Source organism: Schistocerca americana, chromosome 10 (genome assembly GCF_021461395.2).
Source record: "Schistocerca americana isolate TAMUIC-IGC-003095 chromosome 10, iqSchAmer2.1, whole genome shotgun sequence".
NCBI classification, from domain to species: Eukaryota; Metazoa; Arthropoda; class Insecta; order Orthoptera; family Acrididae; genus Schistocerca; species Schistocerca americana.
In genome coordinates this window covers 13,698,519-13,770,607 of record NC_060128.1, presented here as the reverse complement: position 1 = coordinate 13,770,607, position 72,089 = coordinate 13,698,519, and positions in this window count along the sequence as shown.

Sequence of the window (72,089 nt, the reverse complement as noted above, 5' to 3'; positions counted from 1 at the left end):
CTGAAGTGAAGCATCGGAATCTATAACTAGTGTCACAGGAATGGTTCAAAATATAGACAGTAAGAAGAGTCAGTTTTCTTGTACTTAAGTCGGCATTGTGCCTTTTGTATTTAATTCCGACGCAATATCTGTGTTTCATAGTCAACAAGAAGGTCAGTGGGATACAGTACACCTGGAGTCAAGCATCGGAATCTATAACTAGTGTCACATGAATGGTTCAAAACATAGACAGTAAGAAGAGAGAGTTTTCTTGTACTTAAGTCGGCATTGTGCCTTTTATATTAAATTCCGATGCAATTTCTGCGTTTCGTCGTCAATACGAAGGTCAGAGGGATACAGTAAACCTAAAGTGAAGCATCGGAATCTATAACTAGTGTCACAGGAATGGTTCAAAACATAGACAGTAAGAAGAGTCAGTTTTCTTGTACTTAAGTCGGCATTGTGCCTTTTGTATTTAATTCCGATGCAATATCAGTGTTTCATCGTCAATAAGAAGGTCAGAGGGATACAGTGAACCTGAAGTGAAGCATCGGAATCTATAACTAGTGTCACAGGAATGGTTCTAACATAGACAGTTAGAAGAGTCAGGTTTCTTGAACTTAAGTCGGCATTGTGCCTTTTGTATTTAATTCCGATGCAATTTCTGTGTTTCATCGTCAATAAGAAGGTCAGAGGGATACAGTAAACCTGAAGTGAAGCACCGGAATGTATACCTAGTGTCACAGGAATGGTTCAAAACATAGACACTAAGAAGAGTCAGTTTGCTTGTACTTAAGTCGGCATTGTGCGTTTCGTTTTTAATTCCGATGCAATTTCTGTGTTTCATCATCAATAAGAAGGTCAGAGGGATACGGTAAACCTGAAGTGAAGTATCGTAATCTATAACTAGTGTCACAGGAATGGTTCAAAACGTAGACAGTAAGAAGAGTCTTTTTTCTTGTACTTAAGTCGGCATTGTGCCTTTTGTATTTAATTCCGATGAAATATCTGTGTTTCATCAACAATAAGAAGGTCAGAGAGATACAGTAAACCTGAAATGAAGCATCGGAATCTATAACTAGTGTCACAGGAATGGTTCAGAATATAGACAGTAAGAAGAGTCAGTTTTCTTGTACTTCAGTCGGCATTGTGCCTTTTGTATTTAATTCCGATGCAATTTCTGTGTTTCATCGTAAATAAGGAGGTCAGAGGGATACAGTAAACCTGAAGTGAAGCATCTGAATCTATAACTAGTGTCACAGGAATGGTTCAAAATATAGACAGTAAGAAGAGTCAGTTTTCTTGTACTTCAGTCGGCATTGTGCCTTTTGTATTTTATTCCGATGCAATTTCTGTGTTTCATCGTCAACAAGAAGGTAAGAGGGATACAGTAAACCTGAAGTGAAGCATAGGAATCTATAACTAGTGTCACAGGATTGGTTCAAAACATAGACAGTAAGAAGAGTCAGTGCCCTTGTACTTAAGTTGTCATTGTGCCTTTTGTATTTAATTCCGTTGCAATTTCAGTGTTTCATCGACAATAAGAAGGTCAGAGGGATACAGTAAACCTGAAGTGAAGCACCGGAATGTATACCTAGTGTCACAGGTATGGTTCAAAACATAGACAGTAAGAAGAGTCAGTTTGCTTGTACTTAAGTCGGCATTGTGCGTTTCGTATTTAATTCCGATGCAATTTCTGTGTTTCATCATCAATACGAAGGTCAGAGGGATACAGTAAACCTGAAGTGAAGTATCGTAATCTATAACTAGTGTCACAGGAATGGTTCAAAACGTAGACAGTAGGAAGAGTCTTTCTTCTTGTACTTAAGTCGGCATTGTGCCTTTTGTATTTAATTCCGATGCAATATCTGTGTTTCATCAACAATAAGAAGGTCAGAGAGATACAGTAAACCTGAAATGAAGCATCGGAATCTATAACAAGTGTCACATGAATGGTTCAAAACATAGACAGTAAGAAGAGTAGTTTCCTTGTACTTAAGTCGCCATTGTGCCCTTTGTATTTAATTCCGATGCAATATCTGTGTTTCATCAACAATAAGATGGTCAGAGAGATACAGTAAACCTGATATGAAGCATCGGAATATATAACTAGTGTCACAGGAATGGTTCAAAACATAGACAGTATGATGAGACAGTTTTCATGTACTTAAGTCGGCATTGTGCCCTTTGTATTTAATTCCGATGCAATTTCAGTGTTTCATCGTCAATAAGAAGGTCGGAGGGATACAGTAAACCTGAAGTGAAGCATCGGAATCTATAACTAGTGTCACAGGAATGGTTCAAGGCTTAGACAGTAAGAAGAGTCAGTTTTCTTGTGCTTAATTCGGCATTGTGCCTTTTGTATTTAATTCCGATGCAATTTCTGTGTTCATCGTCAATAAGAAGGTCAAAGGGATACAGTAAACCTGAAGTGAAGCATCGGAATCTATAACTAGTGTCACAGGAATGGCTCAAAACATAGACAGTGAGAGGAGTCAGTTTTCTTGTACTTAAGTCTGCATTGTGCTTTTTGTATTTAATTCCGATGCATTTTCTGTGTTTCATGATCAATAAGAAGGTCAGAGGGATACAGTAAACCTGATGTGAAGCATCGGAATCTATATCTAGTGTCACAGGAATGGTTCAAAACATAGACAGTAGGAAGAGTCAGTTTTCCTGTACTTAAGTCGGCATTGTGCCTTTTTTATTTAATTCCGAAGCAATTACTGTGTATCATCGTCAATAAGAAGGTCAGAGGGATACACTAAATCTGGAGTAAAGCATCGGAATCTATAACTAGTGTCACATGAATGGTTCAAAACATAGACAGTAAGAAGTGTCAGTTTTCTTGTACTTAAGTCGGCATTGTGCCTTTTGTATTAAATTCCGATGCAATTTCTGTGTTTCATCGTCAATAAGAAGGTAAGAGGGACACAGAAAACATGAAGTGAAGCATCGGAATATATAACTAGTGTCACAGGAATGGTTCAAAACATAGACAGTAAGAAGAGTCAGTTTTCTTGTACTTAAGTCGGCGTTGTGCCTTTTGTATTTAATTCCGATGCCATTTTTGTGTTTCATCGTCAATAAGAAGGTCAGAGGGATACAGTAAACCAGAAGTGAAGCATCGGAATCTATAACTAGTGTCATAGGAATGGTTCAAAGCATAGACAGTAAGAAGAGTCAGTTTTCTTGTACTTAAGTCGGCATTGTGCTTTTGTATTTAATTCCGATGCAATTTCAGTGTTTCATCGTCAATAAGAAGGTCGGAGGGATACAGTGAACCTGAAGTGAAGCATCGAAATCTATACTAGTGTCACAGGAATGGTTTAAAACATAGACAGTAAGAAGAGTATGGTTTCTTGTACTTAAGTCGTCATTGTGCCTTTTGTATTTAATTCCGATGCAATTTCTGTGATTCATCGTCAATATGGAGGTCAGAGGGATACAGTAAACTTGAAGTGAAGCATCGGAATCTATACCTAGTGTCACAGGAATGGTTCAAAACATAGATAGTAAGAAGAGTCTGTTTTCTTGTACTTAAGTCGGCAATGTGACTTTTGTATCTAATTCCGATGCAATTTCCGTGTTTCATCGTCAATAAGAAGGTCTGAGGGATACAGTAAACCTGAAGTGAAGCATCGGAATCTATAACTAGTGTCACAGGAATGGTTCAAAACATAGATTGTAAGAAGACTCAGTTATCTTGTACTGAAGTCGGCTTTGTGCCTTTCGTATTTAATTCCGATGCAATTTCTGTGTTTCATCGTCAATAAGAAGGTCAGTGGGATACAGTAAACCTGAAGTGAAGCATCGGAATCTATAACTAGTGTCACAGGAATGGTTCAAAATATAGACAGTAAGAAGAGTCAGTTTTCTTGTACTTAAGTCGGCATTGTGCCTTTTGTATTTAATTCCGACACAAAATCTGTGTTTCATCGTCAATAAGAAGGTCAGTGGGATACAGTACACCTGGAGTCAAGCATCGAAATCTATAACTAGTGTCACATGAATGGTTCAAAACATAGACAGTAAGAAGAGACAGTTTTCTTGTACTTAAGTCGGCATTGTGCCTTTTGTATTAAATTCCGATGCAATTTCTGCGTTTCGTCGTCAATAAGAAGGTCAGAGGGATACAGTAAACATGAAGTGAAGCATCGGAATCTATAACTAGTGTCACAGGAATGGTTCGAAACATAGACAGTAAGAAGATTCAGTTTTCTTGTACTTAAGTCGGCGATGTGCCTTTTGTATTTAATTCCGATGCAATTTCTGTGTTTCATCGTCAATAAGAATGTCAGAGGGATACAGTAAACCTGAAGTGAAGCATCGGAATCTATAACTAGTGTCACAGGAATGGTTCAAAACATAGACAGTAAGAAGAGTCAGTTTTCTTCTACTTAAGTCGGCATTGTGCCTTTTGTATTTAATTCCGATGCAATTTCAGTGTTTCATCGTCAATAAGAAGGTCAGAGGGATACAGTCAACCTGAAGTGAAGCATCGGAATCTATAACTAGTGTCACAGGAATGGTTCTAACATAGACAGTTAGAAGAGTCAGGTTTCTTGAACTTAAGTCGGCATTGTGCCTTTTGTATTTAATTCCGATGCATTTTCTGTGTTTAATCGTCAATAAGAAGGTCAGAGGGATACAGTAAACCTGAAGTGAAGCACCGGAATGTATACCTAGTGTCACAGGAATGGTTCAAAACATAGACAGTAAGAAGAGTCAGTTTGCTTGTACTTAAGTCGGCATTGTTCGTTTCGTATTTAATTCCGATGCAATTTCTGTGTTTCATCATCAATAAGAAGGTCAGAGGGATACAGTAAACCTGAAGTGAAGTATCGTAATCTATAACTAGTGACACAGGAATGGTTCAAAACGTAGACAGTAAGAAGAATCTTTTTTCTTGTACTTAAGTCGGCATTGTGCCTTTTGTATTTAATTCCGATACAATATCTGTGTTTCATCAACAATAAGAAGGTCAGTGAGATACAGTAAACCTGAAATGAAGCATCGGAATCTATAACAAGTGTCACATGTATGGTTCAAACATAGACAGTAAAAAGAGTCAGTTTTCTTGTACTTAAGTCGGCATTGTGCCTTTTGTATTTAATTCCGATGCAATTTGTGTGTTTCATCGTCAATAAATAGGTCAGAGGGATACAGTAAACCTGAAGTGAAGCATCGGAATCTATAACTAGTGTCACAGGAATGGTTCAAAACATAGACAGTAAGAAGAGTCAGTTTTCTTGTACTTCAGTCGGCATTGTGCCTTTTGTATTTTATTCCGATGCAATTTCTGTGTTTCATCGTCAACAAGAAGGTAAGAGGGATACAGTAAACCTGAAGTGAAGCATAGGAATCTGTAACTAGTGTCACAGGAATGGTTCAAAACATAGACAGTAAGAAGAGTCAGTTCCCTTGTACTTAAGTTGTCATTGTGCCTTTTGTATTTAATTCCGTTGCCATTTCTGTGTTTCATCGACAATAAGAAGGTCAGAGGGATACAGTAAACCTGAAGTGAAGCACCGGAATGTATACCTAGTGTCACAGGAATGGTTCAAAACATAGACAGTAAGAAGAGTCAGTTTGCTTGTACTTAAGTCGGCATTGTGCCTTTTCTATTTAATTCCGATGCAATTTCTGTGTTTCATCGTCAATAAGAAAGTCAGAGGGATACAGTAAACCTGAAGTGAAGCATCGGAATCTATAACTAGTGTCACAGGAATGGTTCAAAACATGGACAGTAAGAAGAGTCAGTTCTCTTGTACTTAAGTCGGCATTGTGCCTTTTGTATTTAATTCCGATGCAATTTCTGTGTTTCATCGTCAATGAGAAGGTCAGAGGGATACAGTAAATCTGAAGTGAAGCATCGGAATCTATAACTAGTGTCACATGAATGGTTCAAACATAGACAGTAAGAAGAGTCAGTTTTCTTGTACATAAGTCGGCATTGTGCATTTTGTATTAAATTCCGATGCAATTTCTGTGTTTCATCGTCAGTAAGATGGTCTGATGGATACAGTAAACCTGAAGTGAAGCATCGGAAGCAATAACTAGTGCCACATGAATGGTCCAAAACATAGACAGGAAGAAGAGTCAGTTTTGTTGTACTTAAGTCGTCATTGTGCCTTTTGTATTTAATTCAGATGCAATTTCCGTGTTTCATCGTCAATAAGAAGGTCAGATGGATACAGTAAACCTGAAGTTAAGCATCGGAATCTATAACTAGTGTCACAGGAATGGTTCAAAACATAGACAGTAAGAAGAGTCAGTTTTCTTGTACTTAAGTCGGCATTGTGCCTTTTGTATTTAATTCCGAATCAATTTCAGTGTTCCATCGTCAATACGAAGGTCGGAGGGATACAGTAAACCTGAAGTGAAGCATCGGAATCTATAACTAGTGTCACAGGAATGGTTCAAGGCATAGACAGTAGGAAGAGTCAGTTTTCTTTTACTTAAGTCGGCATTGTGCCCACTTGTATTTAATTCCGATGCAATTTCTGTGTTCATCGTCAATAAGAAGGTCAGAGGGATACAGTAAACCTGAAGTGAAGCATCGTAATCTATAACTAGTGTCACAGGAATGGCTCAAAACATAGACAGTAAGAGGAGTCAGTTTTCTTGTAGTTAAGTCCGCATTGTGCTTTTTGTATTTAATTCCGATGAATTTTCTGTGTTTCATCATCAATAAGAAGGTTAGAGGGATACAGTAAACCTGATGTGAAGCATCGGAATGTATATCTAGTGTCACAGGAATGGTTCAAATCATAGACAGTAAGAAGAGTCAGTTTTCTTGTACTTAAGTCGGCATTGTGCCTTTTGTATTTCATTCCGATGCATTTTCAGTGTTTCATCGTCAATAAGAAGGTCAGAGGGATACAGTGAACCTGAAGTGAAGCATCGGAAACTAAACTAGTGTCACAGGAATGGTTCAAAACATAGACAGTTAGAAGAGTCAGGTATCTTGTACTTAAGTCGGCATTGTGCCTTTTGTATTTAATCCCGATGCAATTTCTGTGTTTCATCGTCAATAAGAAGGTCAGAGGGATACAGTAAACCTGAAGTGAAGCATCGGAATCTATAACTAGTGTCACAGGAATGGCTCAAAACATAGACAGTAAGAGGAGTCAGTTTTCTTGTACTTAAGTCGGCATTGTGCCTTTTGTATTTAATTCCGATGCAATTTCTGTGTTTCATCGTCAATAAGGAGGTCAGAGGGATACAGTAAACCTGAAGTGAAGCATCGGAATCTGTAACTAGTGTCACAGGAATGGTTCAAAACATAGACAGTAAGAAGTGTCAGTTTTCTTGTACTTCAGTCGGCATTGTGCCTTTTGTATTTTATTCCGATGCAATTTCTGTGTTTCATCGTCAACAAGAAGGTAAGAGGGATACAGTAAACCTGAAGTGAAGCATCGGAATCTATAACTAGTGTCACAGGAGTGGTTCAAAACATAGACAGTAAGAAGAGTCAGTTCTCTTGTACTTAAGTTGGCATTGTGCCTTTTGTATTTAATTCCGTTGCAATTTCTGTGTTTCATCGACAATAAGAAGGTCAGAGGGAAACAGTAAACCTGAAGTGAAGCATCGGAATCTATAACTAGTGTCACATGAATGGTTCAAACATAGACAGTAAGAAGAGTCAGTTTTCTTGTACATAAGTCGGCATTGTGCATTTTGTATTAAATTCCGAAGCAATTTCTGTGTTTCATCGTCAGTAAGAAGGTCTGATGGATACAGTAAACCTGAAGTGAAGCATCGGAAGCAATAACTAGTGCCACATGAATGGTCCAAAACATAGACAGGAAGAAGAGTCAGTTTTGTTGTACTTAAGTCGTCATTGTGCCTTTTGTATTTAATTCAGATGCATTTTCCGTGTTTCATTGCCAATAAGAAGGTCAGAGGGATACAGTAAACCTGAAGTTAAGCATCGGAATCTATAACTAGTGTCACAGGAATGGTTCAAAACATAGACAGTAAGAAGAGTCAGTTTTCTTGTACTTAAGTCGGCATTGTGCCTTTTGTATTTAATTCCGAATCAATTTCAGTGTTTCATCGTCAATAAGAAGGTCGGAGGGATACAGTAAACCTGAAGTGAAGCATCGGAATCTATAACTAGTGTCACAGGAATGGTTCAAGGCATAGACAGTATTAAGAGTCAGTTTTCTTTTACTTAAGTCGGCATTGTGCCCACTTGTATTTAATGCCGATGCAATTTCTGTGTTCATCGTCAATAAGAAGGTCAGAGGGATACAGTAAACCTGAAGTGAAGCATCGTAATCTATAACTAGTGTCACAGGAAGGGCTCAAAACATAGACAGTAAGAGGAGTCAGTTTTCTTGTACTTAAGTCCGCATTGTGCTTTTTGTATTTAATTCCGATGAATTTTCTGTGTTTCATCATCAATAAGAAGGTCAGAGGGATACAGTAAACTTGATGTGAAGCATCGGAATGTATATCTAGTGTCACAGGAATGGTTCAAATCATAGCCAGTAAGAAGAGTCAGTTTTCTTGTACTTAAGTCGGCATTGTGCCTTTTGTATTTCATTCCGATGCAATTTCAGTGTTTCATCGTCAATAAGAAGGTCAGAGGGATACAGTGAACCTGAAGTGAAGCATCGGAAACTATACTAGTGTCACAGGAATGGTTCAAAACATAGACAGTTAGAAGAGTCAGGTTTCTTGTACTTAAGTCGGCATTGTGCCTTTTGTATTTAATTCCGATGCAATTTCTGTGTTTCATCGTCAATAAGAAGGTCAGAGGGATACAGTAAACCTGAAGTGAAGCATCGGAATCTATAACTAGTGTCACAGGAATGGCTCAAAACATAGACAGTAAGAGGAGTCAGTTTTCTTGTACTTAAGTCTGCATTGTGCTTTTTGTATTTAATTCCGATGAATTTTCTGTGTTTCATCATCAATAAGAAGGTCAGAGGGATACAGTAAACCTGATGTGAAGCATCGGAATCTATATCTAGTGTCACAGGAATGGTTCAAAACATAGACAGTAAGAAGAGTCAGTTTTCTTGTACTTAAGTCGGCATTGTGCCTTTTGTATTTAATTCCGATGCAATTTCAGTGTTTCATCGTCAATTAGAAGGTCAGAGGGATACAGTGAACCTGAAGTGAAGCATCGGAAACTATAATAGTGTCACAGGAATGGTTCAAAACATAGACAGTAAGAAGAGTCAGGTTTCTCGTACTTAAGTCGACATTGTGCATTTTGTATTTAATTCCGATGCAATTTCCGAGTTTCATCGTCAATAAGAAGGTCAGAGGGATACAGTAAACCTGAAGTGAAGCATCGGAATCTATAACTAGTGTCACAGGAATGGTTCAAAGCATAGACAGTAAGAAGAGTCAGTATTCTTGTACTTAAGTCGGCATTGTGGCTTTTGTATTTAATTCCGATGCAATATCTGTGTTTCATCAACAATAAGAAGGTCAGCGGGATACAGTAAACCTGAAGTGAAGCATCGGAATCTATAACAAGTGTCACATGAATGGTTCAAACATAGACAGTAAAAAGAGTCAGTTTTCTTGTACTTAAGTCGGCATTGTGCCTTTTGTATTTAATTCCGAAGCAATTTCTGTGTTTCATCGTTAATAAGAAGGTCAGAGGGATACAGTAAACCTGAAGTGAACATCGGAATCTATAACTAGTGTCACAGGAATGGTTCAAAACATAGACAGTAAGAAGAGTCAGTTTTCTTGTATTTAACTCAGCATTGTGCCTTTTGTATTTAATTCCGATGCAATTTCTGTGCTTCATCGTCAACAAGAAGGTAAGAGGGATACAGTAAACCTGAAGTGAAGCATCGGAATCTATAACTAGTGTCACAGGAATGGTTCAAAACATAGGCAGTAAGAAGAGTCAGTTCTCTTGTACTTAAGCTGGCATTGTGCCTTTTGTGTTTAATTCAGTTGCAATTTCTGTGTTTCATCGACAATAAGAAGGTCAGAGGGAAACAGTAAACCTGCGGTGAAGAATCTTAATCTATAACTAGTGTCACAGGAATGGTTCAAAACATAGACAGTAAAAAGAGTCAGTTTTCTTGTACTTAAGTCGGCATTGTGCTTTTTCTATTTAATTCCGATGCAAGTTCTGTGTTTCATCGTCAATAAGAAAGTCAGAGGGATACAGTAAACCTGAAGTGAAGCATCGGAATCTATAACTAGTGTCACAGGATTGGTTCAAAACATAGACAGTAAGAAGAGTCAGTTCTCTTGTACTTAAGTCGGAATTGTGCCTTTTGTATTTAATTCCGATGCAATTTCTGTGTTTCATCGTCAATGAGAAGGTCAGAGGGATACAGTAAACCTGAGGTGCAGCATCGGAATCTATAACTAGTGTCACATGAATGGTTCAAACATAGACAGTAAGAAGAGTCAGTTTTCTTGTACATAAGTCGGTAATGTGCATTTTGTATTAAATTCCGATGCAATTTCTGTGTTTCATCGTCAGTAAGAAGGTCTGATGGATACAGTAAACCTGAAGTGAAGCATCGGAAGCAATAACTAGTGCCACATGAATGGTCCAAAACATAGACAGGAAGAAGAGTCAGTTTTGTTGTACTTAAGTCGTCATTGTGCCTTTTGTATTTAATTCAGATGCAATTTCCGTGTTTCATCGTCAATAAGAAGGTCAGAGGAATACAGTAAACCTGAAGTTAAGCATCGGAATCTGTAACTAGTGTCACAGGAATGGTTCAAAACATAGACAGTAAGAAGAGTCAGTTTTCTTGTACTTAAGTCGGCATTGTGCCTTTTGTATTTAATTCCGAATCAATTTCAGTGTTTCATCGTCAATAAGAAGGTCGGAGGGATATAGTAAACCTGAAGTGAAGCATCGGAATCTATAACTAGTGTCACAGGAATGGTTCAAGGCATAGACTGTAAGAAGAGTCAGTTTTCTTTTACTTAAGTCGGCATTGTGCCCACTTGTATTTAATTCCGATGCAATTTCTGTGTTCATCGTCAATAAGAATGTCAGAGTGATACAGTAAACCTGAAGTGAAGCATCGTAATCTATAACTAGTGTCACAGGAATGGCTCAAAACATAGACAGTAAGAGGAGTCAGTTTTCTTGTACTTAAGTCTGCATTGTGCTTTTTGTATTTAATTCCGATGAATTTTCTGTGTTTCATCATCAATAAGAAAGACAGAGGGATACAGTAAACCTGATGTGAAGCATCGGAATGTATATCTAGTGTCACAGGAATGGTTCAAATCATAGACAGTAAGAAGAGTCAGTTTTCTTGTACTAAAGTCGGCATTGTGCCTTTTGTATTTTATTCCGATGCAATTTCAGTGTTTCATCGTCAATAAGAAGGTCAGAGGGATACAGTGAACCTGAAGTGAAGCATCGGAAACTATACTAGTGTCACAGGAATGGTTCAAAACATAGACAGTAAGAAGAGTCAGGTTTCTTGTACTTAAGTCGGCATTGTGCCTTTTGTATTTAATTCCGAAGCAATTTCTGTGTTTCATCGTCAATTAGAAGGTCAGAGGGATACAGTAGTCCTGAAGTGAAGCATCGGAATCTATAACTAGTGTCACAGGAATGGTTCAAAACATAGACAGTAAGAAGAGTCAGTTTTCTTGTACTTAAGTCGGCATTGTACCTTTTGTATTTAATTCCGATGCAATATCTGTGTTTCATCAACAATAAGAAGGTCAGCGGGATACAGTAAACCTGAAGTGAAGCATCGGAATCTATAACAAGTGTCACATGAAAGGTTCAAACATAGACAGTAAAATGAGTAAGTTTTCTTGTACTTAAGTCGGCATTGTGCCTTTTGTATTTAATTCCGATGCAAGTTCCGTGTTTCATCGTCAATAAGGAGGTCAGAGGGATACAGTAAACCTGAAGTGAAGCATCGGAATCTATTACTAGTGTCACAGGAATGGTTCAAAACATAGCCAGTAAGAAGAGTCAGTTTTGTTGTACTAAAGTCGGCGTTGTGCCTTTTGTATTTAATTCCAATGCAATTTCTGTGTTTCATCGTCAATGAGAACGTCAGATGGATACAGTGAACCTGAATGAATCATCGGAATCTATAACTACTGTCACAGGAATGGTTCAAATCATAGACAGTAAGAAGAGTCAGTTTTATTGTACTTAAGTCGGAATTGTGCCTTTTGTATTTAATTCCGATGCAATTTCTGTGTTTCATCGTTAATAAGAAGGTCAGAGGGATACAGTAAACCTGAAGTGAACATCGGAATCTATAACTAGTGTCAAAGGAATGGTTCAAAACATAGACAGTAAGAAGAGTCAGTTTTCTTGTATTTAACTCGGCATTGTGCCTTTTGTATTTAATTCCGATGCAATTTCTGTGTTTCATCCTCAATAAGGGGGTCAGAGGGATACAGTAAACCTGAAGTGAAGCATTGGAATCTATAACTAGTGTCACAGGAATGGTTCAAACATAGACAGTAAAAAGAGTAAGTTTTCTTGTACTTAAGTCGGCATTGTGCCTTTTGTATTTAATTCCGATGCAATTTCTGTGTTTCATCATCAATAAGAAGGTCAGAGGGATACACTAAACCTGGAGTAAAGCATCGGAATCTATAACTAGTGTCACATGAATGGTTCAAAACATAGACAGTAAGAAGAGTCAGTTTTCTTGTACTTAAGTCGGCATTGTGCCTTTTGTATTTAATTTCGATGCAATTTCCGTGATTCATCGTCAATAAGAAGGTCAGAGGTATACAGTAAACCTGAAGTGAAGCATCGGAATCTATAACTAGTGTCACAGGAATGGTTCAAAAGATAGATTGTAAGAAGAGTCAGTTATCGTGTACTTAAGTCGGCATTGTGCCTTTCGTATTTAATTCCGAAGCAATTTCTGTGTTTCATTGTCAATAAGAAGGTCAGTGGGATACAGTAAACCTGAAGTGAAGCATCGGAACCTATAACTAGTGTCACAGGAATGGTTCAAAATATAGACAGAAAGAAGAGTCAGTTTTCTTGTACTTAAGTCGGCATTGTGCCTTTTGTATTTAATTCCGACGCAATATCTGTGTTTCATCGTCAATAAGACGGTCAATGGGATACAGTAAACCTGGAGTCAAGCATCTGAATCTATAACTAGTGTCACATGAATGGTTCAAAACATAGACAGTAAGAAGACACAGTTTTCTTGCACTTAAGTCGGCATTGTGCCTTTTGTATTAATTTCCGATGCAATTTCTGCGTTTCGTCGTCAATGAGAAGGTCAGAGGGATACAGTAAACATGAAGTGAAGCATCGGAATCTATAACTAGTGTCACAGGAAAGGTTCAAAACATAGACAGTAAGAAGACTCAGCTTTGTTGTACTTATGTCGGCGTTGTGCCTTTTGTATTTAATTCCGATGCAATTTCTGTGTTTCATCGTCAATAAGAAGGTCAGAGGGATACAGTAAACCTGAAGTGAAGCATCGGAATCTATAACTAGTGTCACAGGAATGGTTCAAAACATAGACTGTAAGAAGAGTCAGTTTTCTTGTACTTAAGTCGGCATTGTGCCTTTTGTATTTAATTCCGATGCAATTTCAGTGTTTCATCGTCATAAGAAGGTCAGAGGGATACAGTGAACCTGAAGTGAAGCATCGGAATCTATACTAGTGTCACAGGAATGGTTGAAAACATAGACAGTAAGAAGAGTCAGGTTTCTTGTACTTAAGTCGGCATTGTGCTTTTTGTATTTAATTCCGATGCAATTTCTGTGTTTCATCGTCAATAAGAAGGTCAGAGGGATACAGTAAACCCGAAGTGAAGCATCGGAATCTTTACCTAGTGTCACAGGAATGGTTCAAAACATAGACAGTAAGAAGAGTCAGTATTCTTGTACTTAAGTCGGCGTTGTGCCTTTTGTATTTAATTCCGATGCAATTTCGGTGTTTCATCGTCAATAAGAAGGTCAGAGGGATACAGTAAAAATGAAGTGAAGCATCGGAATCTATAACTAGTGTCACAGGAATCGTTCAAAACATAGACAGTAAGAAGAGTCAGTTTCCTTGTACTTAAGTCGGCATTGTGCCTTTTGTATTTATTTCCGATGCAATTTCTGTGTTTCATCGTCTATAAGAAGGTCAGAGGGATACAGTAAACCTGAAGTGAAGCATCGGAATCTATAACTAGTGTCACAGGAATGGCTCAAACATAGACAGTAAGAAGAGACAGTTTTCTTGGACTCCAGTCGGCATTGTGCCTTTTGTATTTAATTCCGATGCAATTTCTGTGTTTCATCAACAATAAGTAGGTCAAAGGGATACAGTAAACCTGAAGTGAAGCATCGGAATCTATAACTAGTGTCACAGGAATGGTTCAAACATAGACAGGAAGAAAAGTCAGGTTTCATGTACTTAAGTCGGCATTGTGGCTTTTGTATTTAATTCCGATGCAATTTCTGTGTTTCATCGTCAATAAGGGGGTCAGAGGGATACAGTAAATCTGAAGTGAAGCATCGGACTCTATACCTAGTGTCACAGGAATGGTTCAAATCATAGACAGTAAGAAGAGTCTGTTTTCTTGTACTTAAGTCGGCGTTGTGCCTTTTGTATTAATTTCCGATGCAATTTCCGTATTCCATCGTCAATAAGAAAGTCAGAGAGATACAGTAAAAATGAAGTGAAACATCGGAATCTATAACTAGTGTCACACGAATGGTTCAAAACATAGACAGTAAGAAGAGTCAGTTTCCTTGTACTTAAGTCGCCATTGTGCCCTTTGTATTTAACTTCGATGCCATTTCTGTGTTTCATCGTCAATAAGAAGGTCAGAGGGATACAGTAAACCTCAAGTGAAGCATCGGAATCTATAACTAGCGTCACAGGAAAGGTCAAACATAGACAATAAGAAGAGTCAGTTTTCTTGTACTTTAGTCGGCATTGTGCCTTTTGTATTTAAATCCGATGCAATTTCTGTGTTTCATCGTCAATAAGAAGGTCAGAGGGATGCAATAAACCTGAAGTGAAGCATCGGAATCTATAACTAGTGTCACATGAATGGTCCAAAACATAGACAGTATGAAGGGTCAGTTTTCTTGTACTAGAGTCGGCAATGTGCCTTTTGTATTTAATTCCGACGCAATATCTGTGTTTCATCGTCAATAAGAAGGTCAATGGGATACAGTAAACCTGGAGTCAAGCATCGGAATCTATAACTAGTGTCACATGAATGGTTCAAAATATAGACAGTAAGAAGACACAGTTTTCTTGCACTTAAGTCGGCATTGTGCCTTTTGTATTAAATTCCGATGCAATTTCTGCGTTTCGTCGTCAATAAGAAGGTCAGAGGGATACAGTAAACATGAAGTGAAGCATCGGAATCTATAACTAGTGTCACAGGAAAGGTTCAAATCATAGACAGTAAGAAGACTCAGCTTTGTTGTACTTAAGTCGGCGTTGTGCCTCTTGTATTTAATTCCGATGCAATTTCTGTGTTTCATCGTCAATAAGAAGGTCAGAGGGATACAGTAAACCTGAAGTGAAGCATCGGAATCTATAACTAGTGTCACAGGAATGGTTCAAACATAGACAATAAGAAGAGTCAGTTTTCTTGTACTTAAGTCGGCATTGTGCCCTTTGTATTTAATTCCGATGCAATTTCAGTGTTTCATCGTCAATAAGAAGGTCAGAGGGATACAGTGAACCTGAAGTGAAGCATCGGAATCTATACTAGTGTCACAGGAATGGTTGAAAACATAGACAGTAAGAAGAGTCAGGTTTCTTGTACTTAAGTCGGCATTGTGCCTTTTGTATTTAATTCCGATGCAATTTCTGTGTTTCATCGTCTATAAGAAGGTCAGAGGGATACAGTAAACCTGAAGTGAAGCATCGGAATCTATACCTAGTGTCACAGGAATGGTTCAAAACATAGACAGTAAGAAGAGTCAGTATTCTTGTACTTAAGTCGGCGTTGTGCCTTTTGTATTTAAGTCCGATGCAATTTCGGTGTTTCATCGTCAATAAGAAGGTCAGAGGTATACAGTAAACCTGAAGTGAAGCATCGGAATCTATACTAGTGTCACAGGAATGGTTGAAAACATAGACAGTAAGAAGAGACAGGTTTCTGGTACTTAAGTCGGCATTGTGCCTTTTGTATTTAATTCCGATGCAATTTCAGTGTTTCATCGTCAATAAGAAGGTCAGAGGGATACAGTGAACCTGAAGTGAAGCATCGGAATCTATACTAGTGTCACAGGAATGGTTGAAAACATAGACAGTAAGAAGAGTCAGGTTTCTTGTACTTAAGTCGGCATTGTGCCTTTTGTATTTAATTCCGATGCAATTTCTGTGTTTCATCGTCTATAAGAAGGTCAGAGGGATACAGTGAACCTGAAGTGAAGCATCGGAATCTATACTAGTGTCACAGGAATGGTTGAAAACATAGACAGTAAGAAGAGTCAGGTTTCTTGTACTTAAGTCGGCATTGTGCCTTTTGTATTTAATTCCGATGCAATTTCTGTGTTTCATCGTCTATAAGAAGGTCAGAGGGATACAGTAAACCTGAAGTGAAGCATCGGAATCTATACCTAGTGTCACAGGAATGGTTCAAAACATAGACAGTAAGAAGAGTCAGTATTCTTGTACTTAAGTCGGCGTTGTGCCTTTTGTATTTAAGTCCGATGCAATTTCGGTGTTTCATCGTCAATAAGAAGGTCAGAGGTATACAGTAAACCTGAAGTGAAGCATCGGAATCTATACTAGTGTCACAGGAATGGTTGAAAACATAGACAGTAAGAAGAGACAGGTTTCTGGTACTTAAGTCGGCATTGTGCCTTTTGTATTTAATTCCGATGCAATTTCAGTGTTTCATCGTCAATAAGAAGGTCAGAGGGATACAGTGAACCTGAAGTGAAGCATCGGAATCTATACTAGTGTCACAGGAATGGTTGAAAACATAGACAGTAAGAAGAGTCAGGTTTCTTGTACTTAAGTCGGCATTGTGCCTTTTGTATTTAATTCCGATGCCATTTCTGTGTTTCATCGTCAATAAGAAGGTCAGAGGGATACAGTAAACCTCAAGTGAAGCATCGGAATCTATAACTAGCGTCACAAGAAAGGTTCAAAACATAGACAATAAGAAGAGTCAGTTTTCTTGTACTTAAGTCGGCATTGTGCCTTTTGTATTTAAAACCGATGCAATTTCTGTGTTTCATCGTCAATAAGAAGGTCAGAGGGATGCAGTAAACCTGAAGTGAAGCATCGGAATCTATAACTAGTGTCACAGGAATGGTTCAATCATAGACAGTAAGAAGAGTCACTTTTCTTGTACTTAAGTCGGCATTGTGCCTTTTGTATTTCATTCCGATGCAATTTCTGTGTTTCATCGTCAACAAGAAGGTCAGAATGATACAGTAAACCTGAAGTGAAGCATCGGAATCTATAACTTGTGTCACAGGAATGGTTCAAAACATAGACAGTGGGAAGAGGCAGTTTTTTGTACTTAAGTAGGCATTGTGCATTTTGTATTTAATTCCGATGCAATTTCTGTGTTTCATCGTCAATAAGGAGGTCAGAGGGATACAGTAAACCTGAAGTGAAGCATCGGAATCTATGACTAGTGTGGCAGGAATGGTTCAAAACATAGACAGTAAGAAGGGTCAGTTTTCTTGTACTAAAGTCGGCGTTGTGCCTTTTTTATTTAATTCCAATGCAATTTCTGTGTTTCATCGTCAATAAGAACGTCAGATGGATACAGTGAACCTGAAGTGAATCACCGGAATCTGTAACTAGTGTCACAGGAATGGTTCAAATCATAGACAGTAAGAAGAGTCAGTTTTTATTGTACTTAAGTCGGCATTGTGCCTTTTGTATTTAATTCCGATGCAATTTCAGTGTTTCATCGTTAATAAGAAGGTCAGAGGGATACAGTGAACCTGAAGTGAAGCATCGGAATCTATAACTAGTGTCACAGGAATGGTTCAATCATAGACAGCAAGAAGAGTCAGTTTTCTTGTACTTAAGTCGGCATTGTGCCTTTTGTATTTAATTCCGATGCAATTTCTGTGTTTCATCGTCAATAAGAAGGTCAGAGGGATACAGTAAACCTGAAGTGAAGCATCGGAATCTATAACTAGTGTCACAGGAATGGCTCAAAACATAGACAGTAAGAAGAGACAGTTTTCTTGTACTCCAGTCGGCATTGTGCCTTTTGTATTTAATTCCGATGCAATTTCTGTGTTTCATCAACAATAAGAAGGTCAGAGGGATACAGTAAACCTGAAGTGAAGCATCGGAATCTATAACTAGTGTCACAGGAATGGTTCGAACATAGATAGGAAGAAAAGTCAGGTTTCATGTACTTAAGTCGGCATTGTGGCTTTTGTATTTAATTCCGATGCAATTTCTGTGTTTCATCGTCAGTAAGGGGGTCAGAGGGATACAGTAAATCTGAAGTGAAGCATCGGACTCTATACCTAGTGTCACAGGAATGGTTCAAAACATAGACAGTAAGAAGTGTCTGTTTTCTTGTACTTAAGTCGGCGTTGTGCCTTTTGTATTTAATTCCGATGCAATTTACGTATTTCATCGTCAATAAGAGGGTCAGAGGCATACAGTAAAAATGAAGTGAAGCATCGGAATCTATAACTAGTGTCACAGGAATGGTTCAAAACATAGACAGTAAGAAGGGTCAGTTTCCTTGTACTTAAGTCGCCATTGTGCCCTTTGTATTTAACTTCGATGCCATTTCTGTGTTTCATCGTCAATACGAAGGTCAGAGGGATACAGTAAACCTCAAGTGAAGCATCGGAATCTATAACTAGCGTCACAGGAAAGGTTCAAAACATAGACAATAAGAAGAGTCAGTTTTCTTGTACTTTAGTCGGCATTGTGCCTTTTGTATTTAAATCCGATGCAATTTCTGTGTTTCATCGTCAATAAGAAGGTCAGAGGGATGCAGTAAACCTGAAGTGAAGCATCGGAATCTATAACTAGTGTCACAGGAATGGTTCAATCATAGACAGTAAGAAGAGTCAGTTTTCTTGTACTTATGTCGGCATTGTGCATTTTGTATTTCATTCCGATGCAATTTTTGTGTTTTATCGTAAACAAGAAGGTCAGAGGGATACAGTAAACCTGAAGTGAATCATCGGAATCTATAACTAGTGTCACATGAATGGTTCTAACATAGACAGTAAGAAGAGTCAGTTTTCCTGTACATAAGTCGGCATTGTGCCTTTTGTATTTAATTCCGATGCAATTTCTGTGTTTCATCGTCAATAAGAAGGTCTGATGGATACAGTAAACCTGAAGCGAAGCATCGGAAGCAATAACTAGTGTCACATGAATGGTCCAAAACATAGACAGTAAGAAGAGTCAGTTTTTTTGTACTTAAGTGGTCGTTGTGCCTTTTGTATTTAATTCAGATGCGATTACTGTGTTTCATCGTCAATAAGAAGGTCAGAGGGAATCAGTAAACCTGAAGTGAAGCATCGGAATCTATAACTAGTGTCACAGGAATGGTTCAAAACATAGATAGTAAGAAGAGTCAGTTTTCTTGTACTTAAGTCAGCATTGTGACTTTTGTATTTAATTCCGATGCAATATCTGTGTTTCATCGTTAATAAGAAGGTCAGAGGGATACAGCGAACCTGAAGTGAAGCATCGGAATCTATAACTAGTGTCACAGGAATGGTTCAAATCATAGACAGTAAGAAGAGACAGTTTTCTTGTACTCCAGTCGGCATTGTGCCTTTTGTATTTAATTCCGATGCAATTTCTGTGTTTCATCAACAATAAGAAGGTCAGCGGGATACAGTAAACCTGATGTGAAGCATCGGAATCTATAACAAGTGTCACATGAATGTTTCAAACCTAGACAGTAAAAAGAGTCAGTTTTCTTGTACTTAAGTCGGCATTGTGCCTTTTGTATTTAATTCCGATGCAATTTCAGTGTTTCATCGTCAATGAGAAGGTCAGAGGGATACAGGGAACCCTAAGTGAAGCATCGGAATCTATACTAGTGTCACAGGAATGGTTCAAAACATAGACAGTAAGAAGAGACATGTTTCTTGTACTTAAGTCGGCATTGTGCCTTTTGTATTTAATTCCAATGCAATTTCTGTGTTTCATCGTCAATAAGAACGTCAGATGGATACAGTGAACCTGAAGTGAATCATCGGAATCTATAACTAGTGTCACAGGAATGGTTCAAATCATAGACAGTAAGAAGAGTCAGTTTAATTGTACTTAGGTCGGCATTGTGCCTTTTGTATTTAATTCCGATGCAATTTCAGTGTTTCATCGTTAATAAGAAGGTCAGAGGGATACAGTGAACCTGAAGTGAAGCATCGGAATCTATAACTAGTGTCACAGGAATGGTTCAATCATAGACCGTAAGAAGAGTCAGTTTTCTTGTACTTAAGTCGGCATTGTGCCTTTTGTTTTTAATTCCGATGCAATTTCAGTATTTTATAGTCAATAAGAAGGTCGGAGGGATACAGTATACCTGACGTGAAGCATCGGAATCTATAACTAGTGTCACAGAAATGGTTCAAGGCTTAGACAGTAAGAAGAGTCAGTTTTCTTGTACTTAAGTCGGCATTCTGCCTTTTGTATTAAATTCCGATGCAATTTCTGTGTTTCATCGTCAATAAGAAGGTAAGAGTTATACAGAAAACATGAAGTGAACCATCGGAATCTATAACTAGTGTCACAGGAATGGTTCAAAACATAGACAGTAAGTGGAGTCAGTTTTCTTGTACTTAAGTCGGCGTTGTGCCTTTTGTCTTTAATTCCGATGCAATTTTTGTGTTTCATAGTCAATAAGAAGGTCAGAGGGATACAGTAAACCAGAAGTGAAGCATCGGAATCTATAACTAGTGTTACAGGAATGGTTCAAAACGTAGACAATAAGAAGAGTCAGTTTTCGTGTACTTAAGTCGGCATTGTGCCTTTTGTATTTAATTCCGATGCAATTTCAGTGTTTCATCGTCAATGAGAAGGTCAGAGGGATACAGGGAACCCTAAGTGAAGCATCGGAATCTATACAAGTGTCACAGGAATGGTTCAAAACATAGACAGTAAGAAGAGACATGTTTCTTGTACTTAAGTCGGCATTGTGCCTTTTGTATTTAATTCCGAAGCAATTTCTGTGTTTCATCGTCAATAAGAAGGTCAGAGGGATACAGTAAACCTGAAGTGAAGCATCGGAATCTATACCTAGTGTCACAGGAATGGTTCAAAAGCAAAGACAGTGAGAAGAGTCAGTTTTCTTGACCTTAAGTCGGCATTGTGCCTTTTGTATTTAATTCCAATGCAATTACCGTGTTTCACCGTCAATAAGAAGGTCAGAGGGATACAGTAAACCTGAAGTGAAGCATCGGAATCTATAACTAGTGTCACAGGAATGGTTCAAAACATAGATTGTAAGAAGAGTCAGTTATCTTGGACTTAAGTCGGCATTGTGCCTTTCGTATTTAATTCCGATGCAATTTCTGTCTTTCATCGTCAATAAGAAGGTCAGGGGGATACAGTAAACCTGAAGTGAAGCATCGGAATCGATAACTAGTGTCACAGGAATGGTTCAAAATATAGACAGTAAGAAGAGTCAGTTTTCTTGTACTTAAGTCGGCATTGTGTCTTTTGTATTTAAATCCGACGCAATATCTGTGTTTCATCCTCAATAAGAAGGTCAGTGGGATACAGTAAACCTGGAGCCAAGCATCGGAATCTATTACTAGTGTCACATGAATGGTTCAAAACATAGACAGTAAGAAGAGACAGTTTTCTTGTACTTAAGTCGGCATTGTGCCTTTTGTATTAAATTCCGATGCAATTTCTGCGTTTCGTCGTCAATAAGAAGGTCAGAGGGATACAGTAAACATGAAGTGAAGCATCGGAATCTATAACTAGTGTCACAGGAATGGTTCAAAACATAGACAGTAAGAAGATTCAGTTTTCTTGTACTTAAGTCGGCGTTGTGCCTTTTGTATTTAATTCCGATGCAATATCTGTGTTTCATTGTCAATAAGAAGGTCAGAGGGATACAGTAAACCTGAAGTGAAGCGTCGGAATCTATAACTAGTGTCACAGGAATGGTTCAAAACAAAGACAGTAAGAAGAGTCAGTTTTCTTGTACCTAAGTCGGCATTGTGCCTTTTGTATTTAATTCCGATGCAATTTCAGTGTTTCATCGTCAATAAGAACGTCAGAGGGATACAGTGAACCTGAAGTGAAGCATCGGAATCTATAACTAGTGTCATAGGAATGGTTCTAACATAGACAGTAAGAAGAGTCAGGTTTCTTGTACTTAAGTCGGCATTGTGCCTTTTGTATTTAATTCCGATGCAATTTCTGTGTTTCATCGTCAACAAGAAGGTCAGAGGGATACAGTAAACCTGAAGTGAAGCACCGGAACGTATACCTAGTGTCACAGGAATGGTTCAAAACATAGACAGTAAGAAGAGTCAGTTTGCTTGTACTGAAGTCGGCATTGTGCGTTTCGTATTTAATTCCGATGCAAGTTCGGTGTTTCATCGTCAATAAGAAGGTCAGAGGGATACAGTAAACCTGAAGTGAAGTATCGGAATCTATAACTCGTGTCACAGGAATGGTTCAAAACGTAGACAGTAAGAAGAGTCATTTTCTTGTACTTAAGTCGGCATTGTGCCTTTTGTATTTAATTCCGATGCAATTTCTGTGTTTCATCGTCAATTAGAAGGTCAGAGGGATACAGTAAACCTAAAGTGAAGCATCGGAATCTATAACTTGTGTCAGATGAATGGTTCAAACATAGACAGTAAGAAGAGTCAGTTTTCTTGTACATAAGTCGGCATTATGCATTTTGTATTTAATTCCGATGCAATTTCTGTGTTTCATCGTCAATAAGAAGGTCTGATGGATACAGTAAACGTGAAGTGAAGCATCGGAATCTATAACTAGTGTCACAGGAATGGTTCAAAACATAGACAGTAAGAAGATTCAGTTTTCATGTACTTAAGTCGGCGTTGTGCCTTTTGTATTTAATTCCGATGCAATTTCTGTGTTTCATCGTCAATAAGAAGGTCAGAGGGATACAGTAAACCTGAAGTGAAGCATCGGAATCTATAACTAGTGTCACAGGAATGGTTCAAAACAAAGACAGTAAGAAGAGTCAGTTTTCTTGTACATAAGTCGGCGTTGTGCCTTTATCATTTAATTCCGATGCAATTTCAGTGTTTCATCGTCAATAAGAACGTCAGAGGGATACAGTGAACCTGAAGTGAAGCCTCGGAATCTATAACTAGTGTCACAGGAATGGTTCTAACATAGACAGTAAGAAGAGTCAGGTTTCTTGTACTTAAGTCGGCATTGTGCCTTTTGTATTTAATTCCGATGCAATTTCTGTGTTTCATCGTCAATAAAAAGGTCAGAGGGATACAGTAAACCTGAAGGGAAGCACCGGAATGTATACCTAGTGTCACAGGAATGGTTCTAAACATAGACATTAAGAAGAGTCAGTTTGCTTGTACTTAAGTCGGCATTGTGCGTTTCGTATTTAATTCCGATGCAATTTCGGTGTTTCATCGTCAATAAGAAGGTCAGAGGGATACAGTAAACCTGAAGTGAAGTATCGGAATCTATAACTAGTGTCACAGGAATTGTTCAAAACGTAGACAGTTAGAGGGTCAGTTTTCTTGTACTTCAGTCGGCGTTGTGCCTTTTGTATTTAATTCCTATGCAATTTCTGTGTTTCATCGTCAATAAGAACGTCAGAGGGATACAGTGAACCTGAAGTGAAGCATTGGAATATATAACTAGTGTCACAGGAATGGTTCAAATCAGAGCCAGTAAGAAGAGTCAGTTTTCTTGTACTTAAGTCGGCATTGTGCCTTTTGTATTTAATTCCGATGCAATTTCTGTGTTTCATCGTCAATACGAAGGTCAGAAGGATACAGTAAACCTGAAGTGAAGTATCGGAATCTATAACTAGTGTCACAGGAATTGTTCAAAACATAGACAGTTAGAAGGGTCAGTTTTCTTGTACTACAGTCGGCGTTGTGCATTTTGTATTTAATTCCGATGCAATTTCTGTGTTTCATCGTCAATAAGAAGGTCAGAGGGATACAGTAAACCTGAAGTGAAGCATCGGAATCTATAACTAGTGTCACAGGAATGGTTCAAAACATAGACAGTAAGAAGAGTCAGTTTTCTTGTACTTCAGTCGGCATTGTGCCCTTTGTATTTAATTCCGATGCAATTCCAGTGTTTCATCGTCAATAAGAAGGTCAGAGGGATACAGTGAACCTGAAGTGAAGCATCGGAATCTATACTAGTGTCACAGGAATGGTTGAAAACATAGACAGTAAGAAGAGTCAGGTTTCTTGTACTTAAGCGGCATTGTGCTTTTTGTATTTAATTCCGATGCAATTTCAGTGTTTCATCGTCAATAAGAAGGTCAGAGGGATACAGTGAACCTGAAGTGAAGCATCGGAATCTATACTAGTGTCACAGGAATGGTTGAAAACATAGACAGTAAGAAGAGTCAGGTTTCTTGTACTTAAGTCGGCATTGTGCCTTTTGTATTTAATTCCGATGCAATTTCTGTGTTTCATCGTCAATAAGAAGGTCAGAGGGATACAGTAAACCTGAAGTGAAGCATCGGAATCTATAACTAGTGTCACAGGAATGGTTCAAAACATAGACAGTAAGAAGAGTCAGTTTTCTTGTACTTCAGTCGGCATTGTGCCCTTTGTATTTAATTCCGATGCAATTCCAGTGTTTCATCGTCAATAAGAAGGTCAGAGGGATACAGTGAACCTGAAGTGAAGCATCGGAATCTATACTAGTGTCACAGGAATGGTTGAAAACATAGACAGTAAGAAGAGTCAGGTTTCTTGTACTTAAGCGGCATTGTGCTTTTTGTATTTAATTCCGATGCAATTTCAGTGTTTCATCGTCAATAAGAAGGTCAGAGGGATACAGTGAACCTGAAGTGAAGCATCGGAATCTATACTAGTGTCACAGGAATGGTTGAAAACATAGACAGTAAGAAGAGTCAGGTTTCTTGTACTTAAGCGGCATTGTGCTTTTTGTATTTAATTCCGATGCAATTTCAGTGTTTCATCGTCAATAAGAAGGTCAGAGGGATACAGTGAACCTGAAGTGAAGCATCGGAATCTATACTAGTGTCACAGGAATGGTTGAAAACATAGACAGTAAGAAGAGTCAGGTTTCTTGTACTTAAGCGGCATTGTGCTTTTTGTATTTAATTCCGATGCAATTTCAGTGTTTCATCGTCAATAAGAAGGTCAGAGGGATACAGTGAACCTGAAGTGAAGCATCGGAATCTATACTAGTGTCACAGGAATGGTTGAAAACATAGACAGTAAGAAGAGTCAGGTTTCTTGTACTTAAGTCGGCATTGTGCCTTTTGTATTTAATTCCGATGCAATTTCTGTGTTTCATCGTCAATAAGAAGGTCAGAGGGATACAGTAAACCTGAAGTGAAGCATCGGAATCTATACCTAGTGTCACAGGAATGGTTCAAAACATAGACAGTAAGAAGAGTCAGTATTCTTGTACTTAAGTCGGCGTTGTGCCTTTTGTATTTAATTCCGATGCAATTTCGGTGTTTCATCGTCAATAAGAAGGTCAGAGGGATACAGTAAACCTGAAGTGAAGCATCGGAATCTATAACTAGTGTCACAGGAATGGTTCAAAACATAGACAGTAAGAAGAGTCAGTTTTCTTGTACTTCAGTCGGCATTGTGCCCTTTGTATTTAATTCCGATGCAATTCCAGTGTTTCATCGTCAATAAGAAGGTCAGAGGGATACAGTGAACCTGAAGTGAAGCATCGGAATCTATACTAGTGTCACAGGAATGGTTGAAAACATAGACAGTAAGAAGAGTCAGGTTTCTTGTACTTAAGCGGCATTGTGCTTTTTGTATTTAATTCCGATGCAATTTCAGTGTTTCATCGTCAATAAGAAGGTCAGAGGGATACAGTGAACCTGAAGTGAAGCATCGGAATCTATACTAGTGTCACAGGAATGGTTGAAAACATAGACAGTAAGAAGAGTCAGGTTTCTTGTACTTAAGTCGGCATTGTGCCTTTTGTATTTAATTCCGATGCCATTTCTGTGTTTCATCGTCAATAAGAAGGTCAGAGGGATACAGTAAACCTCAAGTGAAGTATCGGAATCTGTAACTAGCGTCACAGGAAAGGTTCAAAACATAGACAATAAGAAGAGTCAGTTTTCTTGTACTTAAGTCGGTATTGTGCATTTTGTATTTAAATTCGATGCAATTTCTGTGTTTCATCGTCAATAAGAAGGTCAGAGGGATGCAGTAAACCTGAAGTGAAGCATCGGAATCTATAACTAGTGTCACGGGAATGGTACAATCATAGACAGTAAGAGGAGTCAGTTTTCTTGTACTTAAGTCGGCATTGTGCCTTTTGTATTTCATTCCGATGCAATTTCTGTGTTTCATCGTCAACAAGAAGGTCAGAGGGATACAGTAAACCTGAAGTGAAGCATCGGAATCTATAACTAGTGTCACAGGAATGGCTCAAAACATAGACAGTAAGAAGAGACAGTTTTCTTGTACTCCAGTCGGCATTGTGCCTTTTGTATTTAATTCCGATGCAATTTCTGTGTTTCATCAACAATAAGAAGGTCAGAGGGATACAGTAAACCTGATGTGAAGCATCGGAATCTATAACTAGTGTCACAGGAATGGTTCGAACATAGACAGGAAAAAAAGTCAGGTTTCATGTACTTAAGTCGGCATTGTGGCTTTTGTATTTAATTCCGATGCAATTTCTGTGTTTCATCGTCAATAAGGGGGTCAGAGGGATACAGTAAACCTGGAGCCAAGCACCGGAATCTATAACTAGTGTCACAGGAATGGTTCAAAATATAGACAGTAGGAAGAGTCAGTTTTCTTGTACTTAAGTCGGCATTGTGTCTTTTGTATTTAAATCCGACGCAATATCTGTGTTTCATCCTCAATAAGAAGGTCAGTGGGATACAGTAAACCTGGAGCCAAGCATCGGAATCTATAACTAGTGTCACATGAATGGTTCAAAACATAGACAGTAAGAAGAGTCAGTTTTCTTGTGCCTTTTGTATTTAATTCCGATGCAATTTCTGTGTTTCATCAACAATAAGATGGTCAGAGGGATACAGTAAACCTGAAGTTAATCATCGGAATCTATAACTAGTGTCACATGAATGGTTCAAACATAGACAGTAAGAAGAGTCAGTTTTCCTGTACATAAGTCGGCATTGTGCCTTTTGTATTTAATTCCGATGCAATTTCTGTGTTTCATCGTCAATAAGAAGGTCTGATGGATACAGTAAACCTGAAGCGAAGCATCGGAAGCAATAACTAGTGTCACATGAATGGTCCAAAACATAGACAGTAAGAAGAGTCAGTTTTTTTGTACTTAAGTGGTCATTGTGCCTTTTGTATTTAATTCAGATGCAATTACCGTGTTTCATCGTCAATAAGAAGGTCAGAGGGAAACAGTAAACCTGAAGTGAAGCATCGGAATCTATAACTAGTGTCACAGGAATGGTTCAAAACATAGACAGTTAGAAGAGTCAGTTTTCTTGTACTTATGTCGGCATTGTGACTTTTGTATTTAATTCCGATGCAATATCTGTGTTTCATCAACAAAAGAAGGTCAGCGGGATACAGTAAACCTGAAGTGAAGCATCGGAATCTATGACTAGTGTCACAGGAATGGTTCAAATCATAGACAGTAAGAAGGGTCAGTTTTCTTGTAGTAAAGTCGGCGTTGTGCTTTTTGTATTTAATTCCAATGCAATTTCTGTGTTTCATCGTCAATAAGAACGTCAGATGGATACAGTGAGCCTGAAGTGAATCATTGGAATCTATAACTAGTGTCACAGGAATGGTTCAAATCATAGACAGTAAGAAGAGTCAGTTTTATTGTACTTAGGTCGGCATTGTGCCTTTTTTATTTAATTTCGATGCAATTTCCGTGTTTCATCGTTAATAAGAAGGTCAGAGGGATACAGTGAACCTGAAGTGAAGCATGGGAATCTATAACTAGTGTCACAGGAATGGTTCAATCATAGACCGTAAGAAGAGTCAGTTTTCTTGTACTTAAGTCGGCATTGTGCCTTTTGTTTTTAATTCCGATGCAATTTCAGTGTTTCATCGTCAATAAGAAGGTCGGAGGGATACAGTATACCTGAAGTGAAGCATCGGAATCTATAACTAGTGTCACAGGAATGGTTCAAGGCTTAGACAGTAAGAAGAGTCAGTTTTCTTGTACTTAAGTCGGCATTGTGCCTTTTGTATTTAATTCCGATGCAATTTCAGTGTTTCATCGTCAATAAGAAGGTCAGAGGGATACAGTGAACCTGAAGTGTGGCATCGGAATTCATACTAGTGTCACAGGAATGGTTCAAAACATAGACAGTAAGAAGAGTCAGTTTGCTTGTACTTAAGTCGGCATTGTGCGTTTCGTATTTAACTCCGATGCAATTTCGGTGTTTCATCGTCAATAAGAAGGTCAGAGGAATACAGTAAACCTGAAGTGAAGTATCGGAATCTATAACTCGTGTCACAGGAATGGTTCAAAACGTAGACAGTAAGAAGAGTCATTTTCTTGTACTTAAGTCGGCATTGTGCCTTTTGTATTTAATTACGATGCAATTTCTGTGTTTCATCGTCAATAAGAAGGTCAGAGGGATACAGTAAACCTAAAGTGAAGCATCGGAATCTATAACTTGTGTCAGATGAATGGTTCAAACATAGACAGTAAGAAGAGTCAGTTTTCTTGTACATAAGTCGGCATTATGCCTTTTGTATTTAATTCCGACGCAATATCTGTGTTTCATCCTCAATAAGAAGGTCAGTGGGATACAGTAAACCTGGAGCCAAGCATCGGAATCTTTAACTAGTGTCACAAGAATGGTTCAAAACATAGACAGTAAGAAGAGACAGTTTTCTTGTACTTAAGTCGGCATTGTGCCTTTTGTATTAAATTCCGATGCAATTTCTGCGTTTCGTCGTCAATAAGAAGGTCAGAGGGATACAGTAAACATGAAGTGAAGCATCGGAATCTATAACTGGTGTCACAGGAATGGTTCAAAACATAGACAGTAAGAAGATTAAGTTTTCTTGTACTTAAGTCGGCGTTGTGCCTTTTGTATTTAATTCCGATGCAATTTCTGTGTTTCATCGTCAATAAGAAGGTCAGAGGGATACAGTAAACCTGAAGTGAAGCATCGGAATCTATAACTTAGTGTCACAGGAATGGTTCAAAGCAAAGACAGTAAGAACAGTCAGTTTTCTTGTACTTAAGTCGGCATTGTGCCTTTTATATTTAATTCCGATGCAATTTCAGTGTTTCATCGTCAATAAGAACGTCAGAGGGATACAGTGAACCTGAAGTGAGGCATCGGAATCTATAACTAGTGTCACAGGAATGGTTCTAACATAGACAGTAAGAAGAGTAAGGTTTCTTGTACTTAAGTCGGCATTGTGCCTTTTGTATCTAATTCCGATGCAATTTCTGTGTTTCATCGTCAATAAAAATTTCAGAGGGATACAGTGAACCTGACGTGAAGCATTGGAATATATAACTAATGTCACAGGATTGGTTCAAATCAGAGCCAGTAAGAAGAGTCAGTTTTCTTGTACTTATGTCGGCATTGTGCCTTTTGTATTTAATTCCGTTGCAATTTCTGTGTTTCATCGTCAATACGAAGGTCAGAGGGATACAGTAAACCTGAAGTGAAGCATCGGAATCTATAACTAGTGTCACAGGAGTGGTTCAAGACATAGACAGTGAGAAGAGTCAGTTTTCTTGTACTTAAGTCGGCATTGTGCCTTTTGTATTTAATTCCAATGCAATATCTGTGTTTCATCGTGAATAACAAGGTCAGAGGGATACAGTAAACCTGAAGTGAAGCATCGGAATCTATAACTAGTGTCACACGAATGGTTCAAAACATAGACTGTAAGAAGAGTCAGTTTTCTAGTACTTAAGTCGGCATTGTGCCTTTTGTATTTAACTCCGATGCAATTTCTGTGTTTCATCGTCAATAAGAAGGTCAGAGGGAGACAGTAAACCTGAAGTGAAGCAGTAGAATCTATAACTAGTGTCACAGGAATGGTTCAAAACATAGACAGTAAGAAGAGTCAGTTTTCTTGTACTTAAGTCATCATTGTACCTTTTGTATATAATTCCGATGCAATTTCTGTGTTTCATCGTCAATAAGATGGTCAGAGGGATGCAGTAAACCTGAAGTGAAGCATCGGAATCTATAACTAGTGTCACAGGAATGGTTCAAACATGGACAGTAAGAAGAGTCAGTTTTCTTGTACTTAAGTCGGCATTGTGCCTTTTGTATTTAATTTCGATGCAATTTCGGTGTTTCATCGTCAATAAGAAGGTCAGAGGGATACAGTAAACCTGAAGTGAAGCATCTGAATCTATAACTAGTGTCAAAGGAATGGTTCAAAACTTAGACAGTAAGAAGAGTCAGTTTTCTTGTACTTAAGTCGGCATTGTGCCTTTTGTATTTAATTCCGATGCAATTTCTGTGTTCATCGTCAATAAGAACGTCAGAGGGATACAGTAAACCTGAATTGAAGCATCGGAATCTAAAACTAGTGTCACAGGAATGGCTCAAAACATAGACAGTAAGAGGAGTCAGTTTTCTTGTACTTAAGTCTGCATTGTGCGTTTTGTATTTAATTCCGATGCATTTTCTGTGTTTCATCATCAATAAGAAGGTCAGAGGGATACAGTAAACCTGATGTGAAGCATCGGAATCTATATCTGGTGTCACAGGAATGGTTCAAACATAGACAGTAAGAAGAGTTAGTTTTCTTGTACTTAAGTCGGCATTGTGCCTTTTGTATTTAATTCCGAATCAATTTCTGTGTATCATCGTCAATAAGAAGGTCAGAGGGATACAGCAAACCTGGAGTAAAGCATCGGAATCTATAATGGTTCAAAACATAGACAGTAAGATGAGTCAGTTTTCTTGTACTTAAGTCGGCATTGTGCCATTTGTATTAAATTCCGATGCAATTTCTGTGTTTCATCGTCAATAAGAAGGTAAGAGGGATACAGAAAACATGAAGTGAAGCATCGGAATCTATAACAAGTGTCACAGGAATGGTTCAAAACATAGACAGTAAGAAGAGTCAGTTTTCTTGTACTTAAGTCGGCGTTGTGCCTTTTGTATTTAATTCCGATGCAATTTTTGTGTTTCATCGTCAATAAGAAGGTCAGAGGGATACAGTAAACCTGAAGTGAAGCATAGGAATCTATTACTATTGTCACACGAATGGTTCAAAACGTAGACTGGAAGAAGAGTCAGTTTTCTAGTACTTAAGTCGGCATTGTGCATTTTGTATTTAACTCCGTTGGAATTTCTGTGTTTCATCGTCAACAAGAAAGTCAGAGGGATACAGTAAACCTGATGTGAAGCATCGGAATCTATATCTGGTGTCACAGGAATGGTTCAAAACATAGACAGTAAGAAGAGTTAGTTTTCTTGTACTTAAGTCGGCATTGTGCCTTTTGTATTTAATTCTGAAGCAATTTCTGTGTATCATCGTCAATAAGAAGGTCAGAGGGATACAGCAAACCTGGAGTAAAGCATCGGAATCTATAATGGTTCAAAACATAGACAGTAAGATGATTCAGTTTTCTTGTACTTAAGTCGGCATTGTGCCATTTGTATTAAATTCCGATGCAATTTCTGTGTTTCATCGTCAATAAGAAGGTAAGAGGGATACAGAAAACATGAAGTGAAGCATCGGAATCTATAACAAGTGTCACAGGAATGGTTCAAAGCATAGACAGTAAGAGGAGTCAGTTTTCTTGTACTTAAGTCTGCATTGTGCTTTTTGTATTTAATTCCGATGCATTTTCTGTGTTTCATCATCAATAAGAAGGTCAGAGGGATACAGTAAACCTGATGTGAAGCATCGGAATCTATATCTGGTGTCACAGGAATGGTTCAAACATAGACAGTAAGAAGAGTTAGTTTTCTTGTACTTAAGTCGGCATTGTGCCTTTTGTATTTAATTCCGAAGCAATTTCTGTGTATCATCGTCAATAAGAAGGTCAGAGGGATACAGTAAACCTTGAGTAACGCATCGGAATCTATAATGGTTCAAAACATAGACAGTAAGATGAGTCAGTTTTCTTGTACTTAAGTCGGCATTGTGCCATTTGTATTACATTCCGATGCAATTTCTGTGTTTCATCTTCAATAAGAAGGTAAGAGGGATACAGAAAACATGAAGTGAAGCATCGGAATCTATAACTAGTGTCACAGGAATGGTTCAAAACATAGACAGTAAGAAGAGTCAGTTTTCTTGTACTTAAGTCGGCGTTGTGCCTTTTGTATTTAATTCCGATGTAATTTTTGCGTTTCTTCGTCAATAAGAAGGTCAGAGGGATACAGTAAACCAGAAGTGAAGCATGAGAATCTATAACTATTGTCACAGGAATGGTTCAAAGCATAGACAGTATATGGGGTCAGGTTTCTTGTACTTAAGTAGGCATTGTGCCTTTAGTATTTAATTCCGATGCAATTTTAGTGTTTCATCGTCAATAAGAAGGTGAGAGGGATACAGTGAACCTGAAGTGAAGCATCGGAATCTATAACTAGTGTCACAGGAATGGTTCTAACATAGACAGTAAGAAGAGTCAGGTTTCTTGTACTTAAGTCGGCATTGTGCCTTTTGTATTTAATTCCGATGCAATTTCTGTGTTTCATCGTCAGTAAGAAGGTCAGAGAGATACAGTAAACCGTAAGTGAAGCATCGGAATCTATAACTAGCGTCACAGGCATGGTTCAAATCATAGACAGTAAGAAGAGTCAGGTTTCTTGTACTTAATTCGGCATTTCGTCTTTTGTATTTAATTCAGATGCAATCTCTGTGTTTCATCGTCAATAAGAACGTCAGAGGGATACAGTGAACCTAAAGTGAAGCATCGGAATCTATAACTAGAGTCACGGGAATGGTTCAAATCATAGACAGTAAGAAGAGGCAGTTTCCTTGTACTAAAGTCGGCATTGTGCCTTTTGTATTTAATTCCGATGCAATTTCAGTGTTTCATCGTCAATAAGAAGGTCAGAGGGATACAGTGAACCTGAAGTGAAGCATCGGTATCTATAACTAGTGTCACAGGAATGGTTCAAAACATAGACAGTAAGAAGAGTCAGTTTTCTTGTACTTAAGTCGTCATTGTGCCTTTTGTATTTAATTCCGATGCAATTTCTGTGTTTCATCGTCAATAAGAAGGTCAGAGGGATACAGTAAACCTGAAGTGAACCATCGGAAACTATAACTAGTGTCACAGGAATGGTTCAAAACATAGACTGTAAGAAGAGCAGTTTTCCTGTACTTAAGTCGGCGTTGTGCCTTTTCTATTTAACTCCGATGCAATTTCTGTGTTTCATCGTCAATAAGAAGGTCAGTGGGATACAGTAAACCTGAAGTGAAGCATCGGAATCTATAACTAGTGTCACAGGAATGGTTCAAAACATAGACAGTAAGAAGAGTCAGTTTTCTTGTACTTAAGTCGGCATTGAGCCTTTTCTATTTAATTCCGATGCAATTTCTGTGTTTCATCGTCAATAAGAAGGTCAGAGGGATACAGTAAACCTGAAGTGAAGCATCGGAATCTATAACTAGAGTCACAGGAATGGTTCAAAACGTAGACAGTAAGAAGAGTCAGTTATCTTGTACTTAAGTCGGCATTGTGCCTTTTGTATTTAATTCCGTTGCAATTTCTGTGTTTCATCGTCAATAAGAAGGTCAGAGGGATACAGTAAACCTCAGGTGAAGCATCGGAATCTATAACTAGTGTCACAGGAATGGTTCAAAACATAGACAGTAAGAAGAGTCAGTTTTCTTGTACTTAATTCGGCATTGTGCACTTTGTATTTAATTACGATGAAATTTCTGTGTTTCAACGTTAATAAGAAGGTCAGAGGGATACAGTAAACCTGAAGTGAAGCATCGGAATCTATAACTAGTGTTACAGGAATGGTTCAAAGCATTGACAGTAAGAAGAGTCAGTTTTCTTGAATTTAAGTCGGCATTGTGCCTTTTGTATTAAATTCCGATGCAATTTCTGTGTTTCATCTTCAATAAGAAGGTAAGAGGGATACAGAAAACATGAAGTCAAGCATCGGAATCTATAACTAGTGTCACAGGAATGGTTCAAAACGTACACAGTAAGAAGAGTCAGTTTTCTTGTACTTAAGTCGGCGTTGTGCCTTTTGTATTTAATTCCGATGGAATTTTTGTGTTTCATCGTCAATAAGAAGGTCAGAGGAATACAGTAAACCTGAAGTGAAGCATCGGAATCTATAACTATTGTCACAGGAATGGTTCAAAGCATAGACAGTAAGAAGAGTCAGTTTTCTTGTACTTAAGTCGGCATTGTGCCTTTTGTATTTAATTCCGATGCAATTTCAGTGTTTCATCGTCAACAAGAAGGTCAGAGGGATACAGTGAACCTGAAGTGAACCATCGGAATCTATAACTAGTGTCACAGGAATGGTTCAAACGTAGACAGTAAGAAAAGTCAGGTTTCATGTAGTTATGTCGGCATTGTGCTTTTTGTATTTAATTCCGATGCAATTTCTGTGTTTCATCGTCAATAAGAAGGTCAGAGGGATACAGTAAACCTTAAGTGAAGGATCGGAATCTATAACTAACGTCACAGGAATGGTTCAAATCATAGACAGTAAGAAGAGTCAGGTTTCTTGTACTTAAGTCGGCATTGTGCCTTTTGTATTTAACTCCGATGCAATTTCTGTGTTTCATCGTCATTAAGAAGGTCAGAGGGAGACAGTAAACCTGAAGTGAAGTACCGGAATGTATACCTAGTGTCACAGGAATGGTTCATAACATAGACAGTAAGAAGAGTCAGTTTGCTTGTACTTAAGTCGGCATTGTGCGTTTCGTATTTAATTCCGATGCAATTTCGGTGTTTCATCGTCAATAAGAAGGTCAGAGGGATACAGTAAACCTGAAGTGAAGTATCGGAATCCATAACTAGTGTCACAGGAATTGTTCAAAACATAGACAGTTAGAAGGGTCAGTTTTCTTGTACTACAGTCGGCGTTGTGCCTTTTGTATTTAATTCCTATGCAATTTCTGTGTTTCATCGTCAATAAGAACGTCAGAGGGATACAGTGAACCTGAAGTGAAGCATTGGAATATATAACTAGTGTCACAGGAATGGTTCAAATCATAGCCAGTAGGAAGAGTCAGTTTTCATGTACTTAAGTCGGCATTGTGCCTTTTGTATTTAATTCCGATGCAATTTCTGTGTTTCATCGTCAATACGAAGGTCAGAGGGATACAGTAAACCTGAAGTGAAGCATCGGAATCTATAACTAGTGTTCTAGGAGTGGTTCAAGACATAGACAGTGAGAAGAGTCAGTTTTCTTGTACTTAAGTCGGCATTGTGCCTTTTGTATTTAATTCCAATGCAATATCTGTGTTTCATCGTGAATAACAAGGTCAGAGGGATACAGTAAACCTGAAGTGAAGCATCGGAATCTATAACTAGTGTCACACGAATGGTTCAAAACATAGACTGTAAGAAGAGTCAGTTTTCTAGTACTAAAGTCGGCATTGTGCCTTTTGTATTTAACTCCGATGCAATTTCTGTGTTTCATCGTCAATAAGAAGGTCAGAGGGAGACAGTAAACCTGAAGTGAAGCACCGGAATGTATACCTAGTGTCACAGGAGTGGTTCAAAACATAGACACCAAGAAGAGTCAGTTTTCTTGTACTTAAGTCATCATTGTGCCTTTTGTATATAATTCCGATGCAATTTCTGTGTTTCATCGTCAATAAGATGGTCAGAGGGATGCAGTAAACCTGAAGTGAAGCATCGGAATCTATAACTAGTGTCACAGGAATGGTTCAAACATGGACAGTAAGAAGAGTCAGTTTTCTTGTACTTAAGTCGGCATTGTGCCTTTTGTATTTAATTTCGATGCAATTTTTGTGTTTCATCGTCAATAAGAAGGTCAGAGGGATACAGTAAACCTGAAGTGAAGCATCTGAATCTATAACTAGTGTCACAGGAATGGTTCAAAACTTAGACAGTAAGAAGAGTCAGTTTTCTTGTACTTAAGTCGGCATTGTGCCTTTTGTATTTAATTCCGCTGCAATTTCTGTGTTCATCGTCAATAAGAAGGTCAGAGGGATACAGTAAACCTGAATTGAAGCATCGGAATCTAAAACTAGTGTCACAGGAATGGCTCAAAACATAGACAGTAAGAGGAGTCAGTTTTCTTGTACTTAAGTCTGCATTGTGCTTTTTGTATTTAATTCCGATGCATTTTCTGTGTTTCATCATCAATAAGAAGGTCAGAGGGATACAGTAAACCTGATGTGAAGCATGAGAATCTATAACTATTGTCACAGGAATGGTTCAAAGCATAGACAGTAAGAAGGGTCAGGTTTCTTGTACTTAAGTCGGCATTGTGCCTTTAGTATTTAATTCCGATGCAATTTTAGTGTTTCATCGTCAATAAGAAGGTCAGAGGGATACAGTGAACCTGAAGTGAAGCATCGGAATCTACAACTAGTGTCACAGGAATGGTTCAAACATAGCCAGTAAGAAGAGTCAGGTTTCTTGTACTTAAGTCGGCATTGTGCCTTTTGTATTTAATTCCGATGCAATTTCTGTGTTTCATCGTCAGTAAGAAGGTCAGAGAGATACAGTAAACCGTAAGTGAAGCATCGGAATCTATAACTAGCGTCACAGGCATGGTTCAAATCATAGACAGTAAGAAGAGTCAGGTTTCTTGTACTTAATTCGGCATTGCGTCTTTTGTATTTAATTCAGATGCAATCTCTGTGTTTCATCGTCAATAAGAACGTCAGAGGGATACAGTGAACCTAAAGTGAAGCATCGAAATCTATAACTAGAGTCACGGGAATGGTTCAAATCATAGACAGTAAGAAGAGGCAGTTTCCTTGTACTAAAGTCGTCATTGTGCCTTTTGTATTTAATTCCGATGCAATTTCAGTGTTTCAACGTCAATAAGAAGGTCAGAGGGATACAGTGAACCTGAAGTTAAGCATCGGTACCTATAACTAGTGTCACAGGAGTGGTTCAAAACATAGACAGTAAGAAGAGTCAGTTTTCTTGTACTTAAGTCGTCATTGTGCCTTTTGTATTTAATTCCGATGCAATTTCTGTGTTTCATCGTCAATAAGAAGGTCAGAGGGATACAGTAAACCTGAAGTGAACCATCGGAAACTATAACTAGTGTCACAGGAATGGTTCAAAACATAGACTGTAAGAAGAGCAGTTTACCTGTACTTAAGTCGGCGTTGTGCCTTTTCTATTTAACTCCGATGCAATTTCTGTGTTTCATCGTCAATAAGAAGGTCAGTGGGATACAGTAAACCTGAAGTGAAGCATCGGAATCTATAACTAGTGTCACAGGAATGGTTCAAAACATAGACAGTAAGAAGATTCAGTTTTCTTGTACTTAAGTCGGCGTTGTGCCTTTTGTATTTAATTCCGATGCAATATCTGTGTTTCATCGTCAATAAGAAGGTCAGAGGGATACAGTAAACCTGAAGTGAAGCATCGGTATCTATAACTAGTGTCACAGGAATGGTTCAAAACAAAGACAGTAAGAAGAGTCAGTTTTCTTGTACTTAAGTCGGCATTGTGCCTTTTGTATTTTATTCCGATGCAATTTCAGTGTTTCATCGTCAATAAGAACGTCAGAGGGATACAGTGAACCTGAAATGAAGCATCGGAATCTATAACTAGTTTCACAGGAATGGTTTTAACATAGACAGTAAGAAGAGTCAGGTTTCTTGTACTTAAGTCGGCATTGTGCCTTTTGTATTTAATTCCGATGCAATTACTGTGTTTCATCGTCAACAAGAAGGTCAGAGGGATACAGTAAACCTGAAGTGAAGCACCGGAATGTATACCTAGTGTCACAGGAATGGTTCAAAACATAGACAGTAAGAAGAGTCAGTTTGCTTGTACTTAAGTCGGCATTGTGCGTTTCGTATTTAATTCCGATGCAATTTCGGTGTTTCACCGTCAATAAGAAGGTCAGAGGGATACAGTAAACCTGAAGTGAAGTATCGGAATCTATAACTCGTGTCACAGGAATGGTTCAAAACGTAGACAGTAAGAAGAGTCATTTTCTTGTACTTAAGTCGGCATTGTGCCTTTTGTATTTAATTCCGATGCAATTTCTGTGTTTCATCGTCAATAAGAAGGTCAGAGGGTTACAGTAAACCTAAAGTGAAGCATCGGAATCTATAACTTGTGTCAGATGAATGGTTCAAACATAGACAGTAAGAAGAGTCAGTTTTCTTGTACATAAGTCGGCATTATGCCTTTTGTATTTAATTCCGATGCAATTTCTGTGTTTCATCGTCAATAAGAAGGTCTGATGGATACAGTAAACCTGAAGCGAAGCATCGGAAGCAATAACTAGTGTCACATGAATGGTCCAAATCATAGACAGTTTAAGAGTCAGTTTCCTTGTACTTAAGTCGTCATTGTGGCTTTTGTATTTAATTCAGATGCAATTACTGTGTTTCATCGTCAATAAGAAGGTCAGAGGGATACAGTAAACCTGAAGTGAAGCATCGGAATCTATACCTAGTGTCACAGGAATGGTTCAAAACATAGACAGTAAAAAGAGTCAGTTTTCTTGACCTTAAGTCGGCATTGTGCCTTTTGTATTTAATTCCGATGCAATTACCGTGTTTCGTCGTCAATAAGAAGGTCAGAGGGATACAGTAAACCTGAAGTGAAGCATCGGAATCTATAACTAGTGTCACAGGAATGGTTCAAAACATAGATTGTAAGAAGAGTCAGTTTTCTTGTACTTAAGTCGGCATTGTGTCTTTTGTATTTAAATCCGACGCAATATCTGTGTTTCATCCTCAATAAGAAGGTCAGTGGGATACAGTAAACCTGGAGCCAAGCATCGGAATCTATAACTAGTGTCACATGAATGGTTCAAAACATAGACAGTAAGAAGAGACAGTTTTCTTGTACTTAAGTCGGCATTGTGCCTTTTGGATTAAATTCCGATGCAATTTCTGCTTTTCGTCGTCAATAAGAAGGTCAGAGGGATACAGTAAACATGAAGTGAAGCATCGGAATCTATAACTAGTGTCACAGGAATGGTTTAAAACATAGACAGTAAGAAGATTCAGTTTTCTTGTACTTAAGTCGGCGTTGTACCTTTTGTATTTAATTCCGATGCAATTTCTGTGTTTCGTCGTCAATAAGAAGGTCAGAGGGATACAGTAAACCTGAAGTGAAGCATCGGAATCTATAACTAGTGTCACAGGAATGGTTCAAAACAAAGACAGTAAGAAGAGTCAGTTTTCTTGAACTTAAGTCGGCGTTGTGCCTTTTGTATTTAATTCCGATGCAATTTCAGTGTTTCATCGTCAATAAGAACGTCAGAAGGATACAGTGAACCTGAAGTGAAATATCGGAATCAATAACTAGTGTCACAGGAATGGTTCTAACATAGACAGTAAGAAGAGTCAGGTTTCTTGTACTTAAGTCGGCATTGTGCCTTTTGTATTTAATTCCGATGCAATTTCTGTGTTTCATCGTCAATAAAAAGGTCAGAGGGATACAGTAAACCTGAAGTGAAGCACCGGAATGTATACCTAGTGTCACAGGAATGGTTCAAACATAGACAGTAAGAAGAGTCAGTTTGCTTGTACTTAAGTCGGCATTGTGCGTTTCGTATTTAATTCGGATGCAATTTCGGTGTTTCATCGTCAATAAGAAGGTCAGAGGGATACAGTAAACCTGAAGTGAAGTATCGGAATCTATAACTAGTGTCACAGGAATTGTTCAAAACATAGACAGTTAGAAGGGTCAGTTTTCTTGTACTAGAGTCGGCGTTGTGCCTTTTGTATTTAATACCTATGCAATTTCTGTGTTTCATCGTCAATAAGAACGTCAGAGGGATACAGTGAACCTGAAGTGAAGCATTGGAATATATAACTAGTGTCACAGGAATGGTTCAAATCAGAGCCAGTAAGAAGAGTCAGTTTTCTTGTACTTAAGTCGGCATTGTGCCTTTTGTATTTAATTTCGATGCAATTTCTGTGTTTCATCGTCAATAAGAAGGTCAGAGGGATACAGTAAACCTGAAGTGAAGCATCTGAATCTATAACTAGTGTCACAGGAATAGTTCAAAACTTAGACAGTAAGAAGAGTCAGTTTTCTTGTACTTAAGTCGGCATTGTGCCTTTTGTATTTAATTCCGATGCAATTTCTGTGTTCATCGTCAATAAGAAGGTCAGAGGGATACAGTAAACCTGAATTGAAGCATCGGAATCTAAAACTAGTGTCAAAGGAATGGCTCAAAACATAGACAGTAAGAGGAGTCAGTTTTCTTGTACTTAAGTCTGCATTGTGCTTTCTGTATTTAATTCCGATGCATTTTCTGTGTTTCATCATCAATAAGAAGGTCAGAGGGATACAGTAAACCTGATGTGAAGCATCGGAATCTATATCTGGTGTCACAGGAATGGTTCAAAACATAGACAGTAAGAAGAGTTAGTTTTCTTGTACTTAAGTCGGCATTGTGCCATTTGTATTAAATTCTGATGCAATTTCTGTGTTTCATCGTCAATAAGAAGGTAAGAGGGATACAGAAAACATGAAGTGAAGCATCGGAATCTATAACAAACTCACAGGAATGGTTCAAAACATAGACAGTAAGAAGAGTCAGTTTTCTTGTACTTAAGTCGGCGTTGTGCCTTTTGAATTTAATTCCGATGCAATTTTTGTGTTTCATCGTCAATAAGAAGGTCAGAGGGATACAGTAAACCTGAAGTGAAGCATAGGAATCTATTACTATTGTCACACGAATGGTTCAAAACGTAGACTGGAAGAAGAGTCAGTTTTCTAGTACTTAAGTCGGCATTGTGCATTTTGTATTTAACTCCGTTGGAATTTCTGTGTTTCATCGTCAACAAGAAGGTCAGAGGGATACAGTAAACCTGAAGTGAAGCAGCAGAATCCATAACAAGTGTCACAGGAATGGTTCAAAGCATAGACAGTAAGAAGAGTCAGGTTTCTTGTACTTAAGTCATCATTGTGCCTTTTGTATATAATTCCGATGTAATTTCTGTGTTTCATCGTCAATAAGAAGGTCAGAGGGATGCACTAAACCTGAAGTGAAGCATCGGAATCTATAACTAGTGTCACAGGAATGGTTCAAACATGGACAGTAAGAAGAGTCAGTTTTCTTGTACTTAAGTCGGCATTGTGCCTTTTGTATTTAATTCCGATGCAATTTCTGTGTTTCATCGTCAATAAGTAGGTCAGAGGGATACAGTAAACCTGAAGTGAAGCATCGGAATCTATAACTAGTGTCACAGGATTGGTTCAAAACATAGACAGTAAGAAGAGTTAGTTTTCTTGTACTTAAGTCGGCATTGTGCCTTTTGTATTTAATTCCGAAGCAATTTCTGTGTATCATCGTCAATAAGAAGGTCAGAGGGATTCAGTAAACCTTGAGTAACGCATCGGAATCTATAATGGTTCAAAACATAGACAGTAAGATGAGTCAGTTTTCTTGTACTTAAGTCGGCATTGTGCCATTTGTATTAAATTCTGATGCAATTTCTGTGTTTCATCGTCAATAAGAAGGTAAGAGGGATACAGAAAACATGAAGTGAAGCATCGGAATCTATAACAAACTCACAGGAATGGTTCAAAACATAGACAGTAAGAAGAGTCAGTTTTCTTGTACTTAAGTCGGCGTTGTGCCTTTTGAATTTAATTCCGATGCAATTTTTGTGTTTCATCGTCAATAAGAAGGTCAGAGGGATACAGTAAACCTGAACTGAAGCATAGGAATCTATTACTATTGTCACACGAATGGTTCAAAACGTAGACTGGAAGAAGAGTCAGTTTTCTAGTACTTAAGTCGGCATTGTGAATTTTGTATTTAACTCCGTTGGAATTTCTGTGTTTCATCGTCAACAAGAAGGTCAGAGGGATACAGTAAACCTGAAGTGAAGCAGCAGAATCCATAACAAGTGTCACAGGAATGGTTCAAAGCATAGACAGTAAGAAGAGTCAGGTTTCTTGTACTTAAGCCATCATTGTGCCTTTTGTATATAATTCCGATGTAATTTCTGTGTTTCATCGTCAATAAGAAGGTCAGAGGGATGCACTAAACCTGAAGTGAAGCATCGGAATCTATAACTAGTGTCACAGGAATGGTTCAAACATGGACAGTAAGAAGACTCAGTTTTCTTGTACTTAAGTCGGCATTGTGCCTTTTGTATTTAATTCCGATGCAATTTCTGTGTTTCATCGTCAATAAGTAGGTCAGAGGGATACAGTAAACCTGAAGTGAAGCATCGGAATCTATAACTAGTGTCACAGGATTGGTTCAAAACTTAGACAGTAAGAAGAGTCAGTTTTCTTGTACTTAAGTCGGCAGTGTGCCTTTTGTATTTGAGTCCGATGCAAATTTCTGTGTTCATCGTCAATAAGAAGGTCAGAGGGATACAGTAAACCTGAATTGAAGCATCGGAATCTATAACTAGTGTCACAGGAACGGCTCAAAACATAGACAGTAAGAGGAGTCAGTTTTCTTGTACTTAAGTCTGCATTGTGCGTTTTGTACTTAATTCCGATGCATTTTCTGTGTTTCATCAACAATAAGAAGGTCAGAGGGATACAGTAAACCTGATGTGAAGCATCGGAATCTATATCTGGTGTCACAGGATTGGTTCAAAACATAGACAGTAAGAAGAGTTAGTTTTCTTGTACTTAAGTCGGCATTGTGCCTTTTGTATTTAATTCCGAAGCAATTTCTGTGTATCATCGTCAATAAGAAGGTCAGAGGGATACAGTAAACCTTGAGTAACGCATCGGAATCTATAATAGTTCAAAACATAGACAGTAAGATGAGTCAGTTTTCTTGTACTTAAGTCGGCATTGTGCCATTTGTATTAAATTCCGATGCAATTTCTGTGTTTCATCGTCAATAAGAAGGTAAGAGGGATACAGAAATCATGAAGTGGATCATCGGAATCTATAACTAGTGTCACAGGAATGGTTCAAAACATAGACAGTAAGAAGAGTCAGTTTACTTGTACTTAAGTCGGCGTTGTGCCTTTTGTATTTAATTCCGATGCAATTTTTGTGTTTCATCGTCAATAAGAAGGTCAGAGGGATACAGTAAACCTGAAGTGAAGCATGGGAATCTATAACTATTGTCACAGGAATGGTTCAAACATAGACAGTAAGAAGGGTCAGGTTTCTTGTACTTAAGTCGGCATTGTGCCTTTAGTATTTAATTCCGATGCAATTTTAGTGTTTCATCGTCAATACGAAGGTCAGAGGGATACAGTGAACCTGAAGTGAAGCATCGGAATCTATAACTAGTGTCACAGGAATGGTTCAAACATAGCCAGTAAGAAGAGTCAGGTTTCTTGTACTTAAGTCGGCATTGTGCCTTTTGTATTTAATTCCGATGCAATTTCTGTGTTTCATCGTCAGTAAGAAGGTCAGAGAGATACAGTAAACCTTAAGTGAAGCATCGGAATCTATAACTAGCGTCACAGGCATGGTTCAAATCATAGACAGTAAGAAGAGTCAGATTTCTTGTACTTAATTCAGCATTGCGTCTTTTGTATTTAATTCAGATGCAATTTCTGTTTTTCATCGTCAATATGAACGTCAGAGGGATACAGTGAACCTAAAGTGAAGCATCGGAATCTATAACTAGAGTCACGGGAATGGTTCAAATCATAGACAGTAAGAAGAGACAGTTTCCTTGTACTAAAGTCGGCATTGTGCCTTTTGTATTTAATTCCGATGCAATTTCAGTGTTTCATCGTCAATAAGAAGGTCAGAGGGATACAGTGAACCTGAAGTGAAGCATCGGAATCTATAACTAGTGTCACAGGAATGGTTCAAAACATAGACAGTAAGAAGAGTCAGTTTTCTTGTACTTAAGTCGTCATTGTGCCTTTTGTATTTAATTCCGATGCAATTTCTGTGTTTCATCGTCAATAAGAAGGTCGGAGGGATAAAGTAAACCTGAAGTGAAGCATCGGAATCTATAACTAGTGTCACATGAATGGTTCAAAACATAGACAGTAAAAAGAGTCAGTTTTCTTGTACATGAGTCGGCATTGTGCCTTTTGTATTAAATTCCGATGTAATTTCTGTGTTTCATCTTCAATAAGAAGGTAAGAGGGATTCAGAAAACATGAAGTCAAGCATCGGAATCTATAACTAGTGTCACAGGAATGGTTCAAAACGTACGCAGTAAGAAGAGTCAGTTTTCTTGTACTTAAGACGGCGTTGTGCCTTTTGTGTTTAATTCCGATGGAATTTTTGTGTTTCATCGTCAATAAGAAGGTCAGAGGGATACAGTAGACCTGAAGTGAAGCATCGGAATCTATAACTATTGTCACAGGAATGGTTCAAAGCATAGACAGTAAGAAGAGTTAGTTCTCTTGTACTTAAGTCGGCATTGTGCCTTTTGTATTTAATTCCGATGCAATTTCAGTGTTTCATCGTCAACAAGAAGGTCAGAGGGATACAGTGAACCTGAAGTGAACCATCGGAATCTATAACTAGTGTCACAGGAATGGTTCAAACATAGACAGTAAGAAAAGTCAGGTTTCATGTAGTTATGTCGGCATTGTGCTTTTTGTATTTAATTCCGATCCAATTTCTGTGTTTCATCGTCAATAAGAAGGTCAGAGGGATACAGTAAACCTTAAGTGAAGCATCGGAATCTATAACTAACGTCACAGGAATGGTTCAAATCATAGACAGTAAGAAGAGTCAGGTTTCTTGTACTTAAGTCGGCATTGTGCCTTTTGTATTTAATTCCGATTCAATTTCTGTGCTTCATCGTCAATAAAAACGTCAGAGGAATACAGTGAACCTGAAGTGAAGCATCGGAATCTATAATTAGAGTCACAGGAATGGTTCAAATCATAGACAGTAAGAAGAGTCAGTTTTCTTGTACTTAAGTCGGCATTGTGCCTTTTGTATTTAATTCCGATGCAATTTCTGTGTTTCATCGTCCATAAGAAGGTCAGAGGGATACAGTAAACCTTAAGTGAAGCATCGGAATCTATTCCCAGTGTCACAGGAATGGTTGAAAACATAGATTGTAATAAGAGTCAGTTTTCTTGTACTTAAGTCGGCATTGTGCCTTTTGTATTTAATTCCGATGCAATTTCCGTGGTTCATCGTCAATAAGAAGCTCAGAGGGATACAGTAAACCTGAAGTGAAGCATCGGAATCTATAACTAGTGACACATGAATGGTTCAAAACATAGACAGTAAGAAGGGTCAGTTTTCTTGTACTTAAGTCGGCGTTGTGCCTTTTGTATTTAATTCCGATGCAATTTCTGTGTTTCATCGTCAATAAGGAGGTCAGAGGGATACAGTGAACCTGAAGTGAAGCATCGGAATCTATAACTAGTGTCACCGGAATAGTTCAAACATAGACAGTAAGAAGAGTCAGGTTTCTTGTACTTGAGTCGGCATTGTGCCTTTTGTATGTAATTCCGATGCAATTTTTGTGTTTCATCGTCAATAAGAAGGTCAGAGGGATACAGTAAACCTGAAGTGAAGCATCGGAATGTATACCTAGTGTCACAGGAATGGTTCAAAACATAGACAGTAAGAAGAGTCAGTTTTCTTGCACTTAAGTGGTCATTGTGCCATTTGTATTTAATTCCGATGCAATTTCTGTGTTTCATCGTCAATAAGAAGGTCAGAGGGATACAGTAAACCTGAAGTGAAGCAGCAGAATTTATAACTAGTGTCACAGGAATGGTTCAATACATAGACAGTAAGAATAGTCAGTTTTCTTGTACTTAAGTTATCATTGTGCCTTTTGTATTAAATTCCGATGCAATTTCTGTGTTTCATCGTCAATAAGAAGGTGAGAGGGATACAGTAAACCCGAAGTGAAGCATCGGAATCTATAACTAGTGTCACAGGAATGGTTCAAAACATAGACAGTAAGAAGAGTTAGTTTTCTTGTACTTAAGTCGGCATTGTGCCTCATGTATTTAATTCCGAAGCAATTTCTGTGTATCATCGTCAATAAGAAGGTCAGAGGGATACAGTAAACCTGGAGCAAAGCATCGGAATCTATAACTAGTGTCACATGAATGGTTCAAAACATAGACAGTAAGAAGAGTCTGTTTTCTTGTACATGAGTCATCATTGTGCCTTTTGTATTAAATTCCGATGTAATTTCTGTGTTTCATCTTCAATAAGAAGGTAAGAGGGATACAGAAAACATGAAGTCAAGCATCGGAATCTATAACTAGTGTCACAGGAATGGTTCAAAACGTACGCAGTAAGAAGAGTCAGTTTTCTTGTACTTAAGTCGGCGTTGTGCCTTTTGTGTTTAATTCCGATGGAATTTTTGTGTTTCATCGTCAATAAGAAGGTCAGAGGGATACAGTAGACCTGAAGTGAAGCATCGGAATCTATAACTATTGTCACAGGAATGGTTCAAAGCATAGACAGTAAGAAGAGTTAGTTCTCTTGTACTTAAGTCGGCATTGTGCCTTTTGTATTTAATTCCGATGCAATTTCAGTGTTTCATCGTCAACAAGAAGGTCAGAGGGATACAGTGAACCTGAAGTGAACCATCGGAATCTATAACTAGTGTCACAGGAATGGTTCAAACATAGACAGTAAGAAAAGTCAGGTTTCATGTAGTTATGTCGGCATTGTGCTTTTTGTATTTAATTCCGATGCAATTTCTGTGTTTCATCGTCAATAAGAAGGTCAGAGGGATACAGTAAACCTTAAGTGAAGCATCGGAATCTATTCCCAGTGTCACAGGAATGGTTGAAAACATAGATTGTAATAAGAGTCAGTTTTCTTGTACTTAAGTCGGCATTGTGCCTTTTGTATTTAATTCCGATGCAATTTCCGTGGTTCATCGTCAATAAGAAGCTCAGAGGGATACAGTAAACCTGAAGTGAAGCATCGGAATCTATAACTAGTGACACATGAATGGTTCAAAACATAGACAGTAAGAAGGGTCAGTTTTCTTGTACTTAAGTCGGCGTTGTGCCTTTTGTATTTAATTCCGATTCAATTTCTGTGTTTCATCGTCAATAAGGAGGTCAGAGGGATACAGTGAACCTGAAGTGAAGCATCGGAATCTATAACTAGTGTCACAGGAAAAGTTCAAACATAGACAGTAAGAAGAGTCAGGTTTCTTGTACTTGAGTCGGCATTGTGCCTTTTGTATGTAATTCCGATGCAATTTTTGTGTTTCATCGTCAATAAGAAGGTCAGAGGGATACAGTAAACCTGAAGTGAAGCATCGGAATGTATACCTAGTGTCACAGGAATGGTTCAAAACATAGACAGTAAGAAGAGTCAGTTTTCTTGCACTTAAGTGGTCATTGTGCCATTTGTATTTAATTCCGATGCAATTTCTGTGTTTCATCGTCAATAAGAAGGTCAGAGGAATACAGTAAACCTGAAGTGAAGCAGCAGAATTTATAACTAGTGTCACAGGAATGGTTCAATACATAGACAGTAAGAATAGTCAGTTTTCTTGTACTTAAGTTATCATTGTGCCTTTTGTATTAAATTCCGATGCAATTTCTGTGTTTCATCGTCAATAAGAAGGTCAGAGGGATACAGTAAACCTGAAGTGAAGCATCGGAATCTATAACTAGTGTCACAGGAATGGTTCAAAACATAGACAGTAAGAAGAGTTAGTTTTCTTGTACTTAAGTCGGCATTGTGCCTCATGTATTTAATTCCGAAGCAATTTCTGTGTATCATCGTCAATAAGAAGGTCAGAGGGATACAGTAAACCTGGAGTAAAGCATCGGAATCTATAACTAGTGTCACATGAATAGTTCAAAACATAGACAGTAAGAAGAGTCAGTTTTCTTGTACTTAAGTCGGCATTGTGCCTTTTGTATTTAATTCCGATGCAATTTCAGTGTTTCATCGTCAATAAGAAGGTCAGAGGGATACAGTGAACCTGAAGTGAACCATCGGAATCTATAACTAGTGTCACAGGAATGGTTCAATCATAGACAGTAAGAAAAGTCAGGTTTCATGTAGTTATGTCGGCATTGTGCTTTTTGTATTTAATTCCGATGCAATTTCTGTGTTTCATCGTCAATAAGAAGGTCAGAGGGATACAGTAAACCTTAAGTGAAGCATCGGAATCTGTAACTAACGTCACAGGAATGGTTCAAATCATAGCCAGTAAGAAGAGTCAGATTTCTTGTACTTAAGTCGGCATTGTGCCTTTTGTATTTAATTCCGATTCAATTTCTGTGTTTCATCGTCAATAAAAACGTCAGAGGAATACAGTGAACCTGAAGTGAAGCATCGGAATCTATAACTAGAGTCACAGGAATGGTTCAAATCATAGACAGTAAGAAGAGTCAGTTTTCTTGTACTTAAGTCGGCATTGTGCCTTTTGTATTAAATTCCGATGCAATTTCAGTGTTTCATCGTCAATAAGAAGGTCAGAGGGATACAGTGAACCTGAAGTGAAGCATCGGAATCTATAACTAGTGTCACAGGAATGGTTCAAAACATAGGCAGTAAGAAGAGTCAGTTTTCTTGTACTTAAGTCGGCATTGTGCCTTTTGTATTTAATTCCGATGCAATTTCTGTGTTTCATCGTCAATAAGAAGGCCAGAGGGATACAGAAAACCTGATATGAAGCATCGGAATCTATATCTGGTGTCACAGGAATGGTTCAAAACATAGACAGTAAGAAGAGTCAGTTTTCTTGTACTTAAGTCGGTATTGTGCCTTTTGTATTTAATTCCGATGCAATTTCAGTGTGTTATCGTCAATAAGAAAGTCACAGGGATACAGTGAACCTGAAGTGAAGTATCGGAATCTATAACTAGTGTCATAGGAATGGTTCAAAACATAGACAGTAAGAAGAGTCAGGTTTCTTGTACTTAAGTCGGCATTGTGCCTTTTGTATTTAATTCCGATGCAATTTCTGTGTTTCATCGTCCATAAGAAGGTCAGAGGGATACAGTAAACCTTAAGTGAAGCATCGGAATCTATTCCCAGTGTCACAGGAATGGTTGAAAACATAGATTGAAATAAGAGTCAGTTTTCTTGTACATAAGTCGGCATTGTCCCTTTTGTATTTAATTCCGATGCAATTTCCGTGGTTCATCGTCAATAAGAGGCTCAGAGGGATACAGTAAACCTGAAGTGAAGCATCGGAATATATAACTAGTGTCACATGAATGGTTCAAAATATAGACAATAAGAAGGGTCAGTTTTCTTGTACTTAAGTCGGCGTTGTGCCTTTTGTATTTAATTCCGATGCAATTTCTGTGTTTCATCGTCAATAAGAAGGTCAGAGGGATACTGTGAACCTGAAGTGAAGCATCGGAATCTATAACTAGTGTCACAGGAATAGTTCAAACATAGACAGTAAGAAGAGTCAGGTTTCTTGTACTTGAGTCGGCATTGTGCCTTTTGTATTTAATTCCGATGCAATTTTTGTGTTTCATCGTCAATAAGAAGGTCAGAGGGATACAGTAAACCTGAAGTGAAGCATCGGAATCTATAACTAGAGTCACAGGAATGGTTCAAAACGTAGACAGTAAGAAGAGTCAGTTTTCTTGTACTTAAGTCGGCATTGTGCCTTTTGTATTTAACTCCCATGCAATATCTGTGTTTCATCGTCAATAAGAAGGTCAGAGGGATACAGTAAACCTGAAGTGAAGCATCGGAATCTATAACTAGCGTCACAGGAATGGTTCAAAACATAGACAATAAGAAGAGTCAGTTTTCTTGTACTTAAGTCGGCATTGTGTCTTTTGTATTTAAATCCGATGCATTTTCTGTGTTTCATTGTCAATAAGAAGGTCAGAGGGGTGCAGTAAACCTGAAGTAAAGCATCGGAATCTATAACTAGTGTCACAGGAATGGTGCAATCATAGACAGTAAAAGAGTCAGTTTTCTTGTACTTAAGTCGGCATTGTGCCTTTTGTATTTAATTCCGATGCAATTTCTGGGTTTCATCGACAGTAATAAGGTCAGAGGGATACAGTAAACCTGAAGTGAAGCATCCGAATCTATACCTAGTGTTACATGAATGGTTCAAGCATAGACAGTAAGAAGAGTCAGTTTTCTTGTACATAAGTCGGCATTGTGCCTTTTGTGTTTAATTCCGATGCCATTTCTGTGTTTCATCGTCAATAAGAAGGTCTGATGGATACAGTAAACCTGAAGTGAAGCATCGGAAGCAATAACTATTGTCACATGAGTGGTCCAAAACATAGACAGTAAGAAGAGTCAGTTTTCTTGTACTTAAGGCGTCATTGAGCCTTTTGTATTTAATTCCGTTGCAAATTCTGTGTTTCATCGTCAATAAGAAGGTCAGAGGGATACAGTAAACCTCAGGTGAAGCATCGGAATCTATAACTAGTGTCACAGGAATGGTTCAAAACATAGACAGTAAGAAGAGTCAGTTCTCTTGTACTTAAGTCGGCATTGTGCATTTTGTATTTAATTCCGATGAAATTTCTGTGTTTCAACGTCAATAAGAAGCTCAGAGGGATACAGTAAACCTGAAGTGAAGCATCGGAATCTATAACTAGTGTCACAGGAATGGTTCAAAGCATAGACAGTAAGAAGAAGCAGTTTTCTTGTACTTAAGTCGGCATTGTGCCTTTTCTATTGAATTCGGATGCAATTTCTGTGTTTCATCGTCAATAAGAAGGTCAGAGAGATACAGTAAACCTGAAGTGAAGCATCGGAATCTATAACTAGAGTCACAGGAATGGTTCAAAACGTAGACAGTAAGAAGAGTCAGTTTTCTTGTACTTAAGTGGGCATTGTGCCTTTTGTATTTAACTCCCATGCAATATCTGTGTTTCATCGTCAATAAGAAGGTCGGAGGGATACAGTTAACCTGAAGTGAAGCATCGGAATCTATAACTAGCGTCACAGGAATGGTTCAAAACTTAGACAATAAGAAGAGTCAGTTTTCTTGTACTTAAGTCGGCATTGTGTCTTTTGTATTTAAATCCGATGCATTTTCTGTGTTTCATTGTCAATAAGAAGGTCAGAGGGATACAGTAAACCTGAAGTGAAGCATCGGAAGCAATAACTATTGTCACATGAGTGGTCCAAAACATAGACAGTAAGACGAGTCAGTTTCCTTGTACTTAAGGCGTCATTGAGTTTTTTGTATTTAATTCAGATCCAATTACTGTGTTTCATCGTCAATAAGAAGGTCAGAGGGACACAGTAAACCTGTAGTGAAGCATCGGAATCTATAACTAGTGTCACAGGAATGGTTCAAAACATAGACAGTAAGAAGAGTCAGTTTTCTTGTACTAAAGTCGGCGTTGTGCATTTTGTATTTAATTCCAACGCAATTTCTGTGTTTCATCGTGAATAAGAACGTCAGAGGGATACAGTGAACCTGAAGTGAAGCATCGGAATCTATAACTAGTGTCGCAGGAATGGTTCAAATCATAGACATTAAGAAGAGTCAGTTTTCTTGTACTTAAGTCGGCATTGTGCCTTTTGTATTTAATTCTGATGCAAATTCAGTGTTTCATCGTCAATAAGAAGGTCAGAGGGATACAGTGAACCTGAAGTGAAGCATCGGAATCTATAACTAGTGTCACAGGAATGGTTCAAAACATTGACAGTAAGATGAGTCAGTTTTCTTGTACTTAAGTCGTCATTGTGCCTTTTGTATTTAATTTCGATGCAATTTCAGTGTTTCATCGTCAATAAGAAGGTCAGAGAAATACAGTGAACCTGAAGTGAAGCATCGGAATCTATAACTAGCGTCACAGGAATATTTCAAACATAGACAGTAAGAAGAGTCAGGTTTATTGTACTTAAGTCGGCATTGTGCCTTTTGTATTTAATTCCGATGCAATTTCCGTGGTTCATCGTCAATAAGAAGCTCAGAGGGATACAGTAAACCTGAAGTGAAGCATCGGAATCTTTAACTAGCGTCACATGAATGGTTCAAAACATAGACAGTAAGAAAGGTCAGTTTTCTTGTACTTAAGTTGGCGTTGTGCCTTTTGTATTTAATTCCGATGCAATTTCTGTGTTTCATCGCCAATAAGAAGGTCAGAGGGATACAGTGAACCTGAAGTGTAGCATCGGAATCTATAACTAGTGTCACAGGAATAGTTCAAACATAGACAGTCAGAAGAGTCAGGTTTCTTGTACTTGAGTCGGCATTGTGCCTTTGGATTTAATTCCGATGCAATTTTTGTGTTTCATCGTCAATAAAAAGGTCAGAGGGATACAGTAAACCTGAAGTGAAGCATCGGAATGTATACCTAGTGTCACAGGAATGGTTCAAAGCATAGACAGTAAGAAGAGTCAGTTTTCTTTTACTTAAGTCGTCATTGTGCCATTTGTATTTAATTCCGATGCAATATCTGTGTTTCATCGTCAATAAGAAGGTCAGAGGGATACAGTAAACCTGAAGTGAAGCATCGGAAACTATAACTAGTGTCACAGGAATAGTTCCAAACATAGACTGTAAGAAGAGCAGTTTTCCTGTACTTAAGTCGGCGTTGTGCCTTTTGTATTTAACTCCGATGCAATTTCTGTGTTTCATCGTCAATAAGAAGGTCAGTGGGATACAGTAAACCTGAAGTGAAGCATCGGAATCTATAACTAGTGTCACAGGAAGGGTTCAAAACATAGACAGTAAGAAGAGTGAGTTTTCTTGTACTTAAGTCGTCATTGTGCCATTTGTATTTCATTCCGATGCAATATCTGTGTTTCATCGTCAACAAGAAGGTCAGAGGGATACAGTGAACCTGAAGTGAAGCATCGGAATCTATAACTAGCGTCACAGGAATACTTCAAACATAGACAGTAAGAAGAGTCAGGTTTATTGTACTTAAGTCGGCATTGTGCCTTTTGTATTTAATTCCGATGCAATTTCCGTGGTTCATCGTCAATAAGAAGCTCAGAGGGATACAGTAAACCTGAAGTGAAGCATCGGAATCTATAACTAGCGTCACATGAATGGTTCAAAACATAGACAGTAAGAAAGGTCAGTTTTCTTGTACTTAAGTCGGCGTTGTGCCTTTTGTATTTAATTCCGATGCAATATCTGTGTTTCATCGTCAATAAGAAGGTCAGAGGGATACAGTGAACCTGAAGTGATGCATCGGAATCAATAACTAGTGTCACAGGAATAGTTCAAACATAGACAGTAAGAAGATTCAGGTTTCTTGTACTTGAGTCGGCATTGTGCCTTTGGATTTAATTCCGATGCAATTTTTGTGTTTCATCGTCAATAAGAAGGTCAGAGGGATACAGTAAACCTGAAGTGAAGCATCGGAATGTATACCTAATGTCACAGAAATGGTTCAAAACATAGACAGTAAGAAGAGGCAGTTTTCTTGTACTTAAGTCGTCATTGTGCCATTTGTATTTAATTCCGATGCAATATCTGTGTTTCATCGTCAATAAGAAGGTCAGAGGGATACAGTAAACCTGAAGTGAAGCATCGGAAACTATAACTAGTGTCACAGGAATGGTTAAAGGCATAGACTGTAGGAAGAGCAGTTTTCCTGTACTTAAGTCGGCGTTGTGCCTTTTGTATTTAATTCCGATGCAATTTTTGCGTTTCATCGTCAATAAGAAGGTCAGAGGGATACAGTAAACCTGAAGTGAAGCATCGGAATCTATAACTATTGTCACAGGAGTGGTTCAAAGCATAGACAGTAAGAAGAGTCAGTTTTCTTGTACTTAAGTCGGCATTGTGCCTTTTGTATTTAATTCCGATGCAATTTCAGTGTTTCATCGTCAATAAGAAGGTCAGAGGGATACAGTGAACCTGAAGTGAACCATCGGAATCTATAACTAGTGTCACAGGAATGGTTCAAACATAGACAGTAAGAAAAGTCAGGTTTCATGTAGTTATGTCGGCATTGTGCTTTTTGTATTGAATTCCGATGCAATTTCTGTGTTTCATCGTCAATAAGAAGGTCAGAGGGATACAGTAAACCTTAAGTGAAGCATCGGAATCTATAACTAACGTCACAGGAATGGTTCAAATCATAGCCAGTAGGAAGAGTTAGATTTCTTGTACTTAAGTCGGCATTGTGCCTTTTGTATTTAATTCCGATTCAATTTCTGTGTTTCATCGTCAATAAAAACGTCAGAGGAATACAGTGAACCTGAAGTGAAGCATCGGAATCTACAACTAGAGTCACAGGAATGGTTCAAATCATAGACAGTAAGAAGAGTCAGTTTTCTTGTACTTAAGTCGGCATTGTGCCTTTTGTATTAAATTCCGATGCAATTTCAGTGTTTCATCGTCAATAAGAAGGTCAGAGGGATACAGTGAACCTGAAGTGAAGCATCGGAATCTATAACTAGTGTCACAGGAATGGTTCAAAACATAGGCAGTAAGAAGAGTCAGTTTTCTTGTACTTAAGTCGGCATTGTGCCTTTCGTATTTAATTCCGATGCAATTTCTGTGTTTCATCGTCAATAAGAAGGCCAGAGGGATACAGAAAACCTGATATGAAGCATCGGAATCTATATCTGGTGTCACAGGAATGGTTCAAAACATAGACAGTAAGAAGAGTCAGTTTTCTTGTACTTAAGTCGGCATTGTGCCTTTTGTATTTAATTCCGATGCAATTTCAGTGTGTTATCGTCAATAAGAAGGTCACAGGGATACAGTGAACCTGAAGTGAAGTATCGGAATCTATAACTAGTGTCATAGGAATGGTTCAAAACATAGACAGTAAGAAGAGTCAGGTTTCTTGTACTTAAGTCGGCATTGTGCCTTTTGTATTTAATTCCGATGCAATTTCAGTGTTTCATCGTCCATAAGAAGGTCAGAGGGATACAGTAAACCTTAAGTGAAGCATCGGAATCTATTCCCAGTGTCACAGGAATGGTTGAAAACATAGATTGAAATAAGAGTCAGTTTTCTTGTACATAAGTCGGCATTGTCCCTTTTGTATTTAATTCCGATGCAATTTCCGTGGTTCATCGTCAATAAGAGGCTCAGAGGGATACAGTAAACCTGAAGTGAAGCATCGGAATATATAACTAGTGTCACATGAATGGTTCAAAACATAGACAATAAGAAGGGTCAGTTTTCTTGTACTTAAGTCGGCGTTGTGCCTTTTGTATTTAATTCCGATGCAATTTCTGTGTTTCATCGTCAATAAGAAGGTCAGAGGGATACTGTGAACCTGAAGTGAAGCATCGGAATCTATAACTAGTGTCACAGGAATAGTTCAAACATAGACAGTAAGAAGAGTCAGGTTTCTTGTACTTGAGTCGGCATTGTGCCTTTTGTATTTAATTCCGATGCAATTTTTGTGTTTCATCGTCAATAAGAAGGTCAGAGGGATACAGTAAACCTGAAGTGAAGCATCGGAATCTATAACTAGAGTCACAGGAATGGTTCAAAGCATAGACAGTAAGAAGAGTCAGTTTTCTTGTACTTAAGTCGGCATTGTGCCTTTTGTATTTAACTCCCATGCAATATCTGTGTTTCATCGTCAATAAGAAGGTCAGAGGGATACAGTAAACCTGAAGTGAAGCATCGGAATCTATAACTAGCGTCACAGGAATGGTTCAAAACATAGACAATAAGAAGAGTCAGTTTTCTTGTACTTAAGTCGGCATTGTGTCTTTTGTATTTAAATCCGATGCATTTTCTGTGTTTCATTGTCAATAAGAAGGTCAGAGGGGTGCAGTAAACCTGAAGTAAAGCATCGGAATCTATAACTAGTGTCACAGGAATGGTGCAATCATAGAGAGTAAAAGGGTCAGTTTTCTTGTACTTAAGTCGGCATTGTGCCTTTTGTATTTAATTCCGATGCAATTTCTGGGTTTCATCGTCAGTAATAAGGTCAGAGGGATACAGTAAACCTGAAGTGAAGCATCCGAATCTATAACTAGTGTTACATGAATGGTTCAAACGTAGACAGTAAGAAGAGTCGGTTTTCTTGTACATAAGTCGGCATTGTGCCTTTTGTGTTCAATTCCGATGCCATTTCTGTGTTTCATCGTCAATAAGAAGGTCTGATGGATACAGTAAACCTGAAGTGAAGCATCGGAAGCAATAACTATTGTCACATGAGTGGTCCAAAACATAGACAGTAAGAAGAGTCAGTTTTCTTGTACTTAAGGCGTCATTGAGCCTTTTGTATTTAATTCCGTTGCAAATTCTGTGTTTCATCGTCAATAAGAAGGTCAGAGGGATACAGTAAACCTCAGGTGAAGCATCGGAATCTATAACTAGTGTCACAGGAATGGTTCAAAACATAGACAGTAAGAAGAGTCAGTTCTCTTGTACTTAAGTCGGCATTGTGCATTTTGTATTTAATTCCGATGAAATTTCTGTGTTTCAACGTCAATAAGAAGCTCAGAGGGATACAGTAAACCTGAAGTGAAGCATCGGAATCTATAACTAGTGTCACAGGAATGGTTCAAAGCATAGACAGTAAGAAGAGTCAGTTTTCTTGTACTTAAGTCGGCATTGTGCCTTTTCTATTGAATTCGGATGCAATTTCTGTGTTTCATCGTCAATAAGAAGGTCAGAGAGATACAGTAAACCTGAAGTGAAGCATCGGAATCTATAACTAGAGTCACAGGAATGGTTCAAAACGTAGACAGTAAGAAGAGTCAGTTTTCTTGTACTTAAGTCGGCATTGTGCCTTTTGTATTTAACTCCCATGCAATATCTGTGTTTCATCGTCAATAAGAAGGTCAGAGGGATACAGTAAACCTGAAGTGAAGCATCGGAATCTATAACTAGCGTCACAGGAATGGTTCAAAACATAGACAATAAGAAGAGTCAGTTTTCTTGTACTTAAGTCAGCATTGTGTCTTTTGTATTTAAATCCGATGCATTTTCTGTGTTTCATTGTCAATAAGAAGGTCAGAGGGATACAGTAAACCTGAAGTGAAGCAACGGAAGCAATAACTATTGTCACATGAGTGGTCCAAAACATAGACAGTAAGACGAGTCAGTTTCCTTGTACTTGAGGCGTCATTGAGTTTTTTGGATTTAATTCAGATCCAATTACTGTGTTTCATCGTCAATAAGAAGGTCAGAGGGACACAGTAAACCTGTAGTGAAGCATCGGAATCTATAACTAGTGTCACAGGAATGGTGCAAAACATAGACAGTAAGAAGAGTCAGTTTTCTTGTACTAAAGTCGGCGTTGTGCATTTTGTATTTAATACCAACGCAATTTCTGTGTTTCATCGTGAATAAGAACGTCAGAGGGATACAGTGAACCTGAAGTGAAGCATCGGAATCTATAACTAGTGTCGCAGGAATGGTTCAAATCATAGTCATTAAGAAGAGTCAGTTTTCTTGTACTTAAGTCGGCATTGTGCCTTTTGTATTTAATTCTGATGCAAATTCAGTGTTTCATCGTCAATAAGAAGGTCAGAGGGATACAGTGAACCTGAAGTGAAGCATCGGAATCTATAACTAGTGTCACAGGAATGGTTCATAACATTGACAGTAAGATGAGTCAGTTTTCTTGTACTTAAGTCGTCATTGTGCCTTTTGTATTTAATTCCGATGCAATTTCAGTGTTTCATCGTCAATAAGAAGGTCAGAGAAATACAGTGAACCTGAAGTGATGCATCGGAATCTATAACTAGCGTCACAGGAACACTTCAAACATAGACAGTAAGAAGAGTCAGGTTTATTGTACTTAAGTCGGCATTGTGCCTTTTTGTATTTAATTCCGATGCAATTTCCGTGGTTCATCGTCAATAAGAAGCTCAGAGGGATACAGTAAACCTGAAGTGAAGCATCGGAATCTTTAACTAGCGTCACATGAATGGTTCAAAACATAGACAGTAAGAAAGGTCAGTTTTCTTGTACTTAAGTTGGCGTTGTGCCTTTTGTATTTAATTCCGATGCAATTTCTGTGTTTCATCGTCAATAAGAAGGTCAGAGGGATACAGTGAACCTGAAGTGTAGCATCGGAATCTATAACTAGTTTCACATTAATAGTTCAAACATAGACAGTCAGAAGAGTCAGGTTTCTTGTACTTGAGTCGGCATTGTGCCTTTGGATTTAATTCCGATGCAATTTTTGTGTTTCATCGTCAATAAAAAGATCAGAGGGATACAGTAAACCTGAAGTGAAGCATCGGAATGTATACCTAGTGTCACAGGAATGGTTCAAAACATAGACAGTAAGAAGAGTCAGTTTTCTTGTACTTAAGTCGTCATTGTGCCATTTGTATTTAATTCCGATGCAATATCTGTGTTTCATCGTCAATAAGAAGGTCAGAGGGATACAGTAAACCTGAAGTGAAGCATCGGAAACTATAACTAGTGTCACAGGAATAGTTCCAAACATAGACTGTAAGAAGAGCAGTTTTCCTGTACTTAAGTCGGCGTTGTGCCTTTTGTATTTAACTCCGATGCAATTTCTGTGTTTCATCGTCAATAAGAAGGTCAGTGGGATACAGTAAACCTGAAGTGAAGCATCGCAATCTATAACTAGTGTCACAGGAAGGGTTCAAAACATAGACAGTAAGAAGAGTCAGTTTTCTTGTACTTAAGTCGTCATTGTGCCATTTGTATTTCATTCCGATGCAATATCTGTGTTTCATCGTCAACAAGAAGGTCAGAGGGATACAGTGAACCTGAAGTGAAGCATCGGAATCTATAACTAGCGTCACAGGAATACTTCAAACATAGACAGTAAGAAGAGTCAGGTTTATTGTACTTAAGTCGGCATTGTGCCTTTTGTATTTAATTCTGATGCAATTTCCGTGGTTCATCGTCAATAAGAAGCTCAGAGGGATACAGTAAACCTGAAGTGAAGCATCGGAATCTATAACTAGCGTCACATGAATGGTTCAAAACATAGACAGTAAGAAAGGTCAGTTTTCTTGTACTTAAGTCGGCGTTGTGCCTTTTGTATTTAATTCCGATGCAATATCTGTGTTTCATCGTCAATAAGAAGGTCAGAGGGATACAGTGAACCTGAAGTGAAGCATCGGAATCAATAACTAGTGTCACAGGAATAGTTCAAACATAGACAGTAAGAAGATTCAGGTTTCTTGTACTTGAGTCGGCATTGTGCCTTTGGATATAATTCCGATGCAATTTTTGTGTTTCATCGTCAATAAGAAGGTCAGAGGGATACAGTAAACCTGAAGTGAAGCATCGGAATGTATACCTAATGTCACAGGAATGGTTCAAAACATAGACAGTAAGAAGAGGCAGTTTTCTTGTACTTAAGTCGTCATTGTGCCATTTGTATTTAATTCCGATGCAATATCTGTGTTTCATCGTCAATAAGAAGGTCAGAGGGATACAGTGAACCTGAAGTGAAGCATCGAAAACTATAACTAGTGTCACAGGAATGGTTAAAAGCATAGACTGTAAGAAGAGCAGTTTTCCTGTAATTAAGTCGGCGTTGTGCCTTTTGTATTTAACTCCGATGCAATTTCTGTGATTTCATCGTCAATAAGAAGGTCAGTGGGATACAGTATACCTGAAGTGAAGCATCGGAATCTATAACTAGTGTCACAGGAATGGTTCAAAACATAGACAGTAAGAAGAGTCAGTTTTCTTGTACTTAATTCGGCATTGTGTCTTTTGTATTTAAATCCGAGGCATTTTCTGTGTTTCATTGTCAATAAGAAGGTCAGAGGGATGCAGGAAACCTGAAGTGAAACATCGGAATCTATAACTAGTGTCACAGGAATGGTTCAATCATAGACGGTAAAAAAGTCACTTTTCTTGTACTTAAGTCGGCATTGTGCCTTTTGTATTTAATTCCGATGCAATTTCTGGGTTTCATCGTCAACAATAAGGTCAGAGGGATACAGTAAACCTGAAGTGAAGCATCCGAATCTATAACTAGTGTCACATGAATGGTTCAAACATAGACAGTAAGAGGAGTCAGTTTTCTTGTGCATAAGTCGGCATTGTGCCTTTTGTATTTAATTCCGATGCCATTTCTGTGTTTCATCGTCAATAAGAAGGTCTCATGGATACAGAAAACCTGAAGTGAAGCATCGGAAGCAATAACTAGTGTCACATGAGTGGTCCAAAACATAGACAGTAAAAAGAGTCAGTTTTCTTGCACTTAAGTCGTCATTGTGCCTTTTGTATTTAATTCAGATGCAATTACTGTGTTTCGTCGTCAATAAGAAGGTCAGAGGTATACAGTAAACCTGAAGTGAAGCATCGGAATCTATAACTAGTGTCACAGGAATGGTTCAAAACATAGACAGTAAGAAGAGTCAGTTTTTTGTACTAAAGTCGGCGTTGTGCCTTTTGTATTTAATTCCAACGCAATATCTGTGTTTCATCGTCAATAAGAACGTCAGAGGGATACAGTGAACCTGAAGTGAAGCATCGGAATCTATAACTACGGTCGCAGGAATGGTTCAAATCATAGACAGTAAGAAGAGTCAGTTTTCTTGTACTTAAGTTGGCATTGTGCCTTTTGTATTTAATTCTGATGCAATTTCAGTGTTTCATCGTCAATAAGAAGGTCAGAGGGATACAGTGAACTTGAAGTGAAGCATCGGAATCTATAACTAGTGTCACAGGAATGGTTCAAAACATTGACAGTAAGACGAGTCAGTTTTCGTGAACTTAAGTCGGCATTGTGCCTTTTGTATTTAATTCCGATGCAATTTCTGTGTTTCATCGTCAATAAGAAGGTCAGAGGGATACAGTAAAGCTGAAGTGAAGCAACGGAATCTATAACTAGTGTCACAAGAATTGTTCAAACTTAACAAGTAAGAAGAGTCAGTTTTCTTGTACTTAAGTCGGCATTGTGCCTTTTGTATTTGATTCCGATGCATTTTCTGTGTTTCATCGTCAATAAGAAGGTCAGAGGGATACAGTAAACCTGAAGTGAAGCATCGGAATCTTTAACTAGTGTCACAGGAATGGTTCAAAACATAGACAGTAAGAAGAGTCAGTTTTCTTGTACTTAAGTCGGCATTGTGCTTTTGTATTTAATTAAGTTGCAATTTCTGTGTTTCATCGTCAATAAGAAGGTCAGAGGGATACAGTAAACTTCAGGTGAAGCATTGGAATCTATAACTAGTGTCACAGGAATGGTTCAAAACATAGACAGTAAGAAGAGTCAGTTTTCTTGTACTTAAGTCGGCATTGTGCATTTTGTATTTAATTTCGATGAAATTTCTGTGCTTCAACGTCAATAAGAAGGTCAGAGGGATACAGTAAACCTGAAGTGAAGCATTGGAATCTATAACTAGTGTCTCAGGAATGGTTCAAAGCATTGACAGTAAGAAGAGTCAGTTTCCTTGTACTTAAGTGGGCATTGTGACTTTTCTATTTAATTCCGATGCAATATCGGTGTTTCATCGTCAATAAGAAGGTCAGAGGGATACAGTAAACCTGAAGTAAAGCATCGGAATCTATAACTAGTATCACAGGAATGGTTCAAAACATAGACAGTAAGAAGAGTCAGTTTTCTTGTACTTAAGTCATCATTGTGCCTTTTGTATTTAATTCCGATGCAATTTCAGTGTTTCATCGCCAATAAGAAGGTCAGAGGGATACAGTGAACCTGAAGTGAAGCATTGGAATCTATAACTAGCGTCACAGGAATACTTCAAACATAGACAGTAAGAAGAGTCAGGTTTCTTGTACTTAAGTCGGCATTGTGCCTTTTGTATTTAATTCCGATGCAATTTCTGTGTTTCATCGTCAATAAGAAGGTCAGAGGGATACAGTAAACCTGAAGTGAAGCATCGGAATGTATACCTAGTGTCACAGGAATGGTTCAAAACATAGACAGTAAGAAGAGTCAGTTTTCTTGTACTTACGTCGTCATTGTGCCATTTGTATTTAATTCCGATGCAATATCTGTGTTCCATCGTCAATAAGAAGGTCAGAGGGATACAGTAAACCTGAAGTGAACCATCGGAAACTATAACTAGTGGCACAGGAATGGTTCAAAACATAGACTGTAAGAAGAGCAGTTTTCCCGTACTTAAGTCGGTGTTCTGCCTTTTCTATTTAACTCCGATGCAATTTCTGTGTTTCATCGTCAATAAGAAGGTCAGTGGGATACAGTAAACCTGAAGTGAAGCATCGGAATCTATAACTAGTGTCACAGGAATGGTTCAAAACATAGACAGTAAGAAGAGTCAGTTTTCTTGTACTTAAGTCGGCATTCAGCCTTTTCTATTTAATTCCGACGCAATTTCTGTGTTTCATCGTCAATAAGAAGGTCAGAGGGATACAGTAAACCTGAAGTGAAGCATCAGAATCTGTAACTAGAGTCACAGGAATGGTTCAAAACGTAGACAGTAAGAAGAGTCAGTTTTCTTGTACTTAAGTCGGCATTGTGCCTTTTGTATTTAATTCCGTTGCAATTTCTGTGTTTCATCGTCAATAAGAAGGTCAGAGGGATACAGTAAACCTCAGGTGAAGCATCGGAATCTATAACTAGTGTCACAGGAATGGTTCAAAACATAGACAGTAAGAAGAGTCAGTTTTCTTGTACTTAAGTCGGCATTGTGCATTTTGTATTTAATTACGATGAAATTTCTGTGTTTCAACGTCAATAAGAAGGTCAGAGGGATACAGTAAACCTGAAGTGAAGCATCGGAATCTATAACTAGAGTTACAGGATTGGTTCAAAGCATTGACAGTAAGAAGAGTCAGTTTTCTTGTATTTAAGTCGGCATTGTGACTTTTCTATTTAATTCCGATTCAATATCGGTGTTTCATCGTCAATAAGAAGGTCAGAGGGATACAGTAAACCTGAAGTGAAGCATCGGAATCTATAACTAGTGTCACAGGAATGGTTCAAACCATAGGCAGTAAGAAGAGTCAGTTTTCTTGTACTTAAGTTGGCATTGTGTCTTTTGTATTTAACTCCCATGCAATATCTGTGTTTCATCGTCAAAAAGAAGGTCAGAGGGATACAGTAAACCTGAAGTGAAGCATCGGAATCTATAACTGGCGTCACAGGAATGGTTCAAAACATAGACAATAAGAAGAGTCAGTTTTCTTGTACTTAAGTCTGCTTTGTGTGTTTTGTATTTAAATCCGATGCATTTTCTGTGTTTCATTGTCAATAAGAAGGTCAGAGGGATGCAGTAATCCTGAAGTGAAGCATCGGAATCTATAACTAGTGTCACAGGAATGGTTCAATCATAGACAGTAAAAGAGTCAGTTTTCTTGTACTTAAGTCGGCATTGTGCCTTTTGTATTTAATTCCGATGCAATTTCTGTGTTTCATCGTCAATAATAAGGTCAGAGGGATACAATAAAAATGAAGTGAAGCATCCGAATCTATAACTAGTGTCACCTGAATGGTTCGAACATAGACAGTAAGAAGAGTCAGTTTTCTTGTACATAAGTCGGCATTGTGCCTTTTGTATTTAATTCCGATGCAATTTCTGTGTTTCATCGTCAATAAGAAGGTCTGATGGATATAGTAAACCTCATGTGAAGCATCGGAATCTATAACTAGTGTCACAGGAATGGTTCAAAATGTAGACAGTAAGAAGAGTCAGTTTTCTTGTACTTAAGTCGGCATTGTGCATTTTGTATTTAGTTCCGATGAAATTTCTGTGTTGCAACGTCAATAAGAAGGTCAGAGGGATACAGTAAACCTGAAATGAAGCATCGTAGTCTATAACTGGTGTCACAAGAATGGTTCAAACATAGACAGTAAGAAGAGTCAGTTTTCTTGTACATAAGTCGGCATTGTGATTATTGTATTTAATTCCGATGCAATTTCTGTGTTTCATCGTCAATAAGGAGGTCTGATGGATACAGTAAACCTGAAGTGAAGCATCGGTATCTATAACTAGTGTCACAGGAATGCTTCAAAACATAGACAGTAAGAAGAGTCAGTTTTCTTGTACTTAAGTCGGCATTGTGCCTTTTGTATTTAATTCAGATGCAATTATTGAGTTTCATCAACAATAAGAAGGTCAGAGAGATACAGTAAACCTGAAGTGAAGCATCGGAATCTATAACAAGTGTCACATGAATGGTTCAAACATAGACAGTAAAAAGAGTCAGTTCTCTTGTACTTAAGTCAGCATTGTGCCTTTTGTATTTAATTCCGATGCAATTTCTGAGTTTCATCGTCAATAAGGAGGTCAGAGGGATACAGTGAACATGAAGTGAAGAATCGGAATCTATAACTAGTGTCACAGGAATGGTTCTAATCATAGACAGTAAGAAGAGTCAGTTTTCTTGTACTTAATTCGGCATTGTGCCTTTTGTATTTAATTCCGATGCAATTTCAGTGTTTCATCGTCAATAAGAAGGTCAGAGGGATACAGTGAACCTGTAGTGAAGCATCGGAATGTATAAGTAGTGTCACAGGAATGGTTCAAAACATAGACAGTAAGAAGAGTCAGTTTTCTTGTACTTAAATCGGCATTGTGCCTTTTGTATTTAATTCCGATGCAATATCAGTGTTTCATCGTCAATTACAAAGTCAGAGCGATACAGTGAACCTGAAGTGAAGCATCGGAATCTATAACTAGTGTCACACGAATAGTTCAAAACATAGACTGTAAGAAGAGTCAGTTTTCTTGTACTTTAGTCGGCATTGTGCCTATTGTATTTAACTTCGATGCAATTTCTGTGTTTCATCGTCAATAAGAAGGTCAGAGGGATACAGTAAACCTGAAGTGAAGCAGCAGAATCTATAACTAGTGTCACAGGAATGGTTCAAACATAGACAGTAAGAAGAGTCAGTTTTCTTGTACTTAAGTGGGCATTGTGCCTTTTGTATTTAATTTCGATGCAATTTCTGTGTTTCATCGTCAATAAGAAGGTCAGAGGGATACAGTAAACCTGACGTGAAGCATCGGAATCTATAAATAGCGTCACAGGAATGGTTCAAACATAGACAGTAAGAAGAGTCAGTTTTCTTGTACTTAAGTCGGCATTGTGCCTTGTGTTTTTAATTCCGATGCAATTTCTGTGTTTCATCGTCAATAAGAAGGTCAGAGGGATACAGTAAACCTGAAGTGAAGCATCGGAAACTATAACTAGTGTCACACGAATGGTTCAAGCATAGACAGTAAGAAGAGTCAGTTTTCTTGTACATAAGTCGGCATTGTGGGTTTTGTATTTAATTCCGATGCAATATCTGTGTTTCATCGTCAATAAGAAGGTCTGATGGATACAGTAAACCTGAAGTGAAGCATCGGTATCTATAACTAGTGTCACAGGAATGGTTCAAAACGTAGACAGTAAGAAGAGTCAGTTTTCTTGTACTTAAGTCGGCATTGTGCATTTTGTATTTTATTCCGATGAAATTTCTGTGTTGCAACGTCAATAAGAAGGTCAGAGGGATACAGTAAACCTGAAATGAAGCATCGTAGTCTATAACTAGTGTCACAAGAATGGTTCAAACATAGACAGTAAGAAGAGTCAGTTTTCTTGTACATAAGTCGGCATTGTGATTATTGTATTTAATTCCGATGCAATTTCTGTGTTTCATCGTCAATAAGGAGGTCTGATGAATACAGTAAACCTGAAGTGAAGCATCGGTATCTATAACTAGTGTCACAGGAATGCTTCAAAACATAGACAGTAAGAAGAGTCAGTTTTCTTGTACTTAAGTCGGCATTGTGCCTTTTGTATTTAATTCAGATGCAATTATTGAGTTTCATCAACAATAAGAAGGTCAGAGAGATACAGTAACCCTGAAGTGAAGCATCGGAATCTATAACAAGTGTCACATGAATGGTTCAAACATAGACAGTAAAAAGAGTCAGTTCTCTTGTACTTAAGTCAGCATTGTGCCTTTTGTATTTAATTCCGATGCAATTTCTGAGTTTCATCGTCAATAAGGAGGTCAGAGGGATACAGTATACCTGAAGTGAAGCGTCGGAATCTATAACTAGAGTCACAGGAATGGTTCAAAACATAGACAGTAAGAAGTGTCAGTTTTCTTGAGCTAAAGTCGGCGTTGTGCCTTTTGTATTTAATTCCAATGCAATTTCTGTGTTTCATCGTCAATAAGAAGGTCAGAGGGATACAGTGAACATGAAGTGAAGAATCGGAGTCTATAACTAGTGTCACAGGAATGGTTCAAATCATAGACAGTAAGAAGAGTCAGTTTTCTTGTACTTAAGTCGGCATTGTGCCTTTTGTATTTAATTTCGATGCAATTTCAGTGTTTCATCGTCAATAAGAAGGTCAGAGGGATACAGTGAACCTGTAGTGAAGCATCGGAATCTATAAGTAGTGTCACAGGAATGGTTCAAAACATAGACAGTAAGAAGAGTCAGTTTTCTTGTACTTAAGTCGGCATTGTGCCTTTTTTATTTAATTCCGATGCAATTTCTGTGTTTCATCGTCAATAAGAAGGTCAGAGGGATACAGTAAACCTGAAGTGAAGCATCGGAATCTGTAACTAGTGTCACAGGAATGGTTCAAGGCATAGACAGTGAGAAGAGTCAGTTTTCTTGTACTTAAGTCGGCATTGTGCATTTTGTATTTAATTCCGATGCAATTTCTGTGTTTCATCGTCAATAAGAAGGTCAGAGGGATACAGTAAACCTGAAGTGAAGCATCGGAATCTATAACTACTGTCACAGGAATGGTTCAAAACATAGACAGTAAGAAGAGTCAGTTTTCTTGTACTTAAATCGGCATTGTGCCTTTTGTATTTAATTCCGATGCAATATCAGTGTTTCATCGTCAATTACAAAGTCAGAGCGATACAGTGAACCTGAAGTGAAGCATCGGAATCTATAACTAGTGTCACACGAATCGTTCAAAACATAGACTGTAAGAAGAGTCAGTTTTCTTGTACTTTAGTCGGCATTGTGCCTATTGTATTTAACTTCGATGCAATTTCTGTGTTTCATCGTCAATAAGAAGGTCGGGGGGTTACAGTAAACCTGAAGTGAAGCAGCAGAATCTATAACTAGTGTCACAGGAATGGTTCAAACATAGACAGTAAGAAGTGTCAGTTTTCTTGTACTTAAGTGGGCATTGTTCCTTTTGTATTTAATTTCGATGCAATTTCTGTGTTTCATCGTCAATAAGAAGGTCAGAGGGATTCCGTAAACCTGACGTGAAGCATCGGAATCTATAAATAGCGTCACAGGAATGGTTCAAACATAGACAGTAAGAAGAGTCAGTTTTCTTGTACTTAAGTCTGCATTGTGCCTTTTGTATTTAATTCCGATGCAATTTCTGTGTTTCATCGTCAATAAGAAGGTCAGAGGGATACAGTAAACCTGAAGTGAAGCATCGGAAACTATAACTAGTGTCACACGAATGGTTCAATCATAGACAGTAAGAAGAGTCAGTTTTCTTGTACTTAAGTCGGCATTGTGCCTTTTGTATTTAATTCCGATGCAATTTTTGTGTTTCATCGTCAATAAGAAAGTCAGAGGGATACAGTAAACATGAAGTGAAGCATCGGAATCTATAACTAGTGTCACATGAATGGTTCAAACATAGACAGTAAGAAGAGTCAGTTTTCTTGTACATAAGTCGGCATTGTGATTATTGTATTTAATTCCGATGCAATTTCTGTGCTTCATCGTCAATAAGAAGTTCTGATGGATACAGTAAACCTGAAGTGAAGCATCGGAAGCAATAACTAGTGTCACATGAATGGTCCAAAACATAGACAATAAGAAGAGTCAGTTTTCTTGTACTTAAGTCGTCATTGTGCTTTTGTATTTAATTCCGATGCAATACTGTGTTTCGTCGTCAATAAGAAGGTCAGATGGATACAGTAAACCTAAAGTGAAGCATCGGAATCTATAACTAGCGTCACAGGAATGCTGCAAAACATAGACAATAAGAAGAGTCAGTTTTCTTGTACTTAAGTCGGCATTGTGCCTTTTGTATTTAATTCAGATGCAATTTCTGTGTTTCATCAATAATAAGAAGGTCAGAGAGATGCAGTAAACCTGAAGTGAAGCATCGGAATCTATAACAAGTGTCACATGAATGGTTCAAACATAGACATTAAAAAGAGTCAGTTTTCTTGTACTTAGGTCAGCATTGTGCCTTTTGTATTTAATTCCGATGCAATTTCTGAGTTTCATCGTCAATAAGGAGGTCAGAGGGATACAGTAAACCTGAAGTGAAGCATCGGAATCTATAACTAGTGTCACAGGAATGGTTCAAAACATAGACAGTAAGAAGTGTAAGTTTTCTTGAACTCAAGTCGGCGTTGTGCCTTTTGTATTTAATTCCAATGCAATTTCTGTGTTTCATCGTCAATAAGAACGTCAGAGGGATACAGTGAACATGAAGTGAAGCATCGGAATCTATTACTAGTGTCACAGGAAAGGTTCAAATCATAGACAGTAAGAAGAGTCAGTTTTCTTGTACTTAAGTCGGCATTGTGCCTTTTGTATTTAATTCCGATGCAATATCAGTGTTTCATCGTCAATAAGAAGGTCAGGGGGATACAGTGAACCTGAAGTGAAGCATCGGAATCTATAAGTAGTGTCACAGGAATGGTTCAAACATAGACAGTATGAAGAGTCAGTTTTCTTGTACTTAAGTCGGCATTGTGCCATTTGTATTTAATTCCGATGCAATATCAGTGTTTCATCGTCAATAACAAAGTCAGAGCGATAACGTAAACCTGAAGTGAAGCATCGGAATCTATAACTAGTGTCACACGAATCGTTCAAAACATAGACTGTAAGAAGTGTCAGTTTCCTTGTACTTAAGTGTGCATTGTGCCTTTTGTATTTAATTTCGATGCAATTTCTGTGTTTCATCGTCAATAAGAAGGTCACAGGGATACAGTAAACCTAAAGTGAAGCATCGGAATCTATAAGTAGCGTCACAGGAATGGTTCAAACATAGACAGTAAGTTGAGTCAGTTTTCTTGTACTTAAGTCGGCATTGTGCCTTTTGTATTTAATTCCGATGCAATTTCTGTGTTTCATCGTCAATAAGAAGGTGAGAGGGATACAGTAAACCTGAAGTGAAGCATCGGAATCTATAACTTGTGTCACAGGAATGGTTCAAAACTTGGACATTAAGAAGAGTCAGTTTTCTTGTACTTAAGTCGGCTTGTGCCTTTTGTATTTAATTCCGATGCAATTTCTGTGTTCATCGTCAATAAGGAGGTCAGAGGGATACAGTAAACCTGAAGTGAAGCATCGGAATCTATAACTAGTGTCACAGGAATGGCTCAAAACATAGACAGTAAGATGAGTCAGTTTTCTTGTACGTAAATCTGCATTGTGCTTTTTGTATTTAATTCCGATGCATTTTCTATGTTTCATCGTCAATAAGAAGGTCAGAGAGATACAGTAAACCTGATGTGAAGCATCGGAATCTATATGTAGTGTCACAGGAGTGGTTCAAATCATAGACAGTAAGAAGAGTCAGTTTTCTTGTACTTAAGTCGGCTTTGTGCCTTTTGTATTTAATTCCGAAGCAATTTCTGTGTATCATCGTCTATAAGAAGGTCAGAGGGATACAGTAAACCTGGAGTAAAGCATCGGAATCTATAACTAGTGTCACAGGAATGGTTCAAAACATAGACAGTAAGAAGAGTCAGTTTTCTTGTACTTAAGTCCTCGTTGTGCCTTTTGTATTTAATTCCGATGCAATTTTTGTGTTTCATCGTCAGTAAGAAGGTCAGAGGGATACAGTAAGCCTGAAGTGAAGCATCGGAATCTGTAACTAGTGTCACGGCAATGGTTCAAAACATAGACAGTAAGAAGAGTCAGTTTTCTTGTACTTAAGTCGGCATTGTGCCTTTTGTATTTAATTCCGATGCAATTTCAGTGTTTCATCGTTAACAAGAAGGTCAGTGGGATACAGTAAACCTGAATTGAAGCATCGGAATCAATGACTAGTGTCACAGGAATGGTTCAAAAAATAGACAGTAAGAAGAGTCAGTCTTCTTGTACTTAAGTCGTCATTGTGCCTTTTGTATTTAATCCGACGCAATATCTGGTTTTCATCGTCAATAAGATGGTCAGAGGGATACAGTAAACCTGAAGTGAAGCATCGGAATCTATAACTAGTGTCACAGGAATGGCTCAAAATATAGACAGTAAGAGGAGTCAGTTTTCTTGTACCTAAGTCGGCATTGTGCCTTTTGTATGTAACACACATGCAATTTCTTTGTTTCACCGTCAATAAGAAGGTCAGAGGGATACAGTAAACCTGAAGTGTAGCAGCAGAATCTATAACTAGTGTCACAGGAATGGTTCAAATCATAGACAGTAAGAAGAGTCAGTTTTCTTGTACTTAAGTGGGCATTGTGCCTTTTGTATTTAATTCCGATGCAATTTCTGTGTTTCATCGTCAATAAGAAGGTCAGAGGGATACAGTAAACCTGAAGTGAAGCATCGGAATCTATAACTTGTGTCACAGGAATGGTGCAAACATTGACAGTAAGAAGAGTCAGTTTTCTTGTACTTAAGTCGGCATTGTGCCTTTTGTATTTAATTCCGATGCAATTTCTGTGTTTCATCGTCAATAAGAAGGTCAGAGGGATGCAGTAAACCTGAAGTGAAGCATCGGATTCTATAACTAGTGTCACAGGAAAGGTTCAATCATAGACAGTAAGAAGAGTCAGTTTTCTTGTACTTAAGTCGGCATTGTGCCTTTTGTATTTAATTCCGATGCAATTTCTGTGTTTCATCGTCAATAAGAAAGTCAGAGGGATACAGTAAACCTGAAGTGAAGAATCGGAATCTATAACTAGTGTCACATGAATGGTTCAAACACAGACAATAAGAAGAGTCAGTTTTCTTGTACATAAGTCTCCATTGTGCCTTTTGTATTTAATTCCGATGCAATTTCTGTGTTTCATCGTCAATAAGAAGGTCTGATGGATACAGTAAATCTGAAGTGAAGCATCGGAAGCAATAACTAGTGTCACATGAATGGTCCAAAACATAGACAGTAAGAAGAGTAAGTTTTCTTGTACTTAAGTCGTCATTGTGATTTTGTATTTAATTCAGATGAAATTACTGTGTTTCATCGTCAATAAGAAGGTCAGAGGGATACAGTAAATCTGAAGTGAAGCATCGGAATCTATAACTAGTGTCACAGGAATGGTTCAAAACTTAGACAGTAAGAAGAGTCAGTTTTCTTGTACTTTAATCGGCATTGTGCCTTTTGTATTTAATTCCGATGCAATTTCTGTGTTTCATCAACAATAAGAAGCTCAGAGTTATACAGTAAACCTGAAGTGAAGCATCGGAATCTATAAGAGGTGTCACATGAATGGTTCAAATATAGACAGTAAAAAGAGTCAGTTTTCCTGTACTAAAGTCAGCATTGCGCCTTTTGTATTTAATTCCGATGCAATTTCTGTGTTTCATCGTTAATAAGAAGGTCAGAGGGATACAGTAAACCTGAAGTGAAGCATCGGAATCTATAACTACTATCACAGGAATGGTTCAAATCATAGACAGTAAGAAGAGTCAGTTTTCTTGTACTTAAGTCGGCATTGTGCCTTTTGTATTTAATTCCGATGCAATTTCTGTGTTTCATCGTCAATAAGAAGGTCAGAGGGATACAGTAAACCTGAAGTGAAGCATCGGAATCTATAACTTGTGTCACAGGAATGGTTCAAAACTTAGACATTACGAAGAGTCAGTTTTCTTGTACTTAAGTCGGCTTGTGCCTTTTGTATTTAATTCCGATGCAATTTCTGTGTTCATCGTCAATAAGAAGGTCAGAGGGATACAGTAAACCTGAAGTGAAGCATCGGAATCTATAACTAGTGTCACAGGAATGGTTCAAAACATAGACAGTAAGTAGAGTCAGTTTTCTTGTACTTAAGTCGGCTTTGTGCCTTTTGTATTTAATTCCGAAGCAATTTCTGTGTATCATCGTCTATAAGAAGGTCAGAGGGATACAGTTAACCTGGAGTAAAGCATCGGAATCTATAACTAGTGTGACATGAATGGTCCAAACCATAGACAGTAAGAAGAGTCAGTTTTCTTGTACTTAAGTCGGCATTGTGCCTTTGTATTAAATTCCGATGCAATTTCTGTGTTTCATCGTTAATAAGAATGTCAGAGGGATACAGAAAACATGAGTGAAGCATCGGAATCTATAACTAGTGTCACAGGAATGGTTCAAAACATAGACAGTAAGAAGAGTCAGTTTTCTTGTACTTAAGTCCGCGTTGT